Raw genomic sequence first — 72,089 nt, 5'->3', positions numbered from 1 at the left:
ATTTCGTTTTCTTAGGATTAAAATGGTATGAGCAAATTAATGTTTAGAATTTATAATACGTTAACAGTTAACAATGGACGCTTCCCTTGATGCTACCACCGTCAGAAGTACCGACCACCAGAGAAACCGCCGACCACCAGGGAGACCACCAGGCGAGCAGTAGGGAGGCAAACTAGAGAGCGTTTTCTTGAAATTTTAGGGTTTGAGAATCACTCCTGTGTAGTTATGAGTGTAAGACTAGTAAGAGCGTATTCAATTATTCATTTGGACTTGGGCCTAGTTTAGCAATACACGAATTTTAGAAGAAAAAAATTGTCTTTTATATTTTCGGGTTAACGGGTCGGGTGGTGGGTGAAAATTTTCCACCCGAATCCGTTAATCCGTCACCCGCCAATCATCCATTTAAACCGGGTTTTTCATCCGTCCATTAAGTCGGGTGGAGCGGGTTAGTGGGTGATCCACTGGATATTTCCATCTCTAATCACCGTTGAACAAGGTATCAAAGTACGACCTCCATCTATCCTTTATCTCCTCATCCTCCACAAGCACTCTTTGGTCCACACCCTTGACGCATTTTACCTTTCTTATGTCTCAGATACATCAATTGTGCAAAATTGAAGTAGAAAGAAAAAATTCGAGAAAAGTTCAATGACAAAGGCTTCACATAATTAATATCATTTGAACGTCAAAGCATCTGACTTCTATCCCAGAGGAAAGGTATATCATATTTTCATTCCCTAAGTCATTCAAAAATAAACAGCACATAAATGACGTCGCTTTTTGCCTCTTCTCAAGAACACAACATTAGGATCTGAAACAATTTTGTATAAGATAGAAATCATAATATTTCCCAGGCACCATTAGAGCCTCAATGCAAGGCCTCGATGCAAGAGCTTTAGTTATAGAGCTGATATCAGCATAAGCTTGTGGGCATATACAACATAATAATAATCCCCCAAAAAAAAAGGAACATGGAACCAACTAATACCAACTTGACCATCATAGGTATCAGTAACTAAAGCATTATTCCTGCAATCCTCAGGTAAAACGGCATAAATCTAAGTGACATCAATCATCCAAGCTGTAGTCTAAGAACATAGAGTGTTCGGAATAATTGAGGAAAATACTTGATGATGCTACTCAGGTTCGCTAGACTACAAAATATACTGTGAAGTGTGAACTAACCAACAAGAATTTGTGTATGACCCTTTTCGGTATATCACAGTTTTGCCAACGTCTAGTTGGCATCATTCACGAATATCTCTCCCATCTTAACCCTTCTACTTTACTTTTTCTCTATCTTCATGTAGACTTCCCCAACTACTTTATTGATTTGTGAAAACAAAGGAAACAATGACTTTGGGTTGTACTAATTATAAACCCAAGTGGATTTATGTTTTGTCCCAAATAACCCCCATCATAAAAGGAACCTAAATAAGCACGTGAAGTTGAAATGAATAGTGAATTACATGCTTTTGATATGAATAGTTAACTTGCCTTTCCAAAATGTCTCTCACAATAAGCAATACTTTTTGTTATACAAGCAAACAAATCTTTTAGAAAAAAAAAATATGATAGATATAGATTATCAAGTTTCGTCTCCAAGCTAAGCATACAATGGGGTTCAGCTGCTCACATTAGGAGAAAATAGCTCCTAAAGAAAAGAGACAACAAAGGAAAGAAGTCTTGCCTATTCTGCAGTAATGCCATTTTCAAAGGCATTATACACGCTTTCTTTATTAATTACCGCGACAATGAGATTAGGAAGTCGGTATTCTATCCTGCAAAAGGAAGTATGTTCACTTGGATAAGAACAAATATACTTGAGCCCAACCAAACATACATCGTAAAATTAGTAACATAATTAACGATTTCATACAAAAATAGACCTTGACAAGGATCAAGAGACCGATAATTCTTGACATGCGAAGTCGAAAATAACGGCAACTGCAGCTGCTGCTGCAAGTGAGGTTGCGGCTGAGATTGATGCTGATGTTCGGAATGAAAAACGAAAGAATCATTGCAATCGAGCGAAAACGAAACCCTAGCTACCGCAATTGACGTTGATGGCTTAGATGTCAATCAATAAGAGATCGGATCATCACATAGCACAAAACATACCCCATTAAACATACGATTGATTCGTACTTCATAAATTAAACTTCTTTTCAAGCATTTCTAAGATCTATTCTGAGTTAAAATTTTACCTCACAATTGAAAAGGTTATTTTTCTGCGATCTTTTCAAGCATTGATGATTGATGAAGCCTTCCATTCTGAGTGCTCAGCCATAGCCAAAACCCTAACTTTTTCGAGCTTATATTAGATTAGAATATTAGATTGGATGAGAAAGAGAGACACAGAGAGGAGAGAGTCGCAGTGAAGATTAGAAGATTAGATTACATGAGAGAGAGACACAGAGAGGAGAGAGTCGCAGTGAAGAGGAGGGAGAAGAAAAGAATTGTGTGAGAGAGTGAGACAGAGAGGAGAGGTTGCAATGAAGAGGAGGGAGACGAAAAGAATGTGCGGTTGAGATGAGGTGAGAAATGGAGGGCTGAGATTGTCCAAGTGAAATGAATAGTGAATTTCATGCTTTTATCACTCATAATACTATTGAAAAGAAAATAGTGTAGAAATTCCAACTTTTAAAAGGTCTAAGATTTTCTTTGTTTATTTCGCTTTCATTATGATATTATTATTTTCAACTTTGGTTTCGAAAATTTATGTGTAATTGTATGGTCAATTTCGGGTCGTGCAGCATATTGTTCTAATTCTTGGTTGTATGCTTCAATGTGTTTTTGGTACAGCTGGCCACATCATTAGAAATCGTGTGGCTGCCAACTTACGTTAACGGATGTTTGACGCCGTTAAAATTTAAAGCCCCAGCATAAATAATAGAAATCTCCACAAAATCGATGTTTATCAATTCTTACTCTTCACTCATTCAATTCATTCCATGTTTCACTAGATCAAGACATAAATTTCAATCAAAACAAATCACAAAATCTTAAATATTTTCTTCAACTTCAATAATGTCGAATTCATCTTCATCATTAATTGTTTCACCTAATTGAGATGATCTACCACAAATCCAAAGTTTTCTAAAGCTTCAACTTTTTCTCACAAAGCGAATTAGCGGCGCATCTTATCAGCCAATTAGCCACCACCGCTATATCTGCTCGATCTCCTTCTCTCTCCTCGATCTCCTTCTTTCTATCACTTCTTTCTCTCTCATCACCGTTGTTTTCTCCTTTCTCTCTCTTGCAATTATGGCGTTGTTGCTTTTATGGGGTTTTTTTGGATGTCAATGGTGGAGGAAGAGAAGAAAGTGGTGAGAATAGAGAAATTTTCTATGGAGATGAGGAAGAGAGAAAAAGCTATTTGTTAGATGTGGTGAATGGTCGAAAAAAGGTAACTGAGTTACTAGAAAAAGTAACAATATTTTTTTTATAAAAAAGTAACCCCAAGACTTCGTAAAAGTAACTCTCCAAGATTTCATAAAAGTAACCCTAATATTTCGTAAAAGTAACTCTAAGATTTCATATATATGACAAAAAAAAAAGTAACTCCAATTCAGTAAAAGTAAGCTCTTATAATGACAAAAAGCAACCCTTAGTTTCAGTAAAAGTAACTTCTTATAATTATAAAAAGTAACCCCTATTCACTATAGAAGTAACCCTTTATAATTACAAAAGTAACCCCTTATAATTACAAAAAGTAACCTCTATTTACTGTAGAAGTAACCCTTATAATTAAAAAGTAACCCTTAATTTCAATAAAAGTAACCTCTTATAATTACAAAAGTAACACCTACTTTCAGTAGAAGTTACTCCTTAATATTACAAAAAGTAACCTCTAGTTATAGTAAAAGTGATCCCCTTACAGTTACAAAAAGTAACTTATACTTTCACTAAAAATAACTCCTGATTATCTTAAAAGTAACCCCTTTTTATAGTGAAAGTAATCCCCTTACAGTTACAAAAAGTAACCTATACTTTCAGTAAAAGTAACCCCTTAGCATTATATAAAGTAATCCCTAGTGTCAGTCAGTAAAATAACCCCTTAGCATTCGATATAATAATCTCTAATTCACTAAAAATAACACCTTAAGCATTGAAAAGCAACGCGTTTTAATTTTTATGAATAAATGAGATTACATTAAATATATAATGGAGATACTTTTTATGAACTAATTAATGGGTTACTTGTACCTTTCTTATTCTTATGATTACTTTCTATAAACATTTCAAGCTATTATATAATAATTAGAGTTACTTTTGTGAACATATGAGGTTACTCAAACAAATAAATAAGGTTACTCAAACATGTAATTAGGGTTGCTTTTATTAACTAATGAGGTTACTTTTATAATATAATGGGTCATTTGAAAAATATATGAGGGTTACTTGTAGAATAAATGGGTTACTTGTATGATAAAATAAGGGTACAAATAATAATAGTTACTTATTATGAAGTAATGGGTTCTTCGTATCATAAAATAAGGTTACAAAAAATAAGGGTTATACGCATATTCAGATAGGGTTATTCGAAAATGGATTCATGCTTCGGCTTTTTTTAAAGGGGACACGAGCAATAAGGCCCAGCTTGGACTTATTATTAGCTGGCCACCTCCTTATTTATCAATGTGTTAATGGTAAAATTCTAGAGGAAATAAGAGGAGAGAGAAAATGAGGCAAAAAAATAGGAAAAATGAGAGAGACATCAAAGAGAAAAAAAAAAGAGTTTTTTAAAAAAAAATGAGAGAAAAAAGGGGGGGTGCGTGGGAGAAGGGGAGGGGGTAGTGAGAGGAAGGGGGTGGCCACACTATTAGTTGAAGGTATGGCTTGCCTCATATAAAAGTTTGTGTGTGTGTGTATGCTTAGGATGTCAAAGGCTGGAAGAAGTCCAAATTCCATATAAATATGTGTGATGTGAATTTTTAAACAACCACAAGATGCAACTCATTCAGCATTTTACAGCATAATGAAAACAACATTTACGCATTCTCCAATACATAGAAAAGAACACGAGTTCACTATGGGGGCGAGGGAAGTTGACTTTAGAAAAAAATGCATTTATGAATATTGGATGAGTTCTAAATAATCAACCAAGAAAGAACACGCAATTCACAAACCAAAAGGCAAAGAGAAAACAAATTCCACCTCCGATTAACACTCACCTTCGATTTAGCCAACTCCGATTTAGCGAACTGTAAATCGTGATAGGCTTCACATTCCTCATCCTCCTTTCCGCCCAAATGCTCGGATTTCTCCTCTATGTATCATCCTCATCCTCAGCTATCAAATGAATAGAAGATTTACATGCCACACTTCTTTCAAGGATAATCCTAATAATTCAAAATGTTATAGGAAGAGTCACATGTCAATTACACTTAAAAAACATCATGTTGTTTTATACTATATTATGCCGAACGATGGCTTCTAAACTAACACACAATCAAGAGACATTCTCTAGACCACCAATATACGACCCAGAGTACACTTTGAGTGTTTGACACTTAATTAAGATAATCACACTTCTTAAACTTCACCAGCAAACAGAATTCAACAAACATGTTCAGCGTGGATAATTTAATAGTCCTTGAGCAACCATATGACCATAACTTACGTAACCTCAGGCAGTCCTCAGTAGCACTTCTTCCACAGTATCTTTTATGTCTGGTTTAAATGCCAACGAAAATGAAAAATAATCTTTAAATTTATTTTTGTTGGTGTTAAGCAAAGTGAGCAGGAAATATATTCTCGTTGATAGCACTTTCCAGCCACAAATCTGACAAGATTTACATAAAGACCTATGTTTCGTAAACTTACAAGGGTGCTAAATTTCTCACTTTCACATGATAAAGATAACCAATCTAATATGCACTTTGTAGCCTCATTACTTTCTTAGGGAGTAGTTTTCAGCTTTCTTAAAATCTGTAGTTAACATGGTTACTCCGACATGCACAAAAAATTCTTTATAGGTAACTCACCATGAGGTGAGAAGCTTCTATCCTATAACTTGGTGACTCAGCTAATTCGTGGCAGGTACATATCAGAAAATTTCTAACCAGGAATATTATTGCATAAAGGTAAAAGCTATTACATTAAGGTAGCAGTTCTTTTCAACTTCTTAATGTTGTATGTTTCAGTTGAGATAATGGTGCAGGGAGTTGGACTGCTAGCATCACCTATCTGAATTTTCCGGATTTTAAAATCTATATTAATATATTAAATCCGTGAAATGATGAGAGCATTTAACAATCTCGGATCATATAAAGTTAAAACAGAAATTCTAAAGCCTTTAATTGAATTGAAGACCATTAGTGTAAGTACAAAGTTTAAAATAGTTGAACCTAAAAAAATTATAGAACCTTAATCGCTCTGTCCTAACAACATGCAGCTGAGCATGTAACTATAATATGCAGAAGTCAAACCCACAACATACTCACGTTTGATAAGTAGAGCCAACAACTTGAAGCCCTGATGTATCAGCCAGTTATTCCAATTCTTTTAGAGACTCCTCTATTCCAAAAGAGTTCACTTTAACACCCTTTTGCTCTACACCCACAAGATAAGCTCTTTCCACAAGAACCTGAAAATACAATTTTGAGAGCATGAGAAGAGTCCCTAAATGTGGTTTGTTGTATATTGAATTATACATAGCAGAGATAGAGTTCAAGCCTAATCGGAAGCTAGTTTAACATAATATATATACCAAACATGAATAGTTGTATATCTTTACATAATATATATTACCAAAGTAAATATTCGACATTTACTTTTATAATATCAACAATGTTAAGTCAGTCGGCTTTTTCGCCAAGATCCTCAAGCAGTAGCACATGGTGCGACAAGGCATTTGCCAAAGAGTCGCAAATTTCTATTTCTGCATGGTTAAGATCCACATCAAGTCATCAACCAGACATCCACTCTATCCAAAAGTCTTGTAAACATTGATTAACCTTCCCTCTTCCTTAACCGAAAGTCGTACCACATCATTACCCTAATACTCTTACAAAGCTATATTCACGATGGGTACATGAGAGGCGCCAACTGACAATACAATTTCATATAGGCTCTTTAAGCCTTATCTTTTCAACTTCAAAGAGCTTATTATGATTAACCCATCATTTGGAAATAACTGATCATCAATCCCTCTCCCACCCCCACCCCCTAGATTTGATCAAGAATTCTGCAAAATTCAGTTTTTTCGCAGATCAAACACACCCTAAAAAAAAAGGCAAGACCCGAACCCACAAACCCCAACCATGAAATCGAAAAAAAAATCGATATGTGAGGAAGCCAATACACTGCCTGCTTCTTGAAGTGATGAGGCCTGTAACCGTGCAAGTTGTCTTAACATCACATACACATACAATTACATAAATCTACAACCAGGACAAAAAAAAAATTTCCAATTGGTTAGATTAAAAACCCAATATAAAGAAATTGATCCCACGTTATACTTTCATATCTTAGAAATTTGTTCAATTTCAACCCCTCAAATTGAGGACCTCAAAAAACCTAACAATTAATCACCAGAATTACAATTCCCAAACCAGAAACCAAATTTTGACCACAAAGTTAAAAATTTCCGAAAAAGTGATAATTCGAATTCATCACTTTGAAAGTTCAGTATCAATCAAATCAAAAGAATTGCAAGTACAAATTCGATCAAAGAGATTCATAATCTTGTAATTATTCAGCGATCACAAAGAAGAATTAGAACAGCATAACAACAACAACAAAATTTGAAAAAAAAAAACCCCTAACCGAAAGAATCGACGACTCCGACGATGGAAAGAGGATGACGACAATTCTGACAAAAAGAAAAACTCTAAATTTCGAGATTTTCTCTCTCTAATCAAGAGAATTAACTCTTGAAAGCCTTCGCCTGCTTTGTTTCTTTCTCTCTCTAAAAACCTTCTTTTCTAAAAGAGAATTGTATGGAGACGAAAATTGTGCGGTTGAGATGAACGGAGAAATGGAGGGTTGAGATTGTTACCTTTTTGTCACTCATAACATTATTGAAAGGAATAGTGTTTGCATGTCCCACTTTTAAAAGGTCTAAGATGGATTATGAAAATCATGACTGAAGATATTGTTAAGTTTTGGAGCAATTTAAGTTTCTTTCTACAAGCGGAGTAAAACTTTTTCTCTCCCTAACCACATCCCAAACCAACCACCCCCCCCCCCCCCGAGTTATGATAAAACGATAGCAGTTATAGACTTTATGTGTCTCTAGGAGGTGGGAAGGAGTTTGGCTGAGAAAAAAACGAAAAAGCATGAAATGACAGAAACCTGGCATAAAGTGACGGTTGAGGACAAAAAAAAAGCTAACGTGTGTATTTGTGTGAAAGAAACAGGGAGGAGAGAGAATTAACAGTACTCTTGACTGAAAGATAAAAAGAAGAGGAGAGAGAAGGTTTGGAGAAGGGAAAAAAATTCATCGGAGAAGAAGAGGAGAAGAGCGGATCCAACAGAGAAGAAGAAACCGGCGGCGATAATGTAAGTTAAATTTGTAATATATATTTAAATATTTAAAAAGTGGTATTATTATATATTTAGTGGCGGAAAAATCTGAATTGTATATTTATATTGTTAAAAAAAAATTCATGTAAAATTTGTGATATATATTTAAATATTTATAAAAAGTGGTATTATTATATATTTAGTGGCGGAAAAATCTGAATTGTATATTTATATTGTTAAAAAAAAATTCATGAAAGAAAAGTGTTTTTTGGTAAATTTTAAAAATTAAAAATGTTTAAGTGCGCGAATAATTGAATATATATTTATATTGCGAAAAAAAAATTGTAGTCAGTGTCAAAGATAGGAATTGATGTGAAAACATAAAAAGTAAAATATTTGTAAATTTAATGATGGTTAAAACCAAATTTGAAATGTTGAGAAAAGTGTTGAGAACTTATGATAAATTTTGTAATCTTCAATTTAGAATAAAATTAGAAATTTTGAGAAAATTCAAATTTATGAAATTTTTTTATTGTCACAAGAGAAATCATGTCATGAGAACCTGGAAAAGTATGTTTAATTATGATCAGAGGTTAAATTTAAATTATTGTGTAATATCTGCTGCTACTAGATATTATACAATCTGCTGCTACTAGATATTATACAATATGCTAGTAGTTAGTATAGTTTGCATTCCAACTACGAATCTTAATATAATTGAATTGAATTTGTTAGTGTAATCAAGGAGTATTGCAGAAATGGCGAAGAAGCAAAAGGTAAAAATTGTTGTAATTTGGAGTTATGAGTGCTTTTAATTTATAATGTGATTATTGTAACTGATATAGCTATTTAATAATTTCAAATGGAGGTGTCTGAATTCGATGATGTGCATGTAAGTGATGACAATGAAGAATCTAGTACCGAGGATCTTCATTCACACGGGGAAAGAGAGGTACATTTGATGTTCTTATTGGCATGAATTATATATGATTTTGTTATTTTTCTGTAATAATGATATTATATAGAAATGGAAAATAGGTAATAGGGAAGAAATCTGGAAGAGCATATAAAGAAATAGAAGCACGAGTGTATCGGGTAAGTAATTATTTTGAAGTTCTTATTGAAGTTTTGAATACACGGTGAATAAATGAAGTATATAATATGTAATGCATGTAATAATAGGAGAATGATCTAAGCAAAGGTGGATGCTTGAAGGCACAAGGCAAAGTAATTGCTACACAACGCGCCATAAATAATAAAAGAGTAATGTTATATGATGATTAGATTGTATTTTGTTTCATATTAAAAGAGTTGATTTTGATATGTAAAATGCTCATATATTGTTTATTTTCATGTAGGAGAGTAATATGAATTGTAGAGTAGAGACATTTGGGAAGGTTGTGAAGGGATTTGATGAGAGGAAGCGTAAGCTAGTGACGGAGATGGGTTTTGGTGGTCTTTTGTTTTTCGCCGGTAAAAGTTTGCCTAGGACCTTTTGTTATTGGCTGTGTACAAGGGTTGATGTTAAGAATAGGGTGTTGCTGATGCCTGGTGGGCTAGAATTCCCTCTTAGTAAGACACAGGTTTATTGGGTTATGGGTATTCCGGCGGGGCCGAAGACCGTACCATTCTATGGTGATGATGATGAGGGTTGTGATGAGGTAATGAGGTTTTTTGATGTATATGGGTATACTAGTCGTTCGGGTGTTAGGGGAATTAAAGCTACTGTAATTAAACAAATTGTTGAAGGTGAAATATTTGTCAAAGTGGAATGATAAGTGTTAAGAAACGACACTTGTTTAATAAGAAACAAGTGTATTTAAATAAAGCACCAGTTCTCTTACATGCACAACAAGCAAATTTTAGACTAAACTAGTGTTATTCAACATGAAACAAGTATACTTTTATAAGAAACAAGTGTACTTTTAAACGAATGTCTTTTAGATTATTATAAGTAGTACTTATATTGTTTTACCAATTTCAAAGATATGTGATCGATGACAATCGAAAGTCCATTTAGGTTATTAGAACTAGTAGTGATGACAATCGATAGTCTATTGTTCTAGTAATGTTGAAATATATATGTGATCATATTAGAAACTCTATTGTTTGAAATAGAGATGTGATCATAGAAACTCTATTGTTTTAGTAAATTTTAAATATTCATACTTCATCACGACACCGAAACACTATTGTTTTACTAATGATCAAATAGAGATGTGATTACAATAGAAACTCTATTGTTTTAGTAATGTTCAAATAGCGACTTCATCACAATCGAAACACTATTGTTTTACTTTATTCTTGTTTCTTTTCAAAATACTTCTGTATCTTCTTACATATTAAAATTGTTAGTTCATTTTTTAATCGACTGTAATACACTTGTTTCTTATTTAAATACACTTGTTTCTTAATATAGAACACTTGTTTTGGTATTTAACACACTAGTTTCTTATTTCAAGACACTTGCCTTTTTAGATCAAATACACTTGTTTCTATTCATTTATACTTGTTTCTTAATCAAATACACTTGTTTCGAATTCAAAATTACTTGTTTTTTATCCAACTATACTTGTTTCTTATTCAAAAACATGTTTCGTATTCGAAATGACTTGTTTTGTATTCAAATATATACTTGTTTCTTATTCAAATAAACTCGTTTCCTATTCAAAATTACTTGTTTTTTATTGAAATACACTTGTTTCTTATTCAAATGAACTTGTTTCTTATTCAAAAGTAAACTAGTTTCTTATTCATATTAAAAGACACTTGTTTCTTGTTCAATTACACTTGTTTCATATTCAAATACACTTGTTTCATATTCAAATAAACTTGTTACTTATTCAAATAAACTTGTTTCTTATTCACATACAGTTGTGTCTTTTACACATACACTTGTTAATTATTCAAATAAAATTGTTGCTTATTCAAATACACTTTTATATTTTGGCACTACATTTTGTTTTTTATGACAGTACACTTATTTTTAATACTTGTATCTTGTTTACATAAATATGTACAATGTTTACACATCCAGGTGGCAGGCAGTTATATGATATTGTGGCATGCAACTTGTTTGTAATTACTAATGAATGTCTATACATAAACCCTAACTAAGTCACCCCAACACACAAAAACTATCATACCCCAAACCTCCACCCCCTCCCCCCTCCCACAAGAACATATTCAATGGCAAACAACCACTCAAATTTTTTCTTACCTAATGAATGGAGTTTTGCTGAACATCACGACCTTAATATTTATGCAACTCCATCCCCACTTAAATGCCCGGAGATGTTCCCAAACAATTAGAACTATTTCTAGCACCATGAATTCTTTGGTGTAACCAAGCTCAGGCCTGAACACGTGAGGGAATTGGTTCGTTACCCGACTATGGACGAAAACGATAACAAGGAATACAGAACTTTGGCCATGATGCGAGATGGAAAGGCTGATATTGCTCATCTTCCGAACAGGTATGATGTCAACATGCAAATTCATGTTGCATTTCAAGTTTTCCAAGATTGGAGTTTCGAAAAAAATGGATAAAACAAAGGATCAACAAATTTTCCCCCTATTCGCTAGCATCATCCTCGACCCTATGCCAACTTCGCTTCATAGGAACGAAATCCACCTACTACGTGAAGAAAGGGTGCAAATAGCAATGGGTGCATACACTGACGCAGTTCACGTTATGCATGTCGCTTCACCTTTGACAAGCATTTGGCATTTCGTCCATTCAAAGAGTAAAATTCAAAGTTTCTGTTAAGTTCAATTTGGTGAGGGTTCTAGGGAGCTTGTTAAATGATGGTGAAACGAACAATGTGTTGTTTGATGAGCACACTCCTATTTTAATTTGGAATGTGAAGGGAGCTTCAAGACCATCGTTCGTGGAAAATTTTTTGAATCTGGTTGGTTTACTAGAGCCAAGTTTAGTTATTTTGATGGAAACAAGAGTGTGTAAGGCTGAATTTAATTTAATTCATAGACAATTGGGGACATCCATGGAATGGACTGCGGTCAATGGGGTTGGATTAGAGAATGGGATTGCAGTTATGTGGAGTGGAGAAAAAATGAACATGACGATGAACCGTGTTACTCACGGTGAGCAGGCGGGGTTCATTGCCAATGTAAAGGTAAGGTTGCAAGCTCGATTTCATAATTATCTGTTAATTAATTGTAAAATTAAGGTTAAAGTACTTATGCAAAAATTAATTATTCTGGTATTTATTGTTATTGATTTTAGATTATAAATCTTCCATGTTAGTAATTAGGATAAATTCCATAATTATTATGCTGTTAATTAATTTCAAAAATAAGGTTGCAAAGTACTTGATTATTTCGGTATTTATTGTTTATGAATAGAAATAATAAATTTTCCATTTTACTAATTAGGCAAAGCCACCCATTGCTTATCGCCGGCGAAGACTCCATGGTGGTGCGTAGATGGGTGCATCCCCTACTTATATGTAAGCGTTATATCTAATTTCTTATGGACGTTAAATATTCGGTTATGACATATGGATTGTAATGGATATTAAAGATTTCTTATCATGTTTTAGAACTGTTGTTAATTGTTTTGTTCTTTATTTGTAGTTTCGTTATTATGTGTATTTGCAGTTTTGCATTGTTATATTAATTTTGTTATTATGTGCACATAATTTTGTTATTTAAAGTTATATCACTTAGAATTTGCATGTTAAAGTTAAAAAACCAATTTCTTTGGTACGTTTTGTAATTACTGGATAATGAAATAAACTTTGGTTATGAAATAAAATAATTATTATATTTACAAAATTACGAATAATTGTTCATTATATAAGGTTAAAATTCAAACTTTAAGAATGCACATTTTATAATTTTAATAGAGATTCACAATTAGGAAATATAAAGTTTGGTAATTCTCACCATTTAAAAAATATAAAACAGATTGACAAATTGAAATTTCAAAATCTTGTACATATATGTTCAACAATCCAAAGTTCAAACTTTCATAAAAGTAACATTTTGAAAATTTAATACAGATTCAAAAATGCACCTAAAATAACCATTTGGAGGGAATAGGGTAGAAATTGGGAATTTATTCTTTTATGATCCTCTTTTGCCATGTTGTTTAATCAATCCCATCAGACCTTTTCTTCCTCTTTTGCCGTGTTGCAGTACTTATAGTCGGCCCATCAATCTTTCCTAGGCCCCAGGCCTGCTGCTGGACACAACACTCTTCCACACTATAATTTATAAAGTAGTTTGGGTCCGACACTTTTTGTTTACCTAACATTTTCACTTCACTTATATATATGGCATCACAATGAAGCCCACCCACTCTCAAATTAATTTAACACGAAAACAGTTTTTATGTTTCAAAGGCCCAACACCATTCTCCTAAAGAACGTGTAGCAACATTAACCCTTAACCCTTTACCCTTTACCCTTACAATCCCATTTTCCTAAATCTACCCAAATTAAATTAGACCTTTTGTTTTAATGGCAAGCCCACAACCAATCGTGGCAGTCAACCTAATTGGATCGCAAAATAGATTGCAACTTAAATGTGCAACAGTTGACAATTTATTATTGGGAGGCTTCCCAACTTCTATGATATCTGAATTATGTGGCGAGAGCGGATCAGGTAAAACACAATTTTGTTTACAACTTGCTTTGGTTACTCAGCTACCACCAAATCGAGGAGGTGTATTCGGTTCAACCATATACATTCACATAAATAATGTCTTCCCTTCAGTTCGCCTCAATCAAATGCTTACAAGTATGAAGGCGAAATATGATGATGAGGCAAATAACTACATGTCACTTGATAATGTTTTAGTGAAACGAGTTGACTATTCCAAACAATTGTTAACTACACTAAACACAATAGAGCAAATGTGTGACGCACATTCGCATACTTCAAGACATGTGCGGGTACTAGTGATTGACTCAATAACTTCATTATTTCAATGTGACTACGGCAACACCACAATTGATATGCGTGCGAGATCAAAAATTTTTTTTACTATCTCAGCTAAACTAAAAAGTATAGCGAATGCATACAATGTAGCCGTTATTATCACAAATGACATTAGAGATGCATTTGATAGTAACGGGTACACAACAAATAATTTAATATTAACATCTTCCAATCGCGAAGTTGCCGCACTTGGTCTAGCATGGTCGAACTGCATCAACAATCGTTTCTTTCTTGGTAAAGAAATAAAAATCGATACAACTTATAGGTTTTTTAGAACCATATTCTCACCCTACTTACCAAATTTAGATTGTACTTTTTCAATTACCACATGTGGAGTAACTTAAAATATATGTTAATCCAATTTATATTTTGTCATATATCTTTTTCTCATTTAACCCACAACCTTCTCACCAACTACGTATTAAATTAGGGAAACTATTCATATTTCATACAAGTGGGTATTAAATATGCTATTTACCAGTTAACATTTATAATTTCAAGGTTAACATATAACAATTAATAGATGCCTTAATTTCAAATTTAACATCACACCTCCATATTTACAAAAAAAACTAAATAACAACTCCACAGCTCATTTTTCTGTTCTTAATATCTTCTCTCAGCACTTCCTCTCTCTTTAGCTTCTACACATTCCTAGAAGTAATCATCTTCTTCTCAAACATGGCATCCTTCATAAAAATGATTCAACTACTTAGAGAAGCTGCCAATGCTGCTACAACGAACGAGGAAGCTAATCTTTGCAGATTACTTGCAAATTCAATTGCCGACGGTGGCCCTTACGCCTGGAAATTTTTCTATTCCGGCAAAGCAGCTACTAAACTCAGCAGCAAATCATACGAAGCCTTGCAAAAAGTTATGAAGGAGGCGGAAAAAACGTTCAATACCCCTCAATGTAAGTCCCCTTCACCCCCTAAATGTAATTCCCCTTCATCCCCTAAATGTAAGTACCCCAATTGTAAGTCCCATGCACCACCTAACTCCCGTCCATACCCAATAACAAGATCATTTCGTAAGAGAATGTTAAAAGCAAGAGGGATTAAAATTAGTGAACCAAAAGATAAAGGGATTAAAATTACTGAACCCACTGAACAAGGGAGAGAGAAATCGAAAAATAGTGAAACGCCCATGACAGGGCAAAAGGGAAAACAAAAAAAATATGATGATTCGTTCATTTTGTTAAAAGAACCTTGTATCGAAGATAAAACCTTGCCATGGGAAGGAATGTTCTTTGGGAACGGTAGTTATTATGCGCAAGGTTTAAAATCCCATGAAATGTTTGCTGAGGATGCGGATGGAAATTTACGCCCTCTGGAGGTGTATGAAGATGTCCAGTACTCTAATTGCGAAGAGGAAGAAGAGGATAGAGATTACTGTCATTGCGAAGATGAAGAAGATGATAGCGATTCCTACGATTTCGACAACCCCTATCACAACAATTCTCCATGAGGTGTGCGCTTAGCTTAGTTCCATGTAGTAGTTTCTATAACTCAGTTTCTTTAATATATTTAATCTTGTCATTAATTAAGATGTTTAACTGTGTTTGTTGGTGTACTATTATGTTGTTTGTTGGTGTACTATTATGTTGTGGTTGTGAGGGATTCGTTACATATATATATATAGTATTCTTGCAGTTGTGTTTTGATTGAAATTCGCAGTTGTGTTTTGATTGACATTGGTCTTTGGAAATTAAGTAAGTTTTCAAATTGTTTTTGGTGATGTAATTGTTTTTGGGTCATTGGAAATTAACTATGTAGTTGTGGTTTGATATGTTGAAGTTATAAATGGTTTGATATGTTCAAGTTATACTTGCATTGATATGTTGAAGTTGTAACTGGTTTGATATGTTGAAGTTCTAAATGGTTTGATATGTAATGTGTCGTAAATTATAAATATGTGACAGGGTTGACTTATATTTCGTGATTTGCTTGTCTTTTGCAGCACTTGATGAATGCGGAGTCTTGATACATAGACGCGCGTACAACCCGCAAGACCTCGTCATTTTTTGCCTGTTGTTTCATCTGTGTTAACATGTAATTATTATATTTTGGAACTATTTTCCCAGCTATCAAACAATTATCTTAATTTAACACTCAAATGCTTAATTGTCTTGTAAAATATCAATTACAATGTTGTTTTAGATAACTTATCTTTTATGCAAATCTGAAATGTTATTAAGTAATAGTGTTGATTAAATAATGTGATTAAGTAATAGTGTGATTAAATGATTTATCATTGGAGTTGTCAAATGTTGTTAACAATGGCTACAAAACCCAAGTCCCCAATTGTTCAGTCCCCAAAATACCCCCACAAGCCATTCCCAAAAAAGGCCATACCCTATCACAAAAGCCCACTCCTATCACCAAGCCCAATCCGAAATAAATACAGCAAATCGAAGAGACCAGTGGGTCCAACAAAAATAAAACATGGGCTTTTTGTTGGACCTGCCCAATATGCGAAGATATGATTAAGTTGGTATTAACTCGACCCTGACCATATATTAACCTGTCCCCCTAATTCATGACCTTCATCGTCATCGCTCTCTGAATTGCAGGCTTCATCATCATTAACCTAACAAACAATGACAAATATAAACCCAATTAATCTATATACCCTGCAAATTTCAACACATGCATAGCAAGTTAGCAAGATTGAAATAAATAGTCAATACCTTGCCATCTTTGTTCCCTTTCTTCTGTTTTTTGGATCCTTGCCCCTTCTCGATGCATGAAGGGAATCGAACTGAGCGCGATCCTTTACGTGTCTTCCGAGGGGGGTCCTTCACGCCCTCCTGCATGTTTACCGAACCAGGAGTAACATCCTGTCTAATTGTATTATTACCCACAGATGAAGGAGTGCCTTCTTTGGGTCCATTACTAGTCAACTTCAATGCCTTCCTCTCATTTATGCGATCATCAAGCAACTTAAGTGCTTCGACTACTAGATCAACTTCATCACAATAAGCCGCCTTCAAGCAAATTGGGTCGAATAGGACCATCATTTTATCATAACACATGACCTCTTCAGTTTTGGAGGGATCATGATACGCCACTTTTATCATCGTATGTTTTCGAATGACATCCTTTCTCCACCGATCAAGGATGTATTGTGAAGGAATTTCTTTTATGTTCAAAACATCATACAAATTAATGATGTGCCTACACAAAATACCATGATACTCAAACATCTTACATTCACAACATGCCAAGAATGTACCTAAGTCTATTTTCACCCGATAGTTCCTTCTCTTATTCGTAGGTACCTCCTTCTTAGTATCCTTGCATATAACCCATATTCTATCTGCAAATGTGTGCTCCTCTATATTGTGTGTTAATTTTTGAACCCCTCTCCAATGGACATACAACATTTTGAGACACTCCGCTTGCACTTCCTTAAACTTACCATCTGTGTATAGTTTTTGGAACACAACCTCCGCTTTACAATCAGTAGCAAGTTGTCTTACATACCTACTACTATTTGCGTCTGCTACTTTCTCCGAATTTGCCCTACTCTCCATAGCATTGCAGTATTGTTCGGCAAAATCACACAGTTTCATATTCTTATGCACATAACCGTCAAAAAAACTATTAATACTTTCTGAACGTTGCGTCGTCTTCATACCAGCCCAAAATATGTGCTTCATATATGCCGGAGCCCACATCATCCTCTCCTTATACAAACCTACATTAACACAAAATTAATCAATCAAACTTTAACAACAATTACCTACTTATTCCTCCACTACAATTAAATATTCATATACACTACCAGCATCCAACCACCAATTATGTTGAATCATATACTACAACATCTCACCACAAATTACGTAACAAACCAGATGCTACTAATTTTATGATAATCATCATGTGGTTTCCAAAATACCCAATCATTTCTAAAGCATGCTACTACTATGTAAAACGCTATGTATAACATGCTACTGCTATGTATAACATGCTATGCTAAATAAAACGTGATTAACATGCTATGCTAATCATTAGTATATAATCACCTTCAAGCCACTTATCTTCCCCGAGTCCGTATTTTGATATTGCATCACACCATTGAACTTCAAATTCTTCACCTGACACACTGTCATATATAGCATCAAGAAGTACCCTTTTGAACTCCTTATAAAGCGCGTACTTACCCAGCTTCTTACCAAACTTCATAAGAATGTGCCATAAACACCAACGGTGCCAAGTCCCGGGCATAGCATTCACCAACGCCTTCCTCATCGCAGCATCTTGATCAGTAAGAAAACAATTAGGCGCTTTACCCCCCATACACTTCACCCAAGTACTAAAAACCCAAGTATAACTTTCAGCATCCTCGTGAGATATTACAGCACATCCTAGTAATATACTTTGACCATGGTGATTTACTCCCACAAAATTAGCAAAAGGAAGTGCATAATCATTAGTAAGGTAAGTAGCGTCAAAACATACAACGTCCCCAAAATACTCATACGCTGCACGACTTCTCGCATCAACCCATAATACATCTTTCATGTGACCTTCATCATCCAAACGATGCATGTGAAAGAATTGTTGGTTATCATCAGTCATTCGGTCAAAATAACTCAACATGGAATTAGCATCTCCGTCCTTAAATTTCAATCTACGTTCCTTTGCTACTATGTTACGCAAGTCCCTCTCAGTTATTGGCATATTCTCGAGTCCATTCCTATCCGTAGCAATGGATTTGTGTATCTGAGATATCCTCACTCCAGCAGCTTTATCATTAAACAACTTCCTCCGCACAGCACAACTAACTTCTTCTTGTCGAAATTTGCTTATGTTTCTAACCTTGCTAGGTGTAGGATTATGATTTTCATGTTGTAATATTGCTTTCCTTATTTCCCATAACCCTTCTTCATTTACACTAGCATATATCATCACAGGACACAATTGCACTTCTTCGTCTTCCTACTAGATACGTCCACCCCCTTTTTCCCAACTATTACCCGCTTACCATCCACCATTCGCTTCATGTCTGGTTCACCTTCACACTCACATCTCCATGTATAATTACGCAAAACCTTCACCTTCTCTTTCTTTTGCGTAGTACTAACACCACCTGACCTACGAACGCCAAAACCCTCTTGTTTCCCGTATTTCACAAAGCATTTGTCAATCTCATCCCATGTACCAAATACCATGCCAACATTAGGAACATCAACCTTATTATTTGATGTATTATTTGATGTAAATGATCCACTTACACATTCCTCAACAATGTTATCCTCGTTGCACAATTCAACTAACTGCCCTGACTCCAAATATATGTCAGGCACTTCCTCATTCAAATCAAAGTCAACTCTTCTACTTCTTCGCTGCTAATACAATCACATATATTAATTATCTTCAATTAGACAAACATATTGGTCAGATCAGATAATAAATTATTTACATTTCCATTCCAAATAATACTTTCACATTAAAACATTTAACTGTTGTATTATAATAACCGTGACAAGTTAGTTATTTTAATTTTTTTATTGAAACACATTCTTTTAACACTGAACCATGTTTTTTTTTTATAAGTCAATTGTTTGTTTTTTGGTATCCTACAAGTGTTTAGCATATCCAACTAGTGTTTGTAGATAACTAACAATGGTCGTTTGGTTTGCTATTAATGTTTTATTAAAGTTTCTTTAAAAGACAATATCTAAACATTAATATGGCGCAATAAATTTATCCCTTTGCAACTATAATTTACTGCCCAACTGGGTATTTCTATGCAGCCAGGTGAGCCAGCCATAAATTCTATGATCAAACCTGCAATTTATGTAAACATTCTCTTCATTTAGGAAGACACATTTATTACTTCACTCACTTTTTACATATTTATTATACTTCTTTCTGATTTTTCCAAAAAAATATATATTACATAAAGGTTTCTCCCCTCATTGTCTTCTATAAATATTAACTATTTACCAAATTCTTAAAATTACTTTTAACATATTTATTACTTCTTTTTCCTGATTTTTTAGCCATTTTATTAAAAGAATGTGGGATACAAATAAAAAAAATTATAATTGTTTTACCTGTTCATGATTTGGTGTGCTGAATTCAATATCCTCACCCATCGAAGCTTCTTCTCAGATATTTTTTATCGTCTTTTCCTCTGTTTTTTCTTCTTCTCAGTTTTTACAGATTTTTTATTGGAAAGTTTTTACTCTTTTTTTTTGTTTTCTAACGGGTCTTTTTACTCTTAGATTTTTTGTTTTCTTTACAGTTCTTTAACTTCCCTTTTGTCTGTCCAACTTTTTCCGCTGTCCTTCCTGTCCTCACCTTTTCTTCTTTTCTGTCATCTGCTTTTTCCTCTTTTCTGTCATTTCATGCTTTTTCGTTTTTTTTCCTTAGCCAAACTCCTTTCCATATTTTTATTTGCATTTTAGTCCTCCTAAAGACATATAAAGTCTCTAGCTGCTAGCGTTCTATCACAGCTCCCCCCACCCCACCCCACAAAAACACAACAAAAAAACAAAAACCACCATGCCGGCTGACACTCAGGCTCACTCGCTACAAGGGGCACACTCAGTCTCACTCGCCGGCCTCTAAAGTCCGAAGAGATCAAACCTACGTTCGCTCCAACTCTCCCCCTTTCTATCTCTCTCTCTCCTCAGGTATTCTTCTTTCATTTAGGTTTTTGTTTTTCATTAAAGATGAGTAATTTTCGATACTAAGGGGATTTTTTGTTTGATATATGATTTAATCGCATGTTTTGACCTGATCTTGTTTTGAATAATCATGTACTTATTGTTTTGTAATTTAGGATGACAGTAGATTTTATAACTGAAACTTGTGTTCGGTTGTTGGAGGTTTTGTGAAGATAGTCTATTCAAGTAAAAATTACTCATCTTTTAATGAAAAACAAGGTAGTAATTAAAAATGAGTGATTCGGCTTGGTTTAGGACAGGTTTGAGTCTCTTCAAGTGGGGTCACTTCTTGTAGATAATTTACTTTTAATGGTAAACTAACCAATATAAGTTTTGATAATATTTCAATTAAAGGGAGGGTTAGTGCTGTTCTTTGTGAACTTTATGTGTTGTGTGGTTGTATGTTGAGGTTGTGCAATATTGGATGCCCTTTTCAATTGGATGATCATGGGTTGTCTTGCAAATTTGCGGTAGTGTGACCAACCATTCCCAAATTTCTAGATACGCCACTAAATAGTAATATTTAGTTTAATTGCATATTGAATTATGGAATGCTTGGATAGATTGAAATATTGAATTGCCATGAGATAAATTGGGTGAATTTGCTTTTCGATGTTTGATTTGAATGGTTATTGAAGTTCAATTTATTTAATTTAATTATTCATCAATATGTTTTGTAATTTGCTAGCATAATAGTGATGCAAAGAAGTTTTTTAATTTTAATTAAATTTGTGAAGGATGAAAATTAAAGTAGTAGAAGAGTATACAAGCTTGTGGAATAATTTTTTTTAGTTTTTCTTCCATATAATCTTAGAAGTTTGTTGCGTAGTTAGCGGTTGTAATTCTAAACTTGAATTGATGCAGTTTATTTTTAGTCAATTTAATTTGGTCGTTTTTTGGTTTAACGTCTCATCGATTTCGAATCCATGTTGGGCGAAATGCTAGATCCACCACCCTAATCATTAGTTAGGGGCTAATTGAAATTGAAATCAAATACTTTCTCCGTTCCAGTTTAGTTGTGACACTTTTTATTTTAGGAAGTTTTAGATTGGATGTTACACTTTTGTTTTGGGTAATAACTTTTCTCTATCTCCATCCTATCACATGGGACACTTTTGTTTTCTTTCTCTATCTCTGTCCTCTCCAAAAATTGCCTAGGAGTCCGTGATTTAAAAAGTGTCACAATTAAATTGAAACGGAGGGAGTATAATTTCTAGGGATTTTGGCATTTTGCAATTGAGGGCAAAATTGAATTGTTCTTTTTTCAATCGGCATGTGTTAATATGCATGTGACTCCATTTAATTCAATAATTATAAATTATTTAATTGAAATCAAATATGAAAATTGATTAATTTTTATCAATTCAATTAGGAATTAACTATGCATATTTTGGTTGTAAAACGTATGTCTGAGCAATTTTTGCGAACTCTTTTCCCGCTACTTTTCTGTGTTTGCTGACTTGGTGTACGTCCGTACCCCAGGTTTAAATTCCTGGGTCTGCTACTGGCCACTGCGCTCGTGCCCCCATGGCGAAAAGCTGTCCTTTTCAGACCTCGTGGAGATTTGATCCTACTCTTCTTGATATCTCCAACATCAAGAAGCTCATACCTCTTGTTCTTGATCTTGAAAAAGCCGAGTACAGATGGTGGTCTACCCTCTTTCGTGTCACTGCTCGGGCTTGTAATCTTATTCACCATATTGACGCACGATCCCTACCCCATCAGATATTGACGCCTCTCTTTGGGCTCAACTTGATGCCGTCGTTCTCTCCTGGATTTATGCCACCATCTCCACTGATTTACTTGTGGCAATTCTTGATGAGAAATCTACTGCCATGGATACTTGGACACGCCTCCGAGATCTGTTTCAACATTACAACAATAACAACACTCACCAGAATAGCCTCAGCACAGCCGTGTACAGTAGCCAGCCGCAGTTGTTGAACTTATTATCCAATTATGTAGAGCAACAACCCATGCCACCCAGGCAGAAAAGAAAGGTGAGTGTTCTTGAACCTCTAAAAATACCCTTTAGTAGGAAATTTGGATTTTGATTATTTTGTTTAAGAAGAAATTTTTTGACTTCATTGGCAGTTGAACATCGATCTCGATGAAAAGCTCAATGAAGATGATGAGAGTGACAATATGGACTTAATTAGTGGCTTACCTGGTGATGTACTGGTCTACTTGTTGTCCTTAGTGGATATAAAAACAGCAGGAAGAACTAGCGTTCTTTCCAAGAGCTGGAGACATGTTTGGACTCACCTTATGGATCTAGATTTCGATAACCCTGAAACCACTGCTATTGCAAGGAGTCTAAAATATACATGTTTTGCACTACTTGAAATGGATAATTATGTTAAATGGGTTAACCAGGTTATAAGTGCAAATAGAGCTCCATATCTTAATACCTTCGGAATACATTTCCCCCTGAACAATTTTATGCTGCTGATATTGAAAACTGGCTCAAATTTTCCTTCAGTAAAGAGGTTCGCAATTTGGAGATCAACTTGTTGGCAACTTGCTCAATGATGCAGTCATTTAACATATTTTCTTTTAACCCAGCTTTAGTCGTGAATAATCTCTTCACTTGAAATCAGTGTCTATTGATCGACCTCTGCTTGACTGGGTATTATCTAACTGTCTTAATCTTCAGCATCTGTCGCTTCATAGCTGCAACATCAGGTCTGATGCGTCTTCTAAACACCAAAAACTTGTTGTCTCATCCCTTAAGCTCAAACACTTGGAGTTTTTTTACTGCTTCAAATCTATCAATCTTGAGTCACTCCAAATTTTTGCTCCAAATCTTACTTCTTTTGTATTTTTTGAGTCTACAACTAATGTGGAGTATCATAGTGTTACATCAATCGTGGATGCTGCTTTTGGAGGGCCATATTGCCGTCACATTTTCAATCATTGGGATATCCTATATAGTTTCTCTTCTCAACTTGAGAAACTCTCGATTGAGTGGCTTGAGGTTTGTTGCTTGCTACTCCCTCCATTTCTATTTAGTTTACTCGCTTTACTTTGGGAAAGAATCAAGAAAGGAGTACAAAAGTATGAGAGAAACTGAAAAGGTGGAGAGAAAAAATGATAAGTGAGTTAAAATATTATAAAAGTGGATGACATGGATTGAAAAAGAGGGGAAAGTAGATGGGACATGTTACCAATAATAGAAAAAGCAACAGTGCACAGATTAAAAAGAAACAGATTGAAAAGGAAAGTGTGTAGATTTAAAAAAAACCCGGAGCGAGTATAATACTTTATATGTTGCTAATCGGTAAATTGGGTATAATTTATGTTACTCAAATTCAAATATTCATTTCAAACACGGGTCCACGTGGGTATTTGAGACGAGTCTAAGTAACATAGGTTATAATCGTATAATTGTTTATTAGGATGCATAACCTTAATGCTTTTTGATCCATTTTAATTTTGTAGGTACGCTCTGCATCGAGTGCATTTCCAACTTTTGTCAATGTTAAGCAATTGGAGATAGTATTTCTCCAATTTGATGATGACCCTTTTTCTTTGACCTCCTTGATTGAGGCATGTCCTTTATTGCATACATTCAAGTTGAAGGTGGGATGCACCCTCCTTATATTTTTTTAATTACTACTTTTGTTGTTTCATTGATTGAATGGTCTCAACACTCTCAAGTATATGATGTAAATTGGATTGTTTTGCTTCGAGCAGCTGATGTATTGATCCACAAAACCTGGTATTTTATTCTAGGCTCTCCTGCAAGTGTTATTCTCCACACCACACTTTGACAAGAATGCGTCCTTAGCTTTCCTAGATCAATATGTGGATTCGCTATACTTGATCACTTTATGCTGTCATTAGTTCTGCAATGAAACAAGTTTGATTTGCCTTTTCCCTTTCTGGCCTTTCCGAAACCATCTCATTTTACTTTTGATATTATTATAAGATAAATGCTCTCATGGCATCCTAGATCAAGTACAATTGGAGGGAAGAATTTGGTTATTTTTTTTGAGGGCTATTAAGCTCAAGAAAAAATCATTTAGTTTCTAAAAGAGTCAATTCTCTTATGAAGTTTGAGTTTTACATTCTGCTTTTTATAACATGTTTGAATGATCCCTTTATGCTGTCATTAATTTTACAATGAAACAAGATTAATTTTCCTCTTCCCTTTCCGGCCTTTCAAAGACCATCTAATTATCCTTTTCATGTTATTTTAAGATAAATGGTCTCATGGCAGCCTAGATCCAGTACAAGTGGATGGAAGAATTTGGTTATTTATTGAGGGCTATTAAGCTCAAACACTAGTGGAAAAATGATGAAGGATTGCGCTGAAAAAGGCCTGTAGGGCTGCGCTTTTTGACAGCAGCCCTTTCAGTAGCAGCCCTTCACTTTTTAAGTAGGGCTGCGCTAGAAAAGCGCAGCCTTTAAGCTAGAAGGGTTGCGCTAGTTAGGAAAAAGCGCAGCCCTTCTAGCTTAGAAGGGCTGCGCTAGTTAGGAAAAAGCGCAGCCCTTCTGAGCTAGAAGGGCTGCGCTTTTTCCTAACTAGCGCAGCCCTTCCTACCAAAAAAAAAATTAAAAAAAAATTTTTTTTTTTTGACATTTTTTCACTCATAATATCACATTTTCTGAAATTAAACAGAAGAGAAGAGAAACGAAACGAAACGAAAATACTAAACCCAAAAAAAAAAAAAAAAGAATGAAACGAAAATGAAAAAAAGGAACAAAAACTAATATAGAAGTATACAAGAACATTAATCAAAACAAAGATGAAAATACAAGAAATTATATACAAAGAGAAGTATACAAGAACATTAATCAAAATAAACAAAGAGAAGTATACAAGAACATTAATCAAAACAAAGAGAAGTATACAAGAACATTTATCAAAATATATAAACAAAGAGAATTATACAAGAACATTATAGATCTGAAAATACAAGAACTACCTCCAAACATTAACCTAACAATGTTTAAATACATAAAACAAAACCCTAATACATAATTTAAGGGGAAAAAATTTTTTGGAAAAACTTAAAATGGCTATTTGGAGGCTTAAACAAACTCGGATGGCTTAAAAAGCCTAAACGTCACAACATAGCAGTGAGTTTGACTCGTTGGCCCGTTCCGCTTCCGAAAAGGTATGACAATAGGCAATCGGACTCCGTCGCCATGTTTAGTGCAAATCATTTCAAGGTTTTTGTCGCAAATGTTTATGGGAGTTTTTGAGAGAGAAGAGAGGATGAGTAAGAAGAGAGGATGAGAGAGAAGGAGGAAAGGAATAATGAGGGACGTGAGAGAGGAGAGAGAGAATGAGGGATGATATATTTGACGAATTCCCGCTCAATATTTCAAAGCCCGCGATTTCGAAATTTCAAATTTTTTCAGGAAGGGCTGCGCTTTTTTTAAAAAGCGCAGCCCTACATAGCAGAAGGGCTGCGCCTTTTAAAAAAGCGCAGCCCTTCACTTAGTAGGGCTGCGCTTTTTTAAAAGGCGCAGCCCTTCTGAAGTAAGAAGGGCTGCGCTTTTTAAAAAAGCGCAGCCCTACTAAGTGAAGGGTTGCGCTTTTTTAAAAGGCGCAGCCCTTCTGAAGTAAGAAGGGCTGCGCTGTTTAAAAAAGCGCAGCCCTACTAAGTGAAGGGTTGCGCTTTTTTAAAAGGCGCAGCCCTTCTGCTATGTAGGGATGCGCTTTTTAAAAAAAGCGCAACCCTTCACTAGTAGGGCTGCGCTTTTAGAAAAAGTGCAGCCCTTCCTCCGCAGCCCTTCCTTTTTTTTCCCCTAGTGAAAGAACTTATTTATTCTGTTTTGTGTAACTTGTTTAAATGGTGCACTTTGTCCTTTAAATTGACAGTGTAGGCAATATTAACATGAATTTTATGTTGATTTGCAGCTGCCCATGTATATATACTCGATAAAGTGTCCAAATTCAGCCCCAAAGGATGCTCAAGTTGATGCAATACGCTCCCATCAGCACCTTCAGGCTGTAGAGTATGTTGGATATGCTGGATGCGCATCTGCTTCTAAGCTTGCACTTTTTCTAACTCGGCATGCTCCCATGCTGAATAAGTTTGTTTTTTATCCTCATCGACCCATATCTGTTGGAAAGCCAAGAACCTGTGTTTATAGCAGCAAATATAGGGATGAATTGGCGATTGTGAGAAGCCATGCTGAGCTGCTTGCAAAACAAATTCGAGGAAGTGTTGATGTGGTCATTCTATGATCGATATCTTGAATTTGAGTATTTTTGGCCTCAGGATGACATGTGACTTCAAGGATAACATGTCTTATGGAATTTGTACTATAAAATTATGCTTGTACTATAAAATGGTTCCGAATGGCAATTCAAAAGGGTTTTCAGATATGGTTTGTGTTGTTAATGTGGTCGTTTTTCGATTTTTTTTTCTTTTCCTTCCAAATGTTTCATTCCAATTCCTTTCTTTTCCTTCCAAATCCCTTCTACTAAACAAACTGTGAGTCTCCTCGCTCCCTCACACACGGAATCTTGAGGCTTCAATTTGATCTTCAAACATTGATTTTACAGTTCAACATTTTTTTTTCCTTTTTTCGTTCTTCCTTTAGATGGTTAGATCTACTTGTCTAGAAGGTTTTTTGTTGCGATTTTTCCTCTGATGTTTCTAGCGATTTTTTGCTTGTGATTGATTATTCACGCGATTGTATGTTCTTGTTTGTTTCATGGAAATCAAGTTGTAAGTTTTGTGATGGTTTTTGGGACAATTTACATGTTATAAACAAACATATGATCTGATCTAATTTGTTATTTAACTTGTTAATTCATCAAATGATAGTAATTGTTTTAGGGTTACTATTTGTACATGCTCATACATTCATTATCATGCTATGAGATTTTTTATTAAGTCCCTTGTTTGTTTAATCAAATCAAATATTGGAAATCTGGGGATGATCCTTGCATCTTTGTTGCCGATGTTATGATCTACTCATTTGGTACTCCTGTAGAGATGTGAGGGTGAAAAGAGGATCCCTCCCGGTTTCAACGGTTCTGGCTTTTTTTAGTGCTATGATCCTAGTTCCGACCAGTGGCAAATCCTGTCTGATCCTTCGCTCAACTTTCGTAAGTGGGTGGCACAATATTTTTGGATTGTGCCACCATGGTGGGTCGCATGGTTTTCATAGGTAGTTCGTCCCTATCTTTAACTTGGACATCCAGGATTGGGGTCCACTCCTTCCTCCAAAACTGGCTGTCAGATTCTCTTGTTCCTGCCTCTTTGTACAGGACTCCACTTCCCTTTACCAGCTTCTTGGCTCTTGCAAGCTGGGAACTGGTTACGTTTCTTATGAAGGGTTTGGGAACACTTTACAGGTTGTGAAGAGAGGCCCCTCACCACCACTAAACAAGGGGACTATGACAGCAGCTTGCTCACCAGTCCCTTTTTAGTCTCTGGCGAGGAACAGATTATGGCTGAAGGTATTGATTTGGACGATAACACGTTCTTTACCTATTCTAATTACAATCCTTGGAAAGACCTTCTCCACATGGGTTGCCGTTTCTTCTGGTATGTTGTTACTTCCCAACTCGCCGGCTACCATGACCTTACACGTCTTGAACCTAAGTCTCGTGGTGTATGGATCAAGTTTTTGGATGAGGTCCCTGCTCAGACTCAGAATGGTAACAAGGCCAAATTTCGCTCTTTAGCTTCATTCTGCTATAAAATTGACACCAACTTTCACAATCTGTCCTGTTTCATCCGCTGCTCTGCTCTCGAGACTGTTCCAGACTGTAAGTCTCTGGTATCCCTCCTATTTTCGGTAATCTTGGCTGCTTTTTTTGTGCATTTGCTAATGAATAGTATTCATGCATAGTAGTATTTGCTGATGATATTGTGCATTTGTGATCATTTGGTGATCGTTAAGACGTTACTAATATAAGCTAAAGTGTTTTCGTTTGCTGATTGTCGCCTATATAAGCTGATAGCAGTGTGTTCATTTGCTAATTGTTGCTTATATAAATTGATGGCAGTGTGTTAATTTGTTGATCGTTGCTATATGCTGATCGCTGTAAACTCCAGTTACAATTAAAATATGTCGAAGTTGCACAATAAGTGTATGTAGCTCCAAAAAAAATAAAAATTCCTCATCATCAAATATAATATTTAAATTGAGCCAGTGTCTGTCACCTATTTTGCTCAACAAATCCTCCTTTTTTTTATTTCATTTATAGACACTCAATTTTTTTTTAAAAAAAATGCACATACTATGTTCAACAGATTTTGTCTAAAAATCCTAACATGGATCAAAATCCACAAATTTGATGCAATATCTCTAGCCCGCTAGGTAGCTTTGAATATCAAAGCGAATATTCAAGGGAAAATAGCACAATCGTGTAGAATGAGACCTTATTGGTTTCTTCCTTGCATTCACTCTGCTCTTTGTTCTCCGTGGAGTGTGCGGGCTAGCCACTAGGGGGAGGAAGGTACAAAATTTTAGGTACTTCCAGGAGGACCTAGTTCTAGATACTCCCTTTTCACATTTTTTTTTTTTTGCTCATTTCATGTTGTGCATTGATTAAATGAGCAAAGTATAAAATGTGAACCTGAAATGAACAAAATGTACCTAGTTCTACCTAAAAGGTTCTCGCGGGGGGATGGAGGTGGGCGTGGGTGGGTTCTATTTGAGGCAGATTTGTCATGGCTGATGCTGTAGGACTAACTATATAATACTTGAGTCTTTATTCTCTCTGTAGTTCATGTATGACCTGCTTGAGTCATAGTAGCTTAGGAAACTCAGGTTCTTTTTAGATCAATCTGCATCAAATAACAAATATTACAATTTTGTTAGTTCACAATTATGGGATGAAGATTTATGATAGTGCATGTAAGTTCTGTTAAAAGTTGTTTATGGTTATAAATGTAGCTTGGATAAAGTGCCACTGAAGAAAAGCAAGATATTATGGTGAAGCACATAAGTGAAGAGAGTGAGGTCCTCCAAATCCAAAGTTTGGCAGTTCCGACAGCGCGAAAGGAGTATAAAGCTGAGCGAGGCACCATGAAGTGGAGAGTGCTGAGAATTGGGAGGCTCGGGACTATGGTCTGAAGAAGCTTTTAGTGGGTAAAACTGAATTCTTTACTTTTATTCTTATGAGTATATGGATCACAGGAGATTGTTGTGAATTGCAGTTCGAGAAGAAGAAAACAGCAAGCTGGCAGGTGGCAGCTAAGTTGGCAAGGAAGAATGAGATTTTGAAGGACTATGAAGCAAGTGTAGCGAAAACCGGAGGCATGCTCAATCATTAGTGTAAGTTAATGGTTAGTATATGAGATTCTTGAAACACAGAACTTGCTACTTAAAAGATTTGCCTTCACTTTTTTAGGGGATTTTGGATGGTAATGTGGTAGGCAACCTTGCATATTGTTTGAATGAAGGTCTGGTGATTGAAGTTGAAGTTGTCTGTTGTACTACTGTTGTATTCTTGCTTATGTTTTGAAGATTAGAATAACTGCGAGAAATTTTAGGTATATAGAGAGCAGCTCATAATTGTTGTGTACTTGCGTAGGATGTATATGTTTGGTTTGTTATTAAAGAATCAGTACATGTAGTAGTTATCCCTAAAGCAAGCTTATGTTGCGAAACCACTAGTTTGTCTGTCCTTTCTTTCTCCATTCGTTTCCAGCTCTCAAGCACTCCTTCCCAGTTCCCACACTTATTTTCTCACTTTCCAGTTGTTACCATTTTTACCTTTCAGAGTTTTGCTGGTTTGGTTGTCTCTGATTGTTTAGCTAGTTTGCTTGGCGACAAACCCTTTTTTATGCTCCTCCTTTTTTGGTATTTTACAATAACATGGGCATTACTGGACTTAGAATAACTGCCAGACGCGTGGAGAGGCTTTATATTAGGATATAGGAGTGCTTATTCCGTCTTTTTTGTATAATCCGAGGTGGGGTGGGAATTGCTGCCTTGGGGGTAGTTTCATATGAGTCCCGTAATTTGGTTATTTTTTTACCACTGTAGGTTTTTTGTAGGGTTGGCATTGTGATTTGATATTTCGAGAGGAAAAGGAGAGCCAATACTTTAAGAGTGCTTTCATTGGGTACACAGCTGGCTTAGTCTTGACAATCGTCATATGATAAATTGGTTTTAAGCTGCTCAGTTATATCTTTCTTCTTCCATGCCACCAACTATTTCATGTTCCCTCCTTATCAACGTATGGCTTTGTGGTGGTTTTTGATTGCAGAATCAACTAGTTTAGGCGTGATCTTAAAATCTCTCACCATTGTTGTTTTCCGTTTCTTTGATTTTTGGTACATGTGGAATACTGGCTTGGAATGGTGATATTAAATTGGTTTGTCACTCCTTTTCTAGCAGTATCAGCAAGACATCATATATGCTTTCTTGTCCCTTCTGCTCTAAGACATTTCACATCAGTAAGGGAGTAGTCTATTGGCCACTTAAGGATTTGAACGAACAAGTATTATTGCTCTTTCAAATTGTGTATCTTCTTGACTTCAAGAGGACTTAGTTAATTGCACACTGTCACTTGATTCAATTTCCAGTGTCAAGCTTGGCCTTGTATTGGTTAAATACGAAGGTTCATGGTGTCCTTATGATGTTGAAATGTCTTGAATCTGACACGGCTATCGTGGATGAATTGAAGAGTATGAGTTACATAAGTTGCATCTTATTTTGATGCCTAGCATACCTTGAAAAATTAGGGGGATCATAAAGGATTTGTTGGCAGATATTATTGAACTGGCTGAAAAAACATTTTTAGAAGTTCTATTCTCATTTCTGTAAAGAATATGTTAAGTTCCTTTTAAGGATAATATATGCATCATGGAGGCTCTTTATACGCTGAAGTTTGGTATTTGTAATATTGTCAAATTTGGGGAGATCAGCTGATATATTTTTTTTTGGCTATTTTTCTTGCCTATGCTAGATCTCGGGCTCTGTCTGCATGGTTTTGGCTTATCGGATGCTTGACAGTGTCTAGAAATGAAGATAGTATAGATAGGTTTTGATGTCTTATTCTGTATGCGAATGTTTCTGTTATGTTTGTGGGCCTTGGCATGTGGAGCATTTCTTACTGAAAGTAGATGTTTGAGACCCATGTTCTAAACTATAAATGCTTCTTCGTGCTCTGATTGTTCTCCTCTTCCCATCCTATATGCAGTCGATGGAATTTAATCAGTCTATGTTGGCTGAAGCTCTGTTATCCAAAGACGAGAGCGATGCTGCATCAACTAAGAAAGAAAAATAGAAGAGTCTTGACTCGATACCAGTTAATTTGCAGCTCCCTAAATCTTAGGGGATGAAATTATCGAAATTCCGGCCTTTTTACTTATGCACTTTCACACAGTAGCCTTTGTAAAGGATTGGTGGAGATTTGGATAATATCATTATCATCCCCGTAATAGGAAAGATATCTTTGTAAAGGAAGGTGGCTTCAATGTTTCAAACTATTCCTCTCCACCCTCAAAATGTAACTTACCAAAAGACGCTTTCTGTGCTTGGACCCTTCTGCTCCTCCTCACTTATAAGTGAAGTGGATGGCTGGTTTCGGTTGGTTCTTAGTAGGTTCAAGCCAGTTTAAGCAAATATAAAAGATTTTGCAACATCTTACTTTCTAAGTATCTTCTGATTTATTTCCTTCATTTCATATTACTCGCTGCACTTCTCAATTCACGAACTCCTAGCCAATTTTTGGAGAAGAGAGAGATAGAGAGTAGAAAAACAAGGACCCATGTGAGAGGAGAGAGATAGAGAGAGTTTATTGCCCAAAAAAGAAGTGTAGCAAGTAATGTGAAACTTGCCACAATGGAAAGTGTAGCAAGTATTATGAAACGGAGGAAGTATAGTCAAACCATTTGTTAACGTATAATCAGCATTGTTTTGATATATTTTTGCATTGTAGTCAACTTTCCCTCCTCAATAGAAATCTACAAACGGTTGTTTGCTCATACAAACGGATAAATATTTTGGACAAGATCAATTTGTTTTGATTTAGAAAGTTTATTTCATTGGTACGGTGTTTTTTAACCAGCGTGAGTTTGAAACTTCTGCGATAACTTCTTTTTGGTGTCATATTTCTAGCTGGCACTTGGGAAGTTTGGACCTTTTTTAACCTGCATTATGTAGATCATGTATCCTTTGTTTCTACTTGCTTTAGTAAGGTATAACTTTTCTGGACCCTTATGTTGGTTTTCTATGAGTATTAAGACCTTTCATTTGCGACAAGACCTGACCAAAGTTGGTAATGCACAAAGTGGAAAGGTCGATTGAAGTATTATTGGGGTGATCGAGTAAGCTTTAAATCGCAGAAGTGAGGATCAGTTAGCTGGTAGAGCTCACTTCCTTTATCAGGAGGCTGTTTATATCCACCTATACTATTTTGCTATTGTTGTGCGGACTTGAGCCTATACCCCTTTCGCAATTTGCAGTATTCTTGGTTAGCTTTGTTCCTTTGGGTCCATGAGGAGAGCTTTAGTGTTGTTGCTTAAGAATAAAGGGAATCGATCCAGGTTGTAATACAACTTCAGGTCCTGCCAACCTTCGCGAGGACCACAGATTTTAGCTTTGCTCACTTGGGTTTGCTAGGGTATCTTTTGTTCGTGCTAAAGTATATCAAGGACATTCTTGGATATTTTCTCATCATTTAATTCTTGGTTTGCTAGGATAGCTTCGTTCATGCCAAATTATTTATAAGGACATTTTTGGATATTTTCTCATCATTTAATTCTTGGTTTGCTAGGGTAGCTTCTGTTCATGAGGAGAGTTTTGATATATATGTATACAGATTCAGCCTTAGCCTTGCGATATTATGAAGGTTGTTGATCCTTGGGCAGTTATTTTTACCATAGGCAAACAACAAATCTTCATACCTCTATTCCTTTATAAAGAGAGATAGAGGGACATTTGGATATTGACAAGGCTGCCTGTTTAATCATAAGGCTAGGATATGCTTGGGTGAACATCATATTTGTTCCAACCTTCAGGTTAATCTGTACTTTGGGAGCATCGGGTTCACAATAGCTGACTATATCAAATGAAAACTGAGTATATTACATAAAAAATGACTATATCATATGGTTTCCTGTGTAAAATAATTTATTGGGAACCGGTCCATTCAAGTTCTTTTTATTGTTCGGAGGAGCATCAAAATAAACTAACCGTTCGATTTGGAACACCTATGTTGGCTAGCTTGTCGGCCACACGATTTCCCAGCTCTACTTGATCTTATTTTTTCGCAATTTTGTTAACAAACAACAAAATAAAGATTGCCAGTGGATCCTACGCCTTGTACCATTCGAACCCCACCAAAAGCCAACAATAATAGAGTGTATCTCATCAATTAGACCATCCGGTATCAGAAATTAAAAATGCTTATCATATACATTGGAATGGCTTAGACAACAACTTTTATGAGAACTTCCTTCCCGAGCCTTGATAATAACTTCTTTTTCTACCCCTGTAATTTCTTCCATATTATCTCTTTTAATGCAGCAAAAATCGACTTTTTTTCTTACCAATTATGTCTGCAGACCAAATACTTCTCATGTTTTTCTACTTCCTCAACACCCAAGGTTGTCACAATTTCATGTCTCCGAGAACTCTCCACACATTTGCTGAAAAACACATATGTTTTATCCAGATTGACACTTTGACAAGATGTTCTCTCATATATGTTGATAATATTAATTATGTCCGAGCATTCTCTAACAGTTGCTTTTGCAAAAAGTATATTGTCATCTACAAAGAATAAATGTGACACTCTTGGTGCTTCGTTACAAATTTTCACACCATGGATTCTTTTCTCACTTGCTTCTTTAGTTAGAAGAGAAGAAAAAGCATCAGTACAATCCATCCATACCTATTAAAAAGTGAGGAATGAGTTACTGTAGCTTAGTAACAATAAAATGACCATTTTGCCCCCCAACTTAATAGAATTAGGCTATGTTTAGTTCACCTGAAATTTTCTGATCTAAACTTATCTGATCTGATCTGAACTTATTTTTTCTGATCTGATCTGATCTGAACTTATTTTTTCTGATTACAAGATCTTATCTTTTAGATTTTTCTCAATATATAAGAAAAAATATAGTCATGTGGGGTCTTGTTTGATTCGTCTCAATGAGTACTTTATTAATATTCAATTATTATAATTTTTACTAATATGTAATGAAAGATATAATGATTTTTAAATATAAGCATAATCTGAACTGATCTAATGTGAACTTATTTTTTCTGATCTGATCTGATCTGATTAGATCTGAAATAAGCAAAAATAAGGTGAACTGAACATAGCCTTACTTGGCTGCCATTTTCTCTTTCCCCGGTTTTCCTCTCAACCTTCGATCTTCATTTTTCACCCTCCTCCATAACCTAGATATGTCCCTTCATTCTCTCTCCTCTCCTCTTCATTTTCGCCGTCATGGGTTTTAGCTTGATGAAGTGAGATTGATTGTCAAAGAGGATATTCTTTGCCGCTTTTTTTCATTCACCCAAATTTTTCGTCGACTAATTTATAAGGTTAGGGTTTGTCGTAAGCTTTTTCCGATCATCAAACATGGCGGCAGAAAAGTTACAGAATTTGAGTCAGCCTATTGATGTTCCTTTTGCTCGGCGCTACCGTTGCCGCTTTCTATGGCACTGGATCTAAAGAACAGGTAACTATTTCTTACTCGGAGTTCACTATTTTTCAGCAACATTCGTTTGATTTTACTCGCTTGAGTGACGAGTGAGTACAATGTTGTGCGCTTTTGTTTCACTGTGTTTTTCTAATGCTTGTGATTTTGTGGCAGTAATCGAGCAATGCTTTTGTTAATTTATTATGTTAATGGATATACATTGGTTAGTGTTTCATTTGAGAGCACTTAATTTTGATTTATATGTTGCTTTGCCATGTGAATGTATTGTTATGTACGCTAATTTTTATAGAGTTATTGGATATTAGAATTAGATAGTTGAAGTTGTAGTTTGGTTTTACTGTTGGAGTTCGCTGTGTTTGTTAGATGATCCCTTTCATTTTCTCTCTACTCTCCTCTTCATTTTCAACCAGCCCCTTTCTATAAACTTCATAAAAACGCTAACGCCAACTCAAGTTCCTAGCCACGCTCAGAAGTATTATCTTCAATGGAGTAATCTCAATCGTAGATCTAAGCTTTTTGATATCACTACTGATTAATTAGGTATGATCTCATTCAATCATCTTTGAAATCAAAATAAAAATTACGAGAAGTTGAAGTATTATACAGATTTCTGATTATATAATCGACAAATCAATAACAATGGAATTGGGGTTTTGATTGATTAATGTAATTAGTTGAATAAGAGAGTGATAAGATAGTGACTTATTATGTGTTTGAGTAGTGTTCTGTCTTTTTTTATTTTCTTTGATTTTTGACATTTTAATTGGAATACATATGAAGTGTCCTGAGATTCGCCCTCGAGACGTCGTTTTTGAGTTTCTCTGCTCAATGCCATCGTCATTTTGGCTTGAGAGAGAAGAACCTCCGTCGATTATTTGCCCTAAAGATTTGTCCGAGGTTTCCTTCTTTCAATGGTTCTATCTTTTTTTGAGTTTCTCTACTCAATGTCATCGTCATTTTGGCTTGAGAGAGAAGAACCTCCGTCGATTATTTGTCCTAAAGATTTGTCCGAGGTTTCCATCTGAGTATCATAAGCATGTGACTGACAGAGCTGTTGATATCTATATATCTATTTCTGCAGGTGATACATCAGGTCAATTAGAACTCTTTTTGGATCTCCTGTAATAAAATCTCTTCTTTCCATAAATCCTAGCTCACAGAGCTTACATGGTACATACATATTCGCTCTTCATTTGTATTGGAGATTATGGTTTAGCAAGTGTTTTGTTATATAGGAAGTATTTTGTATCTTGTTATTAGCTTGTAGTATATATAACTTAGTTGATGTAATAAATCATTAACCACTTATCAATGATAAAAATGTAGTCATTTTACTCAATTCTCTCTCTAGCTCTTCGAGCTCTCAACTAAGCCAACAATGGCTAATCTCACTTTCTTCTCCTTTCTTCCTCCCTAAACCTCTTAATTTCATCATGGTATCAGAGCAGGACGAATCCTAGCTCAAATTCTTCCGCAAATTCTCTTCCAAATTCACAAAATTTCATCTTATTTTCTGCGATTTTTTAGGGTTGCGATTTCTTGTTCGATTTTGATTTCTTCACTCATTTCTTTCAAGATTCTGAATTTTCCTTTATATCTTCTTTTCTTTTTCGTCTATAATCACCATCTCTTCTTAAATTTTCCCTAATTCGTGGTTGATTTCGGATTTCAATTGAAATTTTGACCTCTTTTTCGAGCTTCTTATACTCTTCTCAATTTGAGAAATTTGAGTTTGAATGTCAATTTCTTGCGAAATATCTTGGCGAAACAAGAAAATAATTCTTGATTTCTAAAATTCCACTGCTTGTGAATTCAGATTTGTTTGCTCTTTCTCATTCGATCAAAATCAATTTCTCGGGTTGCGAATTCTTGCATCAATTTCTTGTTGCAGAATTCAATTTGTTGAAGAACAATTGAAATACATTCTGATAATTTGGCTTGTGAATTATTGTTGATCGATCTTTGAAGGAGAATATAACCCACAATTGTCTGATTTTCAAGAAATGATTGCGATTTGAAGTTTCTTTGAAGTCCTGATTCCATCGTTCTTGAGCTAAATTTTTGGGTTCTTGAGTTGAATTTGGTGGCTTCGAAATTTTCCTGTTTGTTTGTTGGAGTTTCTTTTGCTGAAACTTTACTTAAATTTGTGTTGTTGCTTACTGGCAAAACTTACTGATGGACGAGGTTCAGTTGCTGCGTGGTGAGATGATTCCGATATTTGAAGGATTGCAAGAGAGTTATGATGCAAATTCTCTTAATTAGCTATGGTTGTCCTAGTTGCAGTGGATAATATTGTTAATGTGACAGCAGCTTGTTGTGAAGCAGGAACATCTTCATGGAGGAATGTATGAGGAATCTTACAGAGACCAAAATTTTGTGACCAAGAAGGTCAATCTTGAATGACCCATAGAGGTCTTATGTTGTCACCCACAGTGGTGCTATTTGTGACCCAAAGTGGTCCATCTTCATTGATCTATAGAGATCAATTTCAAGATCAATTGTGATCTTTTTCAATGACCCAAAAGAGGTCATTTCTCGATGAGACCCATGGTTTCTCTCATCTATTTCAATGGTCCAAGAAGGATCATTTTTCGATGAGACCCATGATTTCTCTCATCTCTTTCAATGGCCCAAGAGAGGTCATTTCTCGATGAGACCCATGGTTTCTCTCATCTCTTTTAATGGCCCAAGAGGGGTCATTTTTGGATGAGACCCATGTTTTCTCTCATCGTTTTCCATGGCCCAAGAGGGGTCATTTCGACCGATAGAGGTCTTCTTTCAATGGCCCAAAGGTCATTTTGCATTTCGGAGATACTTTGTAAACGGGCTATGCTTGTTTGATTCCAAAGTTCAAACTGCAAATGGTTGTTCAACCATTTTCAGTTTGAGGGGGGGTATTGGAGATTATGGTTTAGCAAGTGTTTTGTTATATAGGAAGTATTTTGTATCTTGTTATTAGCTTGTAGTATATATAACTTAGTTGATGTAATAAATCATTAACCACTTATCAATGATAAAAATGTAGTCATTTTACTCAATTCTCTCTCTAGCTCTTCGAGCTCTCAACTAAGCCAACAATGGCTAATCTCACTTTCTTCTCCTTTCTTCCTCCCTAAACCTCTTAATTTCATCAATTTGTTTATTTTCTGTTCCTGGATAACTAACATTATGTACTTTCTACAGAACGTTTTGTTAATCTAAGCAACGAAAGTTCTTTGCAGTGCAATTAGTGCTTTTCCTTGTAATTCATGTGTGAACCTGGTAGAATCTATTTCTGCCATTTCTCAGTATTTACAATACTTTGACTTTAGCACTTGCCACCACACGACTTTGATCATTAATATCTTCAACTTTCTATTATTAAAATTTATGAGAAGTTGATATTTTGATATATTCATTGAGATTAATCCAACAACGTCAAGTAAGAACATAGGTGTATCTGTTCCGTCAAAAAAGAAAAACATAAGAGTATCTGTGGTTTGTTCTCATTATTGGATTATAGAGGCACACTGTGAACATAGTGGGTAAGGTAATGGTGGGGTAATGAATTAAAAAGAGTTTATCTTTATACTAACGCCATTCATCTTTGTAGAATATGGACTGACCCTTTCAAGCTCGAACACATTATTACTGTCAATACTGTGCTGACGCGTATTACAGCTATTGGCATTGTTACTTAAGATAATATGCAAAATGAACTTTCTTTACAGTCTAGGAAGATCGTGCCTGTTCTGTATGTATTCTGTAAAATTTCATAATGATATGTCGTGTAACGCACTGATTCCCTATGGCATGTTTGTTTTGTTCTTGTGATTTATTTGCTGATATGGTTCTGAATATCTGGAAGATTATCTAGGATAATCTGGAAGCGTGCCTAATAACTACTAATTAGTTATTTTGTCGAATAGATTTAGTTGAGTAATTAGGTGGAATTGTTATGTTGGATTATTTCGTTTATTGTGATAAACATGTGATATGGAATTAGTTGAGTACTTGAATGGAACTATTAACGGAAATCTTGCTGATTAGATATAGGAATTCAGAATCTGATACTTGTAGGATCTATTTCCACCTCAATGTCCATATACTAAAATATGGGCCAAGTCAACATCATTATAATTTTATTTGTAATCTTTCTAATTTAAGCTTTTTAATTGATTAATTAATGTGATTTTGGTGGAGCCTGTAAAATGCCTCCAAGCTTTTATGATACGTCTCTGCAAGAAACTTGTTCATGTGATTTTCTTTATGACTTGGATTAGATCCTTAAGTGGGATCCTTGAGGGTCAAATTTCTCACTTTTTTTGTTTAGCAAAGAAACCCCACCTTATTTTGTTAAGCCAACCCTTCCTTCCTTCCTTCCTTCCTCCCTCCCGCTTACTTGATTCTTCCCATTTTCTCTGTTTTTTGCCTACAAATATGGGAATTCTTCTCCTTTTTTCTCCCTACTTTTTTCAGCTTTCTTCTGATCTTTTTCCATCTAAACTTTGCTTTGATTTGATTATTACTTAAAGCTGTCATCTTTTTACCCTTTTTAATCAATCCACAAATAGGGTTTTCCTTTTTCCCCTTTTTGCAATAGGGTTTTCTTCTTTTTGCTTTAAAAACCTTGCAAAAATTGTCTCTTTTTGTTGCATAAAAGAGATTTTCAACATTTTTTTTGGTATTGGGTCCATTTATATTTGCCTTTCATCTCTTTGGATTTAGTTGAGATTTGGGTATGTTCTCTTTTTAATATATGCTTTTTGGTTGCTTTTTTCAATGTTAAATTGGTAAACTCTCATGTGGGGTTTATCATTTATTTCAAAGAAAAGGTGCCAGAACTTTTGTACGATGGTGAAAGTGATATAAAAGGTCAAGATCTTACAGTCAAAATGACCTACAAAGTGTGTTGTATAAGTACTTTAGGTATACGGGGAAGTGGAGATTTTTTTTGTTAATCTGGAAAAGAAATTACGAAATTGCTAGTGTTCTCTCTCACTTGACACCAATGAGTCTTTTATTTGAAATAAAAAGGAATATAGGTATGTATGATAATGTTATATGCAATACAAGAGATACCTTGATACTTCACGCAGAATGATGGATTATCTCAATACCTTGTTAGTTGTTAGTAATAAAGATTCAAGCGACCTCGAAAACTTATTAGTTCGAGCATATTTATGCCTTATTATGAATCATTTTTGCAGGTCCAACTCTCATTGCTACTTCTGTGGCTTGTTGAGACGTGGAGATTGAAATCATTGATAGATTGTTTTCTGCACTGTATGTCTGTATGTAGCGATGGCATTAAAAATAATGGCAACATTTGGAGTGTCTGTAGAGCATTGTGCTAGCTGCCTAGCTGGAACAGGCTCTTCATCAGAGATGGTCAGAAGTACAAGTTTCTCTTCTTTTAGTATGCGTCGTGTAAAACTATCCCATTAGTAGACCTGAAATGCATAAAAAAAATCTACCAGATGATCTGGAAATGCACATGTAAAGGATGATGCTTCAAGTGATGGTTACTTACTAACAGGGGATTGAGTCACTGGTGATGTGGAAGAATCAGTTTACAGGTATGCTCTGTTGCTTGATTCTTGATTCTTGATTTTGAAGAATTCTTTTAATACTTAATTTCTAGGTTTGAGTATGACATTTTGACAACAAATTTGCAAAGTTATTCAGCTAATGGACAAGCAATTCTAGATGAGAGGATCGTGTTTGATCCCCTAATAATAATTATTAAAAGGATATCATGCACTTCTTTCCATTGCTTTACGACAATCTCTATGATATCTTCCCAATTGTAATTCGAGGACCCAATTATGTTAGTAAAGATCGTTTTATTGGCTATTCCTAGATTGTTGTACTGCCAATTAGTCATGGACCTCATCTTCAGGTTCTGTTTATACCTTATAGACTTCTCTTAATTAGAATCTTACTTGTCCCATTGGTAGGGCGTCATAAAATTTGTTGCGGTTCTTGAGAAGATGGGTTGCAAGGTTACTGAACAAACTATAGAGAACAATGTCACTGTTACTGGATCACTGGACCACCAACCACCCATAGATTTATCTGGAAGAAAGCGTTTGCACGCCATCGACGTCAACATGAACACAATGCCAGATCTCCTAGGGACTTGTTTTTTGTCGCTCTTCATGCAGATGGCCCCACAGCCATTAGAGACGGTATGCTTGACTCCATTCTATGAACATAACTCTCTGCTTGTGCCATAAGTAGATTGCTAATTGATTGATCGCATTGCAAAATTCTTACATGGACATTGATTAATTAATGATAATGACATTTAGTGTGTTAGACTGTCAGTGGTAAATGGGAATTTGGACTTGCCTTGTTACTGGAAAGAGCAAATAACAACCAAATTGTTTTTTGTTTGTTCTAATGGTGTTTAAAGTGGCACTGCCCCTAGATTGGAAGTTGTGATTTTTGCTATCCCCAAGGGCCCAGATTTTTTTTTTTTTTTTTGTTGATACAATAGGAAGTGAAGGACCACTTGTGCAACATTGATTTTCTCTCCACCAATCCTAAATAGCCTAATGCCTTGGAAACTTTTTTCTAATTTTTTTGGTGAAATGACATCTCTTATCTTAAATGTTACTATGGTGAGAGATATCAGTCAACTTATCGAGTAGAAATTTCTGTAGGTTTAATCAAAAGACTTGAATTGAAACCCCATCTCCATCACTCCATGTATGAGAGCTCATACATCACCACATGATGTGTGGGACTAATTTGCCCACAGCCCACCCTCATGACAAAGAGATAACTTTAAATGAGTCAATCACACCCGACTAGACAACATGTACTTTCTTTTCTTTTAGTTGTACTCAAAGTACTTTGCACTTTTGCCAATGCACAACTTAAAACTCTAATATCTCTAATTATGCATAAGGAAAAATAATAAGAAGTTAATATCTTGAAAGTATATCAAAACAAATCTAACAATACCTCACATGATTATATTTTTTCTTTGTATAAGTAATACAAGAGGGTCAAAACAAATTTAGTGAATAGTGTCAAAAGTCGATATGGTACAACTAAAAGAAAACAGAGGAATTCCTCAAAAAAAAAAAAAATGGACATGCCAATATATCTTAGTATAATGTCTGAGATTTTCCTTACTGTGCTTGTGCTCAAATTTACATGTGCATGGATTTACCATTCCACAAATGTTTGTACTTTCTCCCGCATGCGTTAATATTTTGCCTCCTTTGCACCCGGGTAAAAGAAACAATACTTCGTGCATCTATTTAGCTGCTACATCTTCATTTCCACGTAATCATGCTTGTTGACGTGCACTTGACATTAACATCTTTAATTACTATATTAGTAGTTATATTGTGAAGTATATATATTTTGAAAAATATATATTGAGATAAATCCAACAGCCTTATTACAATTTGTGTTTATTTATCAGTAAAAATATTCCGATCAAGGATAGTATATGAATAACTTAAAAGTCAAACTGTTGCAACTAGAAAAGAGGGGGGAAAATAGATATTATCACCTATTCAGTTATCACTTCTGTTTATGACTTGTTATGTGAGTGAGCAGTCGTTGCTAGCTGGATTGCTGGGGAGTGAAGGAAGCGGAAGAAGAAACAATTGCCATGTGTAAAGAACACGGTCCTGAACCTTGTAGAATTAGGTAATTATTCAATATAAACTGGTGTTTCTTAGTTTTGGAATTCCTTTGCTTGGGGAAATCGTTGAGGAAAGACTTGAGTACTGTGTGTTCAGTCCACCTGAGATACTAGACGTGACCATCTATCATCGACACATGATGATCATTGGATGGCCATGGCATTCTCTTGCTGCCGATGCAGCAGTGCTGATGTTCTGATCATCATCAAAGACCAGGGATGTACAGGCAATACCTTCGGGGATCTCTAAACCTTAAATGCGGAAGTTTTGTTTTGAGAAGAAATCAAGAGATTAAAGTGCTTCCTGCTTAAATTATCATCACATTCTTTGTATTATGTTCTTAAGATATTACTGTGTTTGTTGATAGTATAACTAGAAGTTCTACTATGTATTTAATGAATAGAGATAAATACTTGGGTGGCTGAATTTTGAAGTTTGAACATGTGATGCTGACAACATTCTTGTGGATTTTGGAAGTCATTTTTTTTAGTGTGAGGTACCGAGTTGCCTATTGTTGTTTCAAGTTGCATCCTCTGGCCTCTCCTAAATAAAAAAAATAATGCCTCTTTTCTATTTCTTTTTTGCGTGGTTGGTGGTTTTTCTATCTAATTTTTTTTTTGGTTTTACAGGAACATGAACAGTAAAAACTAATTATATATTCCTGGTTCTCAAATCTGAACTTTTCGGCCAAAATAAATATATAAAAAATCCATATCATAAGAAAAAGTTCATGTGAAAATTTACTTGGAAAATAAAATGTTGTGTATTAATGGATTCAGGTCCATAACTATGTTTTTAATATACGAGATCTTGAAGCACTTATTAATGAGGTCCTATCGATTAGTATTACATGTCAAAAATTCATTATAGGCAGTATTACAATTAAAAATTCATCATAGGCAGTATTACAATCGGATTTTATTCTGTTTGTTTAACATACTTATTTGATATATTAATGTTTTATATATTTTACAAAAAAAAATTACACGCAAAGATATATTATGTAAATTAACTTAAAGCAAAAGGCGTTATTTTGAATAACTTGAAAATTTCAAGAATCCTCATTGTCAAGGACAAAAGATCAACTTCTCATACTTCCCTTGGTTTTAGTAAGCAATATTCACCAATATAATAAAAGAATTGAGATTGGTCTAATAGTTATAAGATTTTCTTCGCACAAGAGTTTGATATATTAAGCGTAGATCTATTACGATATTGGTCTTTAAAGACATCTCTGGGAGATTTATTATCTTGCTACTGTGTCTCATAATGATATACTACATTTGCCTCTGATTACTAAACCTCGCTTACTTTCAAAATCAAATCTATATTGAGTCATAAAGTGAGCCTACATTTCAAAATTATTTTAAGAACTACTTCTATAAGATTGTATTTATAAAACTATGACTATGATATAATGCTATAAGTTCAACGATTTGATCTTCAAAGTCATATGTCGCATATTTATTTTCCAGTGCTGTTTTTCGGAAGGGAAGAAAAAGTACTAGAAGTAGAAGTGCACGCAGTGCGTACTGTTACCTTAGTAGACAAACCCAGGAAGGAGGAGTCACACTCTGTTTGAAAACTCTTCTGAAAATAGATCACCCTTACTTGATAGATCTATCTCAATGGAACTCTGAATGGCACAACTTTCTTTGAAGGAGTATGTTGTTGATGATAGATTTTGTCTGGTTTCGCTCTCTCTCTCTTTTATGAGATCGACCAATTTTTCTCTCATTATTGTATTAGTAATTGGTTTTATAGGCGTAGTGGTTAGTGAAATAGTACAAAACAGTGGAATAAGTTGGAGATAGAAAGAAAAGGGAGATGAGAAGGGAAGGCATTGCTCAGATGTGAGACACACAAGGGGTAGAGTTGATGTTGTATGAAAGGATGGCTGGTATTGAGATGTGAAGTCAAAATTGGGAGTTGATGTTGTATGAAAGAGCATGATTGGTGTTGGTGTAACAGCCCAGATTTTCTCGACCAGCTTATAAAAGATTAAGCACAGCGAAAGAGACTCTAGTCGAGATAACCCGAACTATTACCATCACACTCACCGAACTACATCGGAGAGTGTGGACTCAATTCCCAACTCTATTCAAATAATTAACTATTAACTACTCTGATTCTCAGACTCTATTCCATAAATTTCTACAGAAAATCCGGCAGATTTCCTTTGAAAATAGGACAACGCTAAAGCGAAAAAAATATGAACCTGTTACAATTTCAATTATAAAATATTTCAAATCCCAAAGCTCAACAACCTCAACGCTTTCGCGGAGCAACAACCAACAGAGAATCAGGAGCACTAGCTAATATTCTTAAATGAAGAAATAATTATAGAAAATAAACGATTAACTATTACAAGTGGAGCGTCCTCACTTCAATAACAAATATAATACTGCACCATCTCGTATCCGCTTCAGCTTGCAAAAGAATAACTCACGGCTTCAACCTGAAACATATAAGATACTGCCACCCACCAAGTGACAGGCCACAGAAATGACAAAACAACGTACACACATCAGCAAAGCTGAGTACTAACCCATAAACAAGAGTAACACATGCTTTGGTGGCTTTTACTTGAAAACGACTCTCACATAATCAACATAAGTTCAACAATCACATCAATCAAGCATGCTTAGCAGCAATATCTTGTTGAACATACATATTATATTTTCAATTCATGTTTCTAATAAACACATCACATAGTAACAAACACGATAAGGTGACTCCAACAATAACATGTTTCATATATTCTCATTTAATCAATATTTCAACTTACAACGATTCCATAGTAGGAATATGAGGTCACCAACCTTAATATAAGCTATATACTTTATTTCCTTTAATTGATTTCTTATCAGAAATCCAAACTTATGTTTTCATACTCTATCAATCATTCTTCTATACGTCCTACACAAACCCTTATCAGGCAACAAATAACACAACTTCTTTCATCATAACGATTCCTTATCGGGAATCCAATAACGAGATACGATTCCTTATCGGAATCCACAATAAGATACGATTCCTTATCGGAATCTAACGTTAAGTATCACTTACCATGATATGCCTCCTTATCTGGAAACCAATATCGATATTCATATTCATATACTGAATAAACATTCATTACTTACCTGATATGATTCCTTATCGGGAATCCAATATCGAAACAACTTACCACGATATGATTCCTTATCGGGAATCCATTATCGATATAACTTTCATACTTTGAAATGACATTCCTTTTTAACCAGGGGAAAGAGAACGCGGCGGAGGAGACAAAGCTTACACTCCGACAGTGGGGGTCGTCACCCAATCATTCGCTTTACTTTTGGCCAATAACCGTGACTAGTCCGGAGTACATTTTTCCGCTGATTTCATCAGCCATCCACAGGTTTCACATTACCTGATATATCGCCCGATTATCGCCCCACAGAGCAATGGGCAGTTTTCCCTGTAGGGCCCCCAAGGTTCGCAGTCCATGGGGCACTGTTCATGTCACCTCATCCGTCGACTCAGACGAGGCTACTTTCCCCTTTCAGATTCCTTTCGATTATCGTTCATAACTCAATCGTCATTCTTAGAACTATTTCATAGTTATAGTAATCCTTGACAATCATTGAACAACAAGTAAGGCTTCTTCTTAGATAGTTATAATCGCTTGAGTATTTCGAGGCCAATATAGTTATGAATTTCGATTCAACTTAATTACAATTACAAAACATACTTACCACACAAGTAACCAGTCATATTCTGTAAAATACCCAACCATAGTGACAATAGGTCTCTCAGCTAGAATTAACTAGCGAGAGTTACTAGCCCGATTCCACACATCACATACTTTTGCATATAGATAGTTCATACTACTCTTTTCATACTTATCAATCTATATTCATCTTGATAATACTATTCGTTATCAAGTCATGGCAACACTTACCATACCTATGTCTCTCTCTTAGAATTAACTAAGGAGAGTTACTGAACCACTTACGCACTACCTCATACTTTTGTATGTAAATAATTTATACTCCCTTTTGACTTCATGATTACTAATCGACATTTAACTCAACGATGATAACAACCGTTATCAAGCACTAACAACAATTACCATAGGTCTCTCTCTTAGAATTAACTAAGGAGAGTTAACTCAAACTCCTTAACTCGAGGTTCACCAATCAAAGTTAGATTTAAGTGACTAGATATGGTTCTAGTCATACCATTAGCTAAATTCTAATTAATGTGATCAACGATGAACCCATTTAGGAACACCATCTCCGTAGTCTAGTCTACGATTTGTTAAACTATCTCCAGTATCCTCATTACTAGTGAGAATTAGTTGATTTTTAACAAACTATTTCCATCTCTAACCAACTCACATTCTTTATTTAAAAGTCAATCAAATTAGATCTACAAGTTAACTTCAATTAACTCCACTCTTAAACTTGTAACAAGGAAATAGCTAATACTATATTTTAGAACACTTCACTAAAATAAAAGTAGTTCACTAAAGTACTAGACTTACCTAGTAAGTATTATGAAAGGAAATGAACATCTTACCTTCCTTTTAGTAACTCCATACAGGTGTTCCAACTTTACTATATTAATCCGTTTATAGAGTATCCTTATCACATTAACCGAGGTATATTAGAAGATGAATCTCGCAATAAAGTTTACTTCTAACAATCTTAGTATTATCAACATCTAATTAATCCTTTTCCTTTCTTTAGTCAACTAAATTGACATAATCAATCCATTCTTAAAGTTTAGGTAAGCAGTTCTTAACTATTAAACATATACCTGCATAACTTAACTTATTGACGGCATTAATCATGGCTTATAAGTAACAATGAACTCAAACCACTACTCTAGTTGATAACATAAATACGATTTAAGGTTTAACAACTTCCTATCAACATTAGATTTACGAAAGGTAAATCGCCTATGAACTCATAACATTTCATTCTTTAATTATTAATTAATTCAAGTATTTTTCATCTAATTTACTTGTATAAAACTAACTCAATTCATGATTCCACTCCCATAATATTAAGTAATATCGATTGTCCTTTCTCAATAATTAACTAATCAAATAAACCAATCCAAGCAATATCATTAATCATTTCTTATTACTCTTAATGTAAATCATCCTACTCATGTAGATGACAACTTCTTATCGAATAGATAACTCCATCAGATAACTTACAATTCGATATAACTAGAACTAGGCTTCCATTAATCAAACTAAACTAACACATTTTACTAAACAAATTACAAAACTTATAATCATAAATAATTTCCAAAACTAACAATACTCCAACTTAATTTATCGCTTGATTTAAGAAACCATTCCAAACTAAGTTTACCAACAATGACTAACAATCCAATAATACCACACTTATGCAATCACCAACACAAACACAATCGATTGAAAATAAGAATTCAAACCCAACAATAATGAAATATCATTAGCTATAATCACCATTATCAACACATAAATCATCACTCAAAACTGAAAAACAAGAATAAAAGAAACAAAGAAACAGAGGAGGGTGTTAGTACCGACAACGGCAGCACCACCATCTCACGGTGCCAAGTTCAAAGCCACGGCGGCAGGACATCAGCATCAACCAATCTCAACGACGCCACAAGAACAGGGGAGAGAAAACAGGGCGGGGGAGGGGATGTCAGTGGTGACCGCGACACCCACAACACCACCAACGAGCGAGGCCAAGAAGAGGAGCAGCGACAACAAGCGGTGGCGCGCGAAGAACACCGACGGAGTAGCGGTGCAGCACCAACACCGATAACAACCGTAACAGCAACGAAACAAAGGAGGGTGCGTCGCGGGATCTCCGACAACCTCAGAAAACGTCGGCGAAGGCGCGATGCAGGCGAGGCGTGACGCAGGCGAGACACGAGGCAGGCAAGTGTGAGAGGCACAGAGGACTTGACGGGGAGGAAAGAGAGAAAAAATGGGTTGGGGGTTTTCGGGATCTTTTCACGGGGGTTGGGATTTGATTCTCTTCACCGCCAAAACAAATACAATAGGTAATACGGTTTGGTTTTGTTACTTTAAAAAAAGAATAACCGACAATGAGGTGATTTGGGTTTGGGTTTCTATTATGGGTAAAATACAACTTAACTAGTTGCACATCATATATAAATTACTAATAATAATAACTTCATAAAATTAAATTAAATAATTATTTTACAATACGACAAATAAATTTCATACTCCATAACTAAAATAAAATACGATTTTCGAAACATAATTAACTTAATAATTATAATTAGCCTTTAAATAAACGCTCTTAAAAATAGGGCTATTACAGTTGGGATGCACAAAGTTTTCACCTTCATGGCCCTAGGTGAGGTAATTTTGATAAGGTTCAGTCTAGACGGCATACATAGCTTTGAGTGCGTCATCAAATGCAATTGGAAATTTAGAAGATAAGATGCATTACATTACTCCATCATGCTTAGTTACAACCAAGTTTTACAAAAGTGAAATTTCATTTCTGCTTACTAATAATCACTTCAAGTTTTTCTACTTCCTCACCATTGCTTTCTTTAAATTGTCTTTGCCTTCTTGTAGCTTGAAACCTACGCCCGATAGCTGTTCAACAACGAAGAATGCACGATCATCAAGTTCTTATGCTTGCTATTTTGCTCTGCGGCCTAATGCTCCTTGTTAATAATGTGTCAGCTAAAGTTAATCACTGTCTAATATAAACTAATCTCTTTTGTTACTAGGCATGATTTAATGCTTGTACTAGATATAGCAAATTAGAGAAAGCACAAAACCTTGGGGCTTTTTTTAGAACAATCAAACGGTTTGCAATCAACGCACATAAGAAATATAATCTAATAGCCTTGTTATCTTACCTATACATTCACATACTTTGAAATACCTTAAATTCAATTCACTGGTATCTCTATAAAGTTATTCATAATAATTTTCGCTTTCTAAGGGGCCGTGCACGATAGCGCGCGGGCCAACAACTAGTGAGAAATAAATAAGGGGAGATATGATCAACTTGATGGAGTCCTATGGAAGATATCACAGACCCAAAAATTTGTCCGTTAATCTTGAAAGCAAAAGATACATTTGAGAGGCAATCCATAATTATGCGGACCCAATTTTCACTTAACGACAATCTATACATAACTTTTTCTAGAAAAGACCACTCAACTCTATCGTATGCTTTTTTCATATTCAATTTTTAGAGCTACCGAGTCACCCTTCCCTTCACCTCTTCGTTTCATGGCATGAAAAATCTCGAAAGTTATCATAAATAATTGGCAAAGTGTCATATTAGTATGAATCACTGCAACTAAAAATCACAAAATTTCATTCAAGTTCATGGAAGTTGAAGTGGTTAAGGGCCTGTTCTCCCCAGCTTATTTCCAGTTCAGTTCAATTCAGTTCAGTTCAATTCAGTTCAGCTCAGTTCAGTTCACTTCAGCTCAATTCTTTTATAATCATTTTGTGAATTATTATTATTATGTTGGTCTAATTTATTTTACTAATTACTCTTATTATTATTATTATTATTATTATTATTTTATATCATCATTATTAATTATTATTATCATTATTATTATTATTGTTATTATTATTTCTATATATTATTTTGTTTATCATAGCTTTATTCATTATTATTAGTATTATTATTAGAAGGAACATGGTAGGTCGAAAGCACAAATAAACCCACGTTTTAACCATAAACCAATCAAATCGCGTCAAAACGATTTATGATACAATTTTGCATGGTCCGACCCAATCATTAATTTTATTACTAAATATTACTCCCTCTGTTTTTTTTTTATCATTCTCACTTTCCTGTGCACATCTCCCAATGCACTTCTTTGAACTTAAATATTCTTTCATTATATATTAGTAAAAATTATAACGATTGAATATTAATAATGTACTAATTGAGACGAATCAAACAAGACCCCACATGACTATATTTTTTCTTATAAATTGAAAAAAATTGAGAAGATTCTCTCCAAGTATGAATAGCGCCAAGATTCCTAGTGAGAAAGATAAAAAAAAAACAGAGGGAGTATTATATTATTAAATCTAATTATTAAAATAGTAATATTAATTTACTTCTTATATATTGTTGTTATTATATAATCATCATCAAGTATTAATATATTAATACAAATAATATAAAATAATTATTATTAATTATCATTAATTATTATTAATTTATGATTATTAATATTATTTATTCATAACTATCATTTAAAAATATCCAAAATACCATTATTATTTATTATTATTACTTATCATTATAATAATTATTCAATATTCATATTATTATTGTTTAAATATTATTTATATATTTATTACATTCAATTTAATTTAATTTAATTCAGTTCAGTGCAGTTCAGCTCAGCTCAGATCAGTTCAGTTTAGTTCAGTTCAGTTCAGCTGTTTTATGCCGAAGAGAACAGGCCCTGAGTCATAAAAAACATCAACTTTGTAGAACCACGAAAATGGGAATTGCATATATTACTAAAATAAAATCTTCAAAATAACATATAACACCACCACATTTAGCACGAAATTTTTGGCTTCCTGTCTCATCTTATTTTAATCTTGTACAACCACGATTTATTTTTTAAATTCAACCCACTCAATTTCTTGAAATTTTACAAAACATTAGTTATAATACACGAAAATTAAGACATATTCAGAAAATTAAGACATGTAATTTCATGAATTAAACCCACGAAATTTAACAAAACCAATACCCATGCTTTTACAATTCCATCCTGGTGAACTTACCCTTGATATGTTGATAATTATTAGGAGTTTAGGACTCCCTATACTACCGCTCACAAATATCTTTATTAGTACCGTTAGTCCACAAAATGCCCTAATTTCTTTCTTTCCTCTTTGCTAAACATCTTCCTGTTTTTTACCGTTAATCTTTTAATCTCTGTTTGATTCTCTCCATTTCAAGATAAAAAGAAACCTTATTTCTCCATTACAAAGTTCAAATTTATTTTCATGGCTAATCCAGAACCATATGATATTATAAGAATGCGATTTCTATTGAGTATGAGGGATTGCTTAGTCCACTCAAACCATACCCTCTGTGATACTCCGAAAATGAAGCAGAATTGAACAATTTGATCCAAGAAAGGGATAATTTGAGTATTCAATTGCGAGATTTGGGTAATGTTCAACCATTCACACTCATAACTTCGAAGGAATTGGAGATGTGCTCTGGAAATCTTTCCCGGGTAATCTCAAGGATTAATACTTTGAAAGATAAGAGGAATAATGAAATTTCGATAAGAATGTGTCACCTTGTCGGGGCTCCTATTTTACAGGTAGATGATGTTGCGACGGCAATGATGGCCCGGAGATTGCACGGTAACTATGGCCGGACTGGAACTGTGTGTTTTGACGAAGAGATTGATGATGAGTTACGGGCGGATATAATCCTACAACTGGGTCCGGTGCCGCATAGGGGTTTTATCACCTTTATGGGTGAGCCAATTTTCTTGTAAATTGAGCTTGGTGGCTAGTGCTTATATTTGCATTTTTTGGTCGTATTTGCTTTTTTTGGTCGTATTGAGTAGGGTAAATTGACGCCACAATTGGCTATGTGGTTCCGCTACTGCATATAAGTCTAGAACTTTAGCTTCTTTTGGTGCATCAATACTCCAAATGATATAGTAATACGAAGTATAATATTCTGTAGGACTCTGCTTTGATAAGCATAATAGAATAGGACAAAAATGATCTATTACTCTATGAGACACTTGCACAGAAATTGAGCCTTCCTATGTCGGGTATGTAGATTTATAATATCTTTAGATGCATTTGAAATATATTTTTTAGATGTTTTTGTGGGATGGCTTAAATGATCAATTTTGCATCAAGTTCCGATAAAAAGATTGTCAAGATTGTGTGATTTAAGATAGTTGAGGTCATGGTGGGGGGTGTGATGGTGGAGAGGTAGGTTATTGATGACACTAACAATCTTTCACATGATTTGTAGTTTTCATCATCTGTTTCTTTAGATTATTTTTTTTCAGGTCAACTTTAGGTCTGCTTTATTGATGCTGTATTAGTAGTTTATGTTGGTGTTCAAGTTTGCACGAGAGGGTAAATCTTACATCCTGAAGTAGATGTTGTATCATTGTGTGTTCTTTTTTAGTCATTCAGATTTATGTGAAATAAACAAGTTCTGTCAGACCGTCTCAAAATTAATCTATCGTGATCTCATGAGTCCATCGTGATTAGTTATGTCGTCGTGCCAAGCCATGCTTGTGCCAGAGGCTTGGCTAGGAAACAACAGAGGCACAACACTGTCATAGTGCGACTTTGGTCGGTCATTTTCTTTGTTCATGCCTTGTGTCATGTGTTTCTCATCCAAAAAGTGTGCAACAGCGAAGCACATATACGGATTGATACATACAATATTGTGTTATATCTTGCTTGCTTAGTGCTATGCTTTTTATTTGTTACATTGTGCTATGCTTTTTATAAAAAAGAGATCCCGGAAGGCATTGTTAGAAAAGGAATGGTGAGTTAGGGAAGGGAAGCAACTGGGGATCTAAGGAGAGGGTGAGGAGGTCCAAAATGGTGGGTTCCTAGAGAATGGGTCTATTTTTATGGTTGATAGAAGGAGGAAAATTTATGGTGGTGGTTCTAACTTAAAGGAGAGAGAAAATGGGTTTGTGGACTATGGTGGGTGTATTTCTCTGTTATTCTCTCTTCTGTGAATTTGACAGAAATTATCCTCACTATTTACTGTCAAATTTCTTCTCTCAAATTTTTTTTTTTGCTTTGGTTGTAGGTCACTTGTAGTTAAAGCTCCATTGTGACTCCTTTTCTAACAGTATCAGCAAGACATCATATATGCTTTCCTGTCCCTTCTGCTCTAAGACATTTTACATCAGTAAGGGAGATTAGAATAACTGCGAGAAATTTTAGGTATATAGAGAGCAGCTCATAATTGTTGTGTACTTGCGTAGGATGTATATGTTTGGTTTGTTATTAAAGAATCAGTACATGTAGTAGTTATCCCTAAAGCAAGCTTATGATGCGAAACCACTAGTTTATCTGTCCTTTCTTTCTCCATTCGTTTCCAGCACTCAAGCACTCCTTCCCACTTCCCACACTTATTTTCTCATTTTCTAGTTGTTCCCATTTTACCTTTCAGAGTTTTGTTGGTTTGATTGTCTCTGATTGCTCTGCTAGTTTGCTTGGAGACAAACCCTTTTTTATGCTCCTCCTTTTTTGGTATTTTATAATAACATGGGCTTTATATTAGGATATAGGAGTGCTTATTCCGTCTTTTTTTGTATAATCCGAGGTGGGGTGGGAATTGCTGCTTTGGGGGTAGTTTCATATGAGTCCCGTAATTTGGTTATTTTTTTTACCACTGTAGGTTTTTTGTAGGGTTGGCATTGTGATTTGATATTTCGAGAGGAAAAGGAGAGGCAATACTTCGAATGAATTGGAGGTGTGCTCTGGAAATCATTCCCGGGTAATCTCAAGGATTAATACTTTGAAAGATAAGAGGAATAATGAAATTTCGACAAGAATGTGTCACCTTGTCGGGGATCCTATTTTAGAGGTAGATGATGTTGCGACGGCAATGATGGCCCGGAGATTGCACGATAACTACGGCCGGACTGGAACTGTGTGTTTTGCGAAGAGATTGATGATGAGTTACGGGCGGATATAATCCTACAACTGGGTCCGGTGCCGCATAGGGGTTTTATCACCTTTATGGGTGAGCCAATTTTCATCTAAATTGAGCTTGGTGGCTAGTGTCTATATCTGCTTTTTTTGGTTGTATTTGCATTTTTTTGTCGTATTTGCTTTTTTTGGTCGTATTGAGTAGGGTAAATTGACGCCACAATTGGCTATGTGGTTCCGCTACTGCATATAAGTCTAGAACTTTAGCTTCTTTTGGTGCATAAATACTCCAAATGATATAGTAATACGAAATATAATATTCTGTAGGACTCTGCTTTGATAAGCATAATAGAATAGGACAAAAATGATCTATTACTCTATGAGACACTTGCACAAAAATTGAGCCTTCCTATGTCGTGTATGTAGATTTATAATATCTTTAGATGCATTTGAAATATATTTTTTAGATGTTTTTGTGGGATGGCTTAAATGATCAATTTTGCATCAAGTTCCGATAAAAAGATTGTCAAGATTGTGTGATTTAATATAGTTGAGGTCATGGTGGGGGTGTGATGGTGGAGAGGTAGGTTATTGATGACACTAACAATCTTTCAGCATTTGTAGTTTTCATCATCTGTTTCTTTAGATTATTTTTTTCAGGTCAACTTTAGGTCTCCTTTATTGATGCTATATTAGTAGTTTATGTTGGTGCTCAAGTTTGCACGAGAGGGTAAATCTTACCTGAAGTAGATGTTGTATCATTGTGTGTTCTTTTTTAGTCATTCAGATTTATGTGAAATGAACAAGTTCTGTCAGACTGTCTCAAAATTAATCTATCGTGATCTCATGAGTCCATCGTGATTAGTTATGTCATCGTGCCAAGCGATGCTTGTGCCAGAGGCTTGGCTAGGAAACAACATAGGCACAACACTGTTATGGTGCGACTTTGGTCGGTCATTTTCTTTGTTCATGCCTTGTGTCATGTGCTTTCGCATCCAAAAATGTGGTGCAACCGCGCAAGCACATATCACGGATTGATACATACAATATTGTGTTATATCTTGCTTGCTTAGTGCTATGCTTTTTATTTGTTAGATTGTGCTATGCTTTTTATAAAAAAGAGGTCCCGGAAGGCATTGTTAGAAAAGGAATGGTGAGGTAGGGAAGGGAAGCAACTGGGGATCTAAGTAGAGGGTGAGGAGGTCCAAAATGGTGGGTTCCTAGAGAATGGGTCTGTTTTTATGGTTGATAGAAGGAGGAAAATTTATGGTGGTGGTTCTAACTTAGGAGAGAGAAAATGGGTTTGTGGACTATGGTGGGTGTATTTCTCTGTTATTCTCTCTTCTGTGAATTTGACAGAAATTATCCTCACTATTTACTGTCAAATTTCTTCTCTCAATTTTTTTTTTGCTTTGGTTGTAGGTCACTTGAAGTTAAAGCTCCATTGTCACTCCTTTTCTAGCAGTATCAGAAAGACATCATATATGCTTTCTTATCCCTTCTGCTCTAAAACATTTTACATCAGTAAGGGAGATAAGAATAACTGCGAGAAATTTTAGGTATATAGAGTATATAGAGAGCAGCTCATAATTGTTGTGTACTTGCGTAGGATGTATATGTTTGGTTTGTTATTAAAGAATCAGTACATGTAGTAGTTATCCCTAAAGCAAGCTTATGATGCGAAACCACTAGTTTGTCTGTCCTTTCTTTCTCCATTCGTTTCCAGCTCTCAAGCACTCCTTCCCAGTTCCCACACTTATTTTCTCATTTTCCAGTTGTTACCATTTTTACCTTTCAGAGTTTTGCTGGTTTGATTGTCTCTGATTGTTCTGCTAGTTTGCTTGGAGACACACCCTTTTTTATGCTCCTCCTTTTTTTGGTATTTTACAATAACATGCGCATTACTGGACTTAGAATAACTGCAAGATGCGTCGCGAGGCTTTATATTAGGATATAGGAGAGCTTATTCCGTCTGTTTTGTATAATCCGAGGTGGGGTGGGAATTGCTGCCTTGGGGGTAGTTTCATATGAGTTCTGTAATTTGGTTATTTTTTTACCACTGTAGGTTTTTTGTAGGGTTGGCATTGTGATTTGATATTTCGAGAGGAAAAGGAGAGCTAATACTTTAAGAGTGCTTTCATTGGGGACACAGCTGGCTTAGTCTTGACAATCATCATATGATAAATTGGTTTTAAGCTGCTCAATTATATCTTTCTTCTTCCATGCCACCAACTGTTTCATGTTCTCTCCTTGTCAACGTATGGATTTGTGGTGGTTTTTGATTGCAGAATCAACTAGTTTAGGCGTGATCTTAAAATCTCTCACCATTGTTGTTTTCCGTTTCTTTGATTTTTGGTACATGTGGCATACTGGCTTGGAATGGTGATATTAAATTGGTTTGTCACTCCTTTTCTAGCAGTATCAGCAAGACATCATATATGCTTTCCTGTCCCTTCTGCTCTAAGACATTTCACATCAGTAAGGGAGTAATCTATTGGCCACTTAAGGATTTGAACGAACAAGTATTATTGCTCTTTCAAATTGTGTATCTTCTTGACTTCAAGAGGACTTAGTTAATTGCACACTGTCACTTGATTCAATTTCGAGTGTTAAGCTTGGCCTTGTATTGGTTAAATACGAAGGTTCATGGTGTCCTTATGATGTTGAAATGTCTTGAATCTGACACGGCTATCATGGATGAATTGAAGAGTATGAGTTACATAAGTTGCATCTTATTTTGATGCCTAGCATACCTTGAAAAATTAGGGGGATCATAAAGGATTTGTTGGCAGATATTATTGAAATGGCTGAAAAAACATTTTTAGAAGTTATATTCTCATTTCTGTAAAGAATATGTTATGTTCCTTTTAAGGATAATATATGCATCATCGAGGCTCTTTATACGCTGAAGTTTGGTATTTGTAATATTGTCAAATTTGGGGAGATCAGCTGATATATTTTTTTTGGCTGTTTTTCTTGCCTATGCTAGATCTCGGGCTCTGTCTACATGGTTTTGGCTTATCGGATGCTTTACAGTGTCTAGAAATGAAGATAGTATAGATAGGTTTTGATGTCTTATTCTGTATGCGAATGTTTCTGTTATGTTAGTGGGCCTTGGCATGTGGAGCATTTCTTAATGAAAGTAGATGTTTGAGACGCATGTTCTAAACTATAAATGCTTATGCTTGCTCTGATTGTTCTCCTCTTCCCATCCTATATGCAGTCGATGGAATTTAATCAGTCTATGTTGGCTGAAGCTCTGTTATCCAAAGACGAGAGCGATGCTGCATCAACCAAGAAAGAAAAATAGAAGAGTCTAGCTTGAGGAATAGCTGAATTCAATTACATACACGATACACCACAGTAAAATAGAACAAGCCCTTTGGCTTCTTGTTTCATCTTTCATGAGATCCAAATCATCATGCTGAATAATTATTAATAAATTTATATTTTTGCTTGTTTGTACCTGGAAATAGATGACATGTTGATTGGTCTTTGTATATTGGTTTTGTTTTGTGCTAAACCAAATAGCTTCATGTTCTAAGGCAAAAGTGATTGATTGTTAGAATGTTATTTTAAGTTCTTAGCTGGTAAGAATAATTAGTAAACAATGATGATAGTTTTATAACTAATACTATTTTTTTTTGGTGGAAAAGAGGGCAAGCACCCAATACAAGGAAAGAATACAAGGAAAGAAAGAAAACGTAGAAAACGAAAATAAGACACAACAATATAGCTAATACTATGATATTTAGTAAAAGTAACTGTAACTTATTGAGAAATGTTTTTAACTCTAATGGGGTGTGTGCAGTGAGGGGGGGGGGGGGGAGGGAGGGCTTCTTTGTCTTCTTTCATCAATCAGAACCCAATCAAAACCCAAATTGGTTTTTTCTTGTTGGGGACTGCATGATTGAATTACCCTGATTGATGCATAATTCTTCGAATAGACTGCATGATTGATTCAACCTCAGATAGAACACCTTGTTCTTCAGATGAGAAAAGATCCATCGATTTTATGGTAGCAGTAAATGCCACACTAGTAGAATCATCATTTGGTCCCCGATGTTGCTTCGGGGGCCGATTCATCCTACTTTTCCACTCACTAGAGCTCGAAGAGCCCCAACCACGACCTCCTTCAGGGCGTTTTTTCTTCCAGCCTGACCCGCCTGGCTGTCCCCATGGTGATTGTGACTCACTCTCATTTCCAGCATTAGCCTTTGGAGAGTCCCAATCAGAACCCAAATTGGGATTTTCTTGTTGGTGACAACCAAAGCATAAGCAAGAAAGCGCTGGTGACTGGAATATGGACAAGGCCTCTAAAGGGAAAATTGACAGTTGGGATTCCAAAACATTAGATTTCCCCTGGCTGATTTAACTTGTCAGGACCCCCATGATCATCAGAACTATGTGCAGATTTCTTTAAGGTTGAGTCAATTGGTTGTCCCCAAGAAGCTTCAGATTTTCCCTCTGATCTTTTGGAATCACAACTGCCAACGTCACCTTCAGAGGCCTTGTCCATATTCGAGTCACCAGCGCTTTCTTGCTTATGCTTTGGCTGTCCCCAACAAGAAAAACGCAATTTGGGTTCTGATTGGGACTGTCTAAAGGCTAATGCTGGAAATGAGAGTGAGTCACAGTCACCAAAGGGACAGCCAGGCGGGTCAGGCTGGAAGAAAAAACGCCCTGAAAGAGGTCGTGGCTGGGGCTCTTCGAACTCTGGTGAGTGCAAAAGTAGGATGAATCGGCCCCCGAAGCAACATGGAGTACCAAATGATGATTCTACTAGTGTGGCATTTACTGCTACCAGAAAACGGATGGAATTTTCTCATCTGAAGAGCAAGGTGTTCCATCTGAGGTTGAATCAATCATGCAATCTATTTGAAGAATTATGCATCAATCAGGGTAAATCAATCATGCAGTCCCCAACAATAAAAACCCAATTTGGGTTCTGATTGGTGAAAGAAGACAAAGAAGCCCTCCCCCTCCCCCCCTCAATGCCATCCTCTTGCACCCCTGCACTACACACCTCCTGCCCCCCTGCACTGCACTGCCCCTGCCCCTACCCCTACACTACACACCCCTGCCCCCCTGCACAGCACCCCTGCACTGCCCTCCCCCTGCACCCCTGCACTACACACACCCTGCCCCCTTGCACACCCCTTACCCCCTGCCCCCTACCCCTGGACTGCACTCCCCCTGCACGGCCCCCTACACTGCCCTCACCTACTGCCCCCTGCACAACCCCTGACCTGCCCTCCCCCTACACACCCCGTGCGCTTCCCCCTGCAATGCCCCCCCCCCCTGCCCATGCCCACCCCGTGCACAGTCCCCCACCCCCGCTCAATACTAGAAATAGGCCATAACGAGTTTCATGTACCCAAATCGATTTCTTACATATATAGTGATCCTAAAAAGAACTAAACATGCCATTACATGCGGCTAAAAGTGAAAAATAAAGAATTGGAACATGAAAAGCCGAAATCGGCCCAAAATGACATCCACTTATCCAAAGTGGGTTTCAATACATGTGAAGCTAGTTTAGTTGATTGCCATACATATAGTGATCCTAATAAGAACTAAACATGCCATTACATGCGGCTAAAAGTGTAATTGCCCTGTTTTTAAGTGCGTTTATTAAATATTAATTATATTTATTAAGTTAATTTTCTTCATAACATTCTTATTTTATTTGAGTTATGGAGTATGAATTTTATTTGTCGTGTTTGTAATATATTTACTCAAGTTTATAAAACTATTATTATTAAAATTATTTTGGGTCTTATGTGCCACTAAGTTGAGCGGTATTTGGCCAAACAGGAAACCAAAGTCGGTTTTCCTTCCTTCCATTTATTTTAGTCGGTTAAAGGGGTAAATAAACCCACCTTCCTTCTTTCTCTCATCATTTATCTCAAAAGATCCCAAACCCCAATTGATGAAAACCCGAAAACCCAAACCCTAGTGAAACCCCAACCCCATTCGTGTCTCTCTCCTCTGTTCGTCTGTTCTGTTCGCCGGCTTCTTATGCTCAGCGGAGTCATGCCCCTCCTCGCCGAGCCGTGTGTGTGGTCCTGCTCGCAAGCCACCACACCGCTGCTCTCTCTCTCCTCCAAGTGAAGCTTCGGGTTCTCTCGCTCACTTGCACCGCGCCACGCCAGCGTTTTCTGAGGCTACCGGAGATCCCGCGACGCTTCTCCCTTCTCTGTTTTCCCTACTTGCAGTTTTCTCCCTCCTCTTGGTTGTCGGTGTTGCCGTTGATACTTGCGGTTGGTCGGTGCCGCTACCGCGAGCAAAGTGTCGCCGCTGCTGTATTGCTGTTGTCCTTTGCCGCGACGAACCGCCGGAGCTCAGCTCCCCTCTTGTGCTTTGTTTTCGTCCCTGCTCAACTTGACCAGAGGTACACACCTCTTGTCTATTTTTCTTTAAATTTCAGAATTCTTGATTAGTGATTCAAGCTCAAGTTGTTATTTGTCGTTGTTGCTATTGTTTGTGTTACCTCTAATGGTTGTAAGTGTTGTGTTGATTGTTGTTGTGGTTGCTCTAGAGTGTTGTTGTTGTTGTGGTGGAGTTGTGAAGTTGTTATTGTTGTTGTTGGTGCGTGAAGTTTTTGTGGTGGAGTTATGAAGTTGTTATTGTTGTTGTTGTTGCGTTGCTGTTATTGTTGTTGTTATATTCTGGTGTTGTTGTTCTGTTGTTGTTGTGGTATTGTTGTTGTTATTGTTAGTGGTGGTGTTGCTATTATATTATTGTTGGTGTTGGGATTGTTGTGGTGGAGATGTGCCACAGTTATTGGTTGTTGTTGTTCTGGTTGGTGGCTGCCGTGGAGTTGTTGTGGTGGGGTTATGTTGTTGTTTTTGTTGTTGTGTCGTTGTAGTGGTGGTGGTTGTTGCTGTTATGTTATATTGTTCTGGTGTTGTTATAGTAGTTTATTAGTTTCAGTTAAGAAAACTAAGTTGTTGATGATTTTAGAAAAGCTTATTGATTTAGATTAAGTGATGTGGTTATAGGTTGTTTAGTGAATAATTTATTCATCTCTATTATGGTTAAGATGTATTATCGGATAGCCGTTGTTGATGATGTGATGGGAATCTTAAACTTAGAACTGGGAGTCTATTATGATTATTGTAGTTGGAGTTAACATGTAAGAAGTTGAGTTATGAGTTATGGGATTGACTTCGTTAATTTCTATTTGCGGGATTTAGTTTGATTAGCATAGTGGTTGCGTTAGAAGAAGTTAATTAGAATAGTTAAGATTGGTTGTTGATTATTGTTATGAGGTGATTATTGGAGGATGATTTTGGAATGGAGTATCATTCGGAATTATGAAAGGGATTGTGTTGTTGGAATTGTTATTCGGTTGGTTAAGGATTTGAGTGCAAGATGGAAATCAGTTTATTGAGGTTTATTTATATGTCGAGTTAGCTTTATATTTCATTATATTTGTTAGTAGCCAAATTATGTTCTTGATTTAGGTAAGGTTGCGTGTTATGTTTAGTTGGTTTAGTTATATAATTTAGAATTATGATTATGATATTGGGATGCTAGCCGATGTACTAATATCATCAAAGTTATAGTTATTAATTAAGGATTAAGGAAATTAGAATGTTAAAGGTTGATAATTTATGAATTAGGAATTAGTTTTAGTTTGGTTATTGATTATTGATGTTATTGTGAGGTGGTTGTTAATGGCTATGTAGACGTATATAATTCAAGATGATATGGGAAATCAAGTTATGATGCTTGGAGGTTTCGTATAATTGTTATAGAGTTGAGGTAACCTTTAGGTTCAGCAAAGTATATCTAAATGCTCCTGTGTGCATCATGTTAAATTTTAGATATTATATATCGTTTATAGTTATGGTCATGATTATAGATGCATCTCTATGAGTTAGTTGTGAATTGCTATTGGATTGTTATAAAAGTATCCTTTTGTTCAATTATATTGTTCAAAAATACTATGTTTCTTAAAATATGATTTGGTATGATAGTGAGGAAATGATTTAGATATGAGTTAAGACAAGATAAGGTCGAATATGGTGTTATGTTATGAGTATTGAGGATTCAAGTATGAATCATTAAATATCTTATATTATAAATATAAAAGTGAGGCATGAACATGCATCCGAGTTAGGGTGGGTAGAGTCCCTAACTGTTGCCTTCCAGGAAGGGCGAATTCTTGGCGTTATAGGACATGTCCAGTTAAGTCTTGCAAGCAGAACAGTAAAAGGTGGGGTGACGACCCTCAACAGTTTGGAGACAGTTGGTACTGCGTGGTACCCCTCTCCATTCGTGTTCATGCCAAACGATTGATTTTGGGAAACTATAATAACTGAGTTGAATGTGATTATCTATTTTTATAACTATGTGTTAGTTTTCAAAATACACCTAAACTTGTATTTTCTATTACACAGTGTGTACTCAGCTTTGCTGATAGTGTTGTCATTTATGTGGCCTGTCACTTGGTGAGTGGCAGAGTCAAACATTGTTGCAGGTTTGGTGTTGTGAGCTCAGGATTTTGGAAGTGGAGCAAGGTAAAGATGTCGTCGTAACTTATGGATTGAGTTTGTATCTAGATAGTTGATTTGAGAATAGTTATTTATATTTTGTTGTATATAATATATGAGAATTATAGTGGAGTTATTGGTGTAATTGAAGTCTTATATAAAGGATTTTGTTTTGTGGGCCAATAAACCACAGGTCTAGTATCGTTTTATAGGTTATGTTTCCGCTGCGAGTAAATATTTAATTCGAGGCTTATTAAGCATTGATTGTGATTAGTGAATCTTAAGTGTGTTTAGCTAGCAGCTCGGGAATCGGGCTGTTACAAAAAGTGAGAAAATAAAGAATTAGAACATGAAAAGACGAAATCGGCCCAAAATGACATCCGCTTACCCAAAGTGGGTTTCAATACATGTGAAGCTAGTTTAGTTGATTGCAATACATATAGTGATCCGAACTAAACATGCCATTACATGCGGCTAAAAGTGAGAAAGTAAAGAACTGGAACATGAAAAGCCGAAATCGGCCCAAAATGATATCCACTTACCCAAAATGGGTTTCGGTACATGTGAAGATAGTTTAGTTGATTGCAATACATATATAGATACTAATAAGAACTAAACATGACATTACATGAAACTAAAAGTGAGAAATTAAAGCGAGTTACCTTCAAAAGCCAAAATACGGAATTTGAAGTTGAGAAGTCGAGCCTTTTGCCACCTTCCTATGAAGTTTCAACCATTATCCCTTCCCCATGATCCGCACGCATGTAATTTGTTGCTAACTCCATATCAGTGATCGAGAATGGTGAAAGGCGGGGTGTCTTCAAAATCATCATACTCCTCCTCATCCTCAACATCACCAACTCCAAGTATACCTCTTTTTCCCGGAACAACAATTGACCACTTCTTATCAGCAGGGTCAGTGACATAGAATACTTGCTTAACTTGTGATGCAAGCACGAATGGCTCTTCACTTTCTCGTAACCGACCTAGGTCTACAAGAGTAAATCCACAAGGGTCATCTGTTCTTATGTAGCGCCGATTATAATCAACCCACTTGCATCAGAATAAGCAAACCGTGAAACTAGAGTAGTCAAGCTCCCAAATATCTTGAACCCGCCCATAGTATATCAATGTAGCATCAATAGGAGACTTGTCTTTGGCACTTGCATACTGTGTAGATGATGCCTCTACTGAAACGCCAACTATTCTGCAAAGATCTCGATTTTTCATCTTGACGATCTGTCCAAAACGTATATCCATTAACATCATAACCCTCATAGGAGTGCACAGCTTCTCGAGGACCAAATGCTAGCCACTTAAGAGTTTCTGAAACAGCAGAATCTACTTTACGCATTAACCGGATATGAAACTAATCAATAAACGTCTTATTGTGCAACTGCATCAATGCTCTAGCCCCTTTTTCTCGATTCTGATCACGCAACTCCTCCATATGTTCATCCAAGTAGGGATGGACCTGTACCATATGCTACAATAGTGTGCTTGTATCCGCATCTCAACATGAGGTACAATCATATTGGAGCCAAGTGTACCTTTACCCTGGAGTCTGCACTCGTGTCGAGATGTAGGAAGTCTAATAGGATCAACATTACTTAAGAACTCGGCCACAAAATTATCGACCTCTTCACTCACAATCCCCTAAATAATACTTCCTTCTGGTTGCGCTGAATTTCTTACTTTATCTTTCAAAAAGCCCATATGTCTCTCAAATGGATAGCACCACCTCAAAAACACCGGACAACATAGGTTAATCTCTCGAACTAGATGTACGACCAAATGGACCATAATGTCGAAGAAAGCAGGTGGGAAATACATCTCAAACTTGCACAAAGTCTCTATCAGCCACTGGAGGCATCAAGCTTCGACGGTTGTAACTTTTGCTACATATAGTATTGAAAAAAGAACACAACTCTGTTATGGTATGTCTCACGTGTTTCGGCAATATCCCTCGAATTGCAATCGGTAAGAATACTTGCATCATTACATGACAATCGTGAGACTTCATACTCGATAGCTTCAACTCACCGTCTAAGGTAACAAATCTTTTCATGTTCGATGAGTACCCTGATGGAGCCTTAATGTTGTACAGAGACTCGCAAAAAAGCCGTTTCTCAGCTCTAGATAGAGTGTAGCAAGCCGGAGGCAAATAGTTCCTATCATCAGCCGACCCTTCTTGAATTTCCTCTTTTTTTCCCTTTCCTTTTCTTTGCCAGACATTTCCTTTTTTCTTTCTTTTCTTAGTGTCCCTCTTTTGAGCCCATAGCTCTGGTCGAAGCCCCTCACTTTCCAGGTACAGTCGCACTCCTTTGCTATCCTTTGTTTATGTGGAATATTCATAAGTGTCCCCAAATTGCGTCATATACATTTTTCTTATGTGCATGACTCGAGACAATGTCTAACCTCTAGATCCTTCCAATATGGAAGTTTCCACATAATAGACTCCTTTTTCCAAAGTCCCTTACCACCATCACCGCTCCTTTGCCGAATATCGTTTCAATACCCTTGACCTGATCAAAAACCTCAACACCAGTCAATGGCCTACGAGCAACCCCTTCCTCAACAGTTCCATCGAATGCCTTCTTCTTATTACGATAAGGATGGTCGCGTCGAAGGAACCTTCGGGTCCGCATATAAACTTCTTTGTGACAAGTGGAAATGTATTTAGATTATGTGTCGTCGATGCAAATCGGGCATGCTTTCTTCCCTTTGTTCTTGTACCCGGATAAGTTCCCATCTGCAGGAAAGTCATTAAGAGTGTATAAAAGCATGGCACGCAATGTGAAAACCTCATCAGCATGTGCATCATACACATAAACTCCTTCATCCCAATTTTTCTCAAATCATCAACAAGTGGTTGGAAGTAGACATCTATGTCGTTTCCAGGATGTTTCGCCTGAAATAAGAATCGACAACATGATGTACTTGCGTTTCATGCACAACCAAGGAGGCAAGTTGTATATAACTAAAAGAACCGGCCATGTACTATGTTGAGAACTAAGATTGCCAAATGGGTTCATCCCATCCGTACATAGGCCAAGCCTCAAATTTCTTCCTGCCCACAAAGGTCTTATGCAGAGATTGATACCTTTCCACTCAGGAGCATCAGCGGATGTTTGAGAAAACCGTCCTTTTTCCTTCTTTTGCATGCCACCTCAAGTTCTTAGCATCTTTCTTGATTGAAAACATGCGCTTGAATCTTGGTATAATCGGAAGATACCACATACCTTTGCTGGAGGCCTTTCTTATCACCAACCCTGCGCGCCTATAAGCGACTTCCCACTCGAGGACACTCATCCATATCGCATATTCATTTCGATTAGCACACAATCGTTTGGACAAGCATGTATCCTCTGGTACTCCAAACCGAAGGGACACATCAGTTTCTTGCATAGTAGTTCGACTTGGGTAGTTCATGGTCGTCCGAACATATCACCAAAGCTTGCAACAAGGAAGTGAAAGCTGAGTCACTTATGCCGACTTTCGTCTTGATGTTAAAGAGTGTTATCACGGCCGTCAGCTTGGTGTACCTCGTACAACCGGGATACAACGGTTTCTGAGACGCCTCGTCCATGCACTCGAAGATACGAGGGCGTTTCCCAGCATGATCATCCACCCCTCCATCATCTCCTCGATATGGTCCCCATCATCATCATCATCATCCTCAATATTCTCATATTCGTCCTCGAGGTTCTTGTCATTCTCAATGACATCAAATTCACCTCTTTCATGCACATCGTTAACAACGACATTCCCACCATCATATATACCCTCCTCACCGCCCCAAACCCATACATAGTAGTCTTGCCTAAACCCACGACGAAAGATATGTTCCCTCAGGGACCCAATGTTACTAACCATCCCCACATTGCCACAATCAACACAAGGACAATAAAACCCCTCAGTTCTCGTTGCAGCCTGATGACTTAATGCAGCATCACAAAATTCAAATACCCATCCACGAATTCACTCGTGTCACGACTACCATACATCCATGCACGATTCATTTCAATCACACCTCTAATTACACACAAGCAACAAGTACCTCATGTTAATAACAAACTTAACTACATGATGATAGTTTATATATAAACGATATACATTCAATGAAATTAGGCACGCTTTCCAAGGGTCCTTATCACTTCAACCTAACCCATCCTTAGATGTCTAATCTCACTAGTGAATGTATGTCTTCTTTTCGATTCTACGAAAAATTCGGCAGCATTTCCCTACAGTTCTTCAAGTACACGATGTAGAATATAGTTACTTATATCTACATATGTACTTAGAGAACAAAAGTAGGGAAACGACGAGCTAAGATTTTCCTCTATAGAATCGAAATAAAGACATACATTCACCACCTAAGTGAGATTAAACATGTAAGAATAGTCCCAAACCGGGGACTATTCAAGACTTACTCCTAATGAGTAAGTCTCGAACAAGTATCTAGGCATATGCTATGATGATACATATATACATAGGTTTTGAACAACAAAGCATTTTACATCTAATCTTAATTCAACGATACATATATACATATTTGCACATATAAACCAATTTCCACATATAAACCAATTTACTAATATATGAAATTAAAGAAAGTTAATATGAGAGATAACATACCAATATCAAGGTCGTTGTAAATAGGGAAATGGAACTCAACACTCCGTCACTAGCACTCCGTCACTAGCTAGCTTCAATAATCAACAACAAAGTTTAAAGTTCAGATTAGTAAACTAAACTAAACTAAACTTAAATTAACTCAAATGAATAAAATGTAAACCCTTAAACTAATTTACAACATAATTCCACTAACAATTATTCATCAAATTACAATGAATTAAAATAAAAGGTAAGAAATTTTAGTTACCTATAGTTAGGAAAAGGTGGCAATGTAGTTGTTTAGGGAGGGGAGGAGGAGGAACTAAGCTAGGGAGAAGCAATGGTGGCGCGGCAGTGGTGGCGCGAAAGTGGTGGTGGTGGTGCGCAAGACTGAGGTGTGAAGCAGAGGCAATCTCTAGCGTTGGTTGTGGTGCACAAGTAGCCGGCGTGGGCAGTGGTGGGGCAGTCGCAGTGATAGTGGGAGTCGGAGTCGCAGTTGGGTGAAGGGTTTTGTGGGTCGAAGAATTTTGTGAAGAAATGTTTTGGACACGGGATTTTTGGTGGGAGGGAAGGTAATCATTAAACAGAAAAGCGGATGCGGTCCTATAAACCGCATCAGGTTCGAAAAAAACCGCATCCCCTAATAAATCTGATGCGGTTTTTTTTTGGACCGCATCCGCTTTTCTTTGCTAGCTTCCCTCGCATTTTTTTGTTCATTTTCGGATGTGGTTTTTGTAAAACCGCGTCCCGTACAAAGTGACATATAAGGTTTTTTCCACTAGTGAAGGTATTAAGTTGTCAGAAAAAATTTAGGAGGTTGTTTATCACAAAATGCGATATAAAAGGTTTGTTTAGAAAATTTTCCCTATATATTATTCAATTTATTCTATAAAAGAGAATCCATTTTTATTTTATGTGATCTTTAGTTCATACATTTGATCTATAATATTTTTATTCACGTTTAATAAAAATATCATAAAAAGTTGAAACATTTAAATTTACATATTGAAACAAATTTAACAAGGTTCCACAATTCTTTATCTAATTTTTTAGTTATACTCAAAAGATTTGACTTGTTTATCAACTTCAACTTAATCATGGAAAAGTTGACTGGAAAAATATGAACTATGGTCATTCCGCCTTTGTTAGTCCAAACATTTGATTAATCCTTAGTGGTCCTAGATTTAGGGCATGTTTTACAAAAATGGTTCTAACAGGTAAATGATTTTCTACAATAGGTAAAACTTACCAAACCACCACACTTTCCCCTACCCCCAAAACTTCCACAAGCAAGCAAGCCACCCCCTCCGCTCCCCAACTTACCACCCTATCCCCCACCCTCGAAACCTCCTCCCTTGTCACCCTTCCCCACCCTCAAAATCCCTTCCCCTACTACCCCTCCCCCACGCACCCTAAAAATTGAGCAGCGAAAAATCCACTAGAGCACCGCAACACCAAGGAGAAATATGGAGAAACTAAGTAGGAACTCAGCAACCAGTCAAGCGGTGGCAGACTAGTGGCGTGCCACCGATAAATGTATTAGGACCCTCCAATAGAGGAGAAAAAGAAAGGATTAGGAGGGGAGGGGCTTTCATCGGCGACATGATACAGGGGTTTTGGGGTGGCAGCCTGGCAGAGGAGAGGGAGGGTGGTAGGGGAGGAAGGAGGGAGGAGGGAAGAGAGAAAAAGAGGAGGGTAAAGCCAATAAAGGATACTAAAAAAAAATAACCAGTTAAACCGCTCACCAATTAAATGGGACTATTTATTAAAAATATACCTCAAGTTGAGACTGATAATGACGGAACTCCCATAATTGGGACTGTTCCTATCAATTTTTCTTTCAATCATGGATATTTATTTTCGAATATGTACTCCCTTCTCTAGAACTTCCTGCTTACTATAGAAACAAAAAGCTAGGAAAAGAAGAGAAGGGTAGTGTGAAGTGGCAAAGCATGGATTATGCAGTAGGGTGCATAGTGCTCATTGTGCACCCGAAAAAACATATTAGAAAAAAATATGAACTTTTTTTGATAACTTTTCAAGAAAAAAGAACACATAATTTAAAATTAAACATTTAAATCTCCAATTATAAAAGAATATAGGTTGCAATGATAAAAAATATATTGTAAATGAATATCTAGTTTAAATTAAAAGAACATACAAATTCAAATTTGAAAAAAGGAATATCGCCATGAACCATTTTTTTTTTTTTGGAAACGGTAAAATAGGTTGCAAAATTTTAGGAAACAAATAACTCATACAAATATGGACTCTTAAAATATTAACATTACGTCATTTAGTAGAAGTTTTCTTAGAAATAATAACTCTATTGTTTGGCATAAGGAGCATGACTCCAATTTTTGTCATTCTTGTCAAATTCGAAAATACATTAAACTTCCTTTTTATGATTCCACTAGTATTACAAATTGTGCTTTTGATGTTATACGTGCCGATCTATGGACATCTCCGATTCGTAGTAGTTTAGGTCATAAATATTTCTCATTGATGATTTCACTCATTATGTGTGGACGGTTCCCCTTTCTCATAAATCTCGTGCTTACCATGCTTATATCAAAACCCAATTTGAACGCTATATCAAAGCTTTTTCAAAGTGATTATGGTCGTGAAATTTGATAATACTCCCTCCAAACAGTTTGCATCACTACGGAATGGTATTTAGATTCTCAGGCCCCACACCATCTCAAAATGGTAAAGCCAAAAGAATGATTCATACACTAAACCACATCAGTGGAACCATGCTTCATCATACTTTAGGTTGTAACCTATATAATGTGATTAAGGATATCATTCCAATCAAGGGAGTTTACCAAATCTAACACTCACTTTGGTGGCTGTGGAAAAGAAGTAAGATAAAGTCTGCGATAACTGAGAGAAAATGATTGATGGGTTGTTTAGAAAAATGGGATAAGTAAGATGTGTGAAACAAAATTGTAGATAGTATTGTCAAGCAACTAAAAATGGAAAGTGAGAAGAATAATCTGGGATAGAAGATTCACTAACTACTAATCGATACATGTAGACACATAATCGTGTCTCCCTATTTAAGGATCCAATGATGAAACATATCGCGGTCTTAATTGGTCCAACCCAAAGGAAGAGCAGTCCGAAAAGCCAGCCTAAAACTATTTTTAAAATGTTAAAGTTTAATTTAATTTTATTTTAAACCAATTAATTATTCAAGATAATTATTTGTTTTTTGTGCCCATGAAGAATATCTCAAGCCCAATTCTTTGAAAAAGCCCAATTAACTGTTTAATAATAATTAATTATTTTATATTAATAAATAAATTATTTCAAAGATATTTTTATAATTAAAATCGAATATCCTGTAATATCATATTTCCGAATTTAAAAGAGAAACGAAAATAGTTAAAACGCGTTTTCTAAATAGGTTGTCAAACTGTGTCATGAACAAGGAGGTGCGCCTGGCACACCACGTGTGCCAAGCGCACAGGTCCAACTGTGTCAGGTGCACCAAAATGTGTTACATGTAGCATTGTGCGTCGCATAGAGTCGTGTGCGTGCAACACTCCTCTATGTCACGTGCAGTCTACTTTTCTATCTTTTTTAGTATTTTCCTATAAATACATGAAGGTTTTTCGAATAAAAAGCACTTTACATTACGACTTTCACGTCTTCAACACTTTACGAAAACCTCTCTACAATACCTAATAGCTGATCAATGTAACTTGTTCCAATTTTTCATGAACATTGTAGCAGCATAGGAATTCTCCTTTAGAATTTGCTTCTTGTGCTTCTTTTTAGTTGTTACATTTAGAGAAATATGAAAAGGAAGTGTAGAGAGGATTGTCAAACAACTGAAGAGAAGAATAATTTAGGATAGAAAATTCAATGATTTACTAGTCGATACCTAATAGCTCATCGTTGATAGGAAATTCTCGTTCC

At 35.9% G+C, this 72,089-nt stretch overlaps 1 protein-coding gene and 2 long non-coding RNA genes across 6 annotated transcripts; 2 read left to right on the top strand and 1 right to left on the bottom strand.

Moving 5' to 3' along the window:
- Positions 1-16,932: 16,932 nt before the first annotated feature.
- LOC104893869 (protein FAR-RED IMPAIRED RESPONSE 1-like) lies at positions 16,933-19,349 on the bottom strand. Its single transcript, XM_010679998.1, has 3 exons — positions 18,464-19,349; positions 17,126-18,135; positions 16,933-17,025 (listed from the first exon to the last, which is right to left on the bottom strand). The coding sequence occupies exons 1-3, from the start codon at positions 19,347-19,349 to the stop codon at positions 16,933-16,935; spliced, it is 1,989 nt and encodes a 662-aa protein (XP_010678300.1).
- A 10,725-nt stretch (positions 19,350-30,074) lies between these two features.
- LOC130591518 (uncharacterized) lies at positions 30,075-32,688 on the top strand. Its single transcript, XR_008969276.1, has 3 exons — positions 30,075-30,177; positions 30,250-30,367; positions 32,241-32,688. It is a non-coding gene; the product is annotated as an uncharacterized LOC130591518 (long non-coding RNA).
- A 2,690-nt stretch (positions 32,689-35,378) lies between these two features.
- LOC130591620 (uncharacterized) lies at positions 35,379-43,934 on the top strand. Of its 4 annotated transcripts, XR_008969523.1 has the most exons (6): positions 35,379-35,733; positions 35,869-35,917; positions 36,797-36,885; positions 40,905-41,273; positions 41,655-41,885; positions 43,273-43,934. It is a non-coding gene; the product is annotated as an uncharacterized LOC130591620 (long non-coding RNA). The 4 variants fall into 4 exon arrangements; XR_008969525.1 differs by lacking the exon at positions 35,869-35,917; XR_008969524.1 differs by lacking the exon at positions 36,797-36,885 and having other exon boundaries at positions 35,380-35,733.
- Positions 43,935-72,089: the final 28,155 nt, after the last annotated feature.

Source organism: Beta vulgaris, chromosome 5, assembly GCF_026745355.1.
Source record: "Beta vulgaris subsp. vulgaris cultivar EL10 chromosome 5, EL10.2, whole genome shotgun sequence".
NCBI classification, from domain to species: Eukaryota; Viridiplantae; Streptophyta; class Magnoliopsida; order Caryophyllales; family Amaranthaceae; genus Beta; species Beta vulgaris.
The sequence above is the reverse complement of the archived record's forward strand: the minus strand, read 5'-3'. Positions and strand labels throughout refer to the sequence as shown.

Coding starts and splice junctions, on each gene's coding strand:
- LOC104893869 (XM_010679998.1), bottom strand. CDS start 19,349: ATGATATATGCTAGTGTAAATGAAGAAGGGTTATGGGAAATAAGGAAA. Junction 18,136..18,463: donor GGAAGATAAGTGGCTTGAAG/GTGATTATATAC, acceptor GTGTTAATGTAG/GTTTGTATAAGGAGAGGATG. Junction 17,026..17,125: donor AAGGGAACAAAGATGGCAAG/GTATTGACTATT, acceptor ATTGTTTGTTAG/GTTAATGATGATGAAGCCTG.